The sequence below is a fragment of the Arachis stenosperma genome, chromosome 6 (assembly GCF_014773155.1).
Source record: "Arachis stenosperma cultivar V10309 chromosome 6, arast.V10309.gnm1.PFL2, whole genome shotgun sequence".
Taxonomy (NCBI): domain Eukaryota; kingdom Viridiplantae; phylum Streptophyta; class Magnoliopsida; order Fabales; family Fabaceae; genus Arachis; species Arachis stenosperma.
The window spans coordinates 8,001,133-8,073,221 of NC_080382.1; the positions used below are offsets into that span (position 1 = coordinate 8,001,133).

The 72,089-nt window shown below is 38.3% G+C and overlaps 4 protein-coding genes across 4 annotated transcripts in view; 2 read left to right on the forward strand and 2 right to left on the reverse strand.

Moving 5' to 3' along the window:
- The window catches only part of LOC130936096 (uncharacterized), a 3,898-nt gene extending 1,267 nt beyond the window's left edge, over window positions 1-2,631 (reverse strand). Inside the window, exons 1-4 of the mRNA XM_057866084.1 lie at window positions 2,214-2,631; window positions 1,835-1,908; window positions 951-1,100; window positions 388-673 (exon numbers count right to left, since the gene is read on the reverse strand). Coding sequence (XP_057722067.1) covers window positions 388-673; window positions 951-1,100; window positions 1,835-1,908; window positions 2,214-2,369 — 666 coding nt within the window. The 5' untranslated portion in view covers window positions 2,370-2,631. The remainder of the gene's footprint in view (window positions 1-387; window positions 674-950; window positions 1,101-1,834; window positions 1,909-2,213) is intronic.
- Window positions 2,632-18,213: 15,582 nt separating this feature from the next.
- On the forward strand, window positions 18,214-23,093 carry LOC130935532 (DEAD-box ATP-dependent RNA helicase 3, chloroplastic). The gene is made up of 10 exons (XM_057865318.1): window positions 18,214-18,843; window positions 19,033-19,166; window positions 19,272-19,686; window positions 19,904-20,002; window positions 20,325-20,549; window positions 20,864-21,241; window positions 21,774-21,914; window positions 22,036-22,131; window positions 22,275-22,576; window positions 22,705-23,093. Exons 1-10 carry the CDS (start codon window positions 18,400-18,402, stop codon window positions 22,787-22,789), a joined length of 2,319 nt encoding a protein of 772 aa, XP_057721301.1. The 5' UTR covers window positions 18,214-18,399; the 3' UTR covers window positions 22,790-23,093.
- An 11,637-nt stretch (window positions 23,094-34,730) lies between these two features.
- Window positions 34,731-35,794, forward strand: LOC130935959 (anaphase-promoting complex subunit 13). Its single transcript, XM_057865901.1, has 2 exons — window positions 34,731-35,009; window positions 35,520-35,794. Exons 1-2 carry the CDS (start codon window positions 34,880-34,882, stop codon window positions 35,579-35,581), a joined length of 192 nt encoding a protein of 63 aa, XP_057721884.1. The 5' UTR covers window positions 34,731-34,879; the 3' UTR covers window positions 35,582-35,794.
- Window positions 35,795-36,687: 893 nt separating this feature from the next.
- LOC130933106 (uncharacterized) lies at window positions 36,688-47,207 on the reverse strand. The gene is made up of 21 exons (XM_057862615.1): window positions 46,625-47,207; window positions 46,457-46,541; window positions 45,733-45,772; window positions 45,399-45,647; window positions 44,196-44,295; window positions 44,054-44,128; window positions 43,786-43,884; window positions 43,272-43,388; window positions 43,061-43,176; window positions 42,845-42,944; window positions 42,080-42,438; window positions 41,498-41,822; window positions 40,880-41,094; window positions 40,549-40,767; window positions 40,105-40,291; window positions 39,242-39,492; window positions 38,597-38,689; window positions 38,406-38,507; window positions 37,970-38,327; window positions 37,711-37,848; window positions 36,688-37,640 (listed from the first exon to the last, which is right to left on the reverse strand). Exons 1-21 carry the CDS (start codon window positions 46,754-46,756, stop codon window positions 36,939-36,941), a joined length of 4,062 nt encoding a protein of 1,353 aa, XP_057718598.1. The 5' UTR covers window positions 46,757-47,207; the 3' UTR covers window positions 36,688-36,938.
- Window positions 47,208-72,089: the final 24,882 nt, after the last annotated feature.

Here is a 72,089-nt window from a genome sequence, read left to right on the forward strand (position 1 = left end):
AGTACTGATCATATGAAAAGCAAATAAAGCATCCTTATAGAGTATTACTAGTGGGTTTCAAGGCACTCCATGCCTAATGGATGGAAATGAGAAGAAATCATAACCAAATAACTGTAATATCAAGTAGTTATTTTGGGTATTTCAGTCTATTCAAATTGTGACCAAAGTGTAGTTATTGTTTCTCAACAGCATTATCTAGGATTGAAGATTATTTCTATTTTGCATAACATTTACATCCTTTACCATGGTCTTGAAAACTAATAAAATTGCCCCCCCCCCCCCCCCCAAAACAAAAAAAATACGGCATTACTGAAAGAGTTGAAATTTGAAAATAGGAAAGAATGTATCATATTTCATAAAAAGAAAAGCAGCATGAAAAGTAAGTACCTGCCAATAAGTCAAGAATACAACAGATTTTATTATGATGAACTTTGGAACTGGATTGAATGGCTGGAGCAGATCCTTACAGGCCATATAAAATAAGGCAAGAGCATACAAAGCCATCGTATACGAGAGTGTATATATAATAGTCAGGTACAAGTATGACTGCTTTGGATTGAAATTTCCATCCTTATATTTCCCCTTCGCATAAAGTATGAGAGTAACTACCACTAAAATGGGCTTCAAAATCACAAACTGCAAACACCCTTGCTTGCACTTACGTATGAAACGCCTGCACTAGAAGTTCCAAGAGTGAGAGAAGAACCATAATTTTGCAATAAAGATCATGTTACAAGTCTTTTTCACTGGCACAAATTTTTATTTTCCAAAAACCCTCAAAAAACAAATTTCCATACAATATATGTACCACACACACTACCAACTGACAAAGATCCTGATTCCAGGGAAAAAAATGGAAATCCATAGATGGGATCGGTTTCCAGGGAGCATATAGATATATTCTGGCACGTAAACTTTTAAACAAATTTATAAATCAGGCACAAACTCACCCATCCAACGGTATAGGAGGAAAGCAGCAAGTCATCAGACACACTGACGGCTTCAGAACTCGGCCACTCAAACTTATTACAACTGCTCCAGGACCACCAACCCAAGCCAGACATAGTGATAGGAAATTATAAATGACCCATGCCTCGTAACTAAAACAGTAGAAAAGATACAAATTAACAAATGGCTCCAGGATAATACAAATATATCTGTGATCTCATTATAATTTAAGAACAGAAGACAACAGAATGCTGGGTGAACATAAATCACATAGCTGAAAGTTAGCTCTACATATGAAAAAAACAAATGGTATATTGCCTTTACTCTCTTTTGACTGCAAATGTTAGAACGTCTGCTTTTGCAGCAAACCTCTACAGTACACCGCCTCAGTCTCATCTTATACAGAAGAATATTACTTATGTTGAGCAATTTTCAGAAGTTACTGACTAACAGGGTAAAATCACTTAAGCTAGATAGATAATAGATAAATCAATCTATTTGAAGGACCCAAGACTATTTGATATCCAATGAATTTAGACTCCATGTATAGTAAGTAGGGTTATTAATTCATTATGGTATCAGAGAGTTCTGGGTAGCAAATTCGAGGGGGTTTCCAAACACTCCTACTAAGAAAGCCATACATAACTACTTCTGAGTCTTCATTAAGTCAGGAATGGAGTAGAGTAGAAATATATATAATTCGGAAATATATCGTTTTCATATTCATATAAGCTGGTAATTGCAAACTCATCACCCAAAACATGCAGACCAAGAAGAGAAAGCATGTGAAACATGAAATAGGAATGAACAAAAATGTAATCAGATTTAATATCAGCAACAACCGAATAAAAGAAGAAGTAGGGGTAAAAAACGCATACGAACTTACACTTCCCGTATGGAATTAAAATAGATCGAACTGTCAGGTAGAACAAGGGACAAGAATGACATCAGCGCATAAACCTGCGAGAGAATAATTACATTAAAAAGTTTAAAACAAATCATAAAAATCAAATGTTCAATATCGGCAATGGAACTTCAAGATTAAGTCAATGGCCTTTTTGCTTTCAATTTAACACTGGAAGTTAAAAAATCAAATCCATTTATCTGAAGTTGAAAGGTACCGTGATGTGCATCTGATTTGATAATGTCAACTCTGGTAGATAAGCGAACTCTAATTATTCTAGTTCTATCCACTAAAAACTAGTTCATGCAATTAACAAAGCAGGATAATAGGGATCGAGAATAGAAAGAGCGAAAGAACTCACAGGGACCATGAAGACGATGCGTACGATGAATCGCTGGTAGGTAGGCTCAGTGTAATTTAGGAGATGCCTGTAGATATGAATAATAGCCAAAGCGATAGCTCCAAGGGTGCATATAAAAGCGGTGATGTAGAGGAAAGCAGGAACCAGCACCCCCATTGAGGAAGAATTGGGGATGGAAGTTTAACTCTAAAACCCTAGTGTGTAAGGGAAAGGGGAGAAAAGGGAGCAGATCTGAGAGGAAGAGGGAAGAATTGCAGAGAGGAGAAGAAGGTGAATGGTGCGGTGGCAAGTCGAAACTCGAACAATAATGGCGGCTGTTGGCTTTGCCAAGAAGGAACAGAGAAAAAGGAAATACAGTGCCGAAAAGCACAACCACCTGTATCCAGAATGGAAGTAATTAATGAATTAATATTAGTATAATTAATGTAATTAAGTTATCAGTTATCACTGCTTTTGCTTTAGGTTCGGACCTATTATACCGAAACGCGCTAGCATGCTTATTATTCCAAATTTCCAACACGCCCAAGCGCGTACGTTTCACGAGAAATAGGAGAAACAAAACCAAGAGCTTACTTCACTACTATTATTAGGAAAATGCATGGATTTTGATCATTTGATAAGTATTATCTATAATAACTCCCACGACCATGGTGGTGTTAATCTGTTGGATAAGTACCTGTAATTTTTTAAATTTGTTAGAGATGAGATTATAGAGGTTAGAGAGCACTACAGATTTTTTTTTCTCCTGCAAACAACTTGTTAGTGTAACATTTAACTGAATGGTAGATATTGTAACGAATCTCAAACAAAATGATTTGCCCCTGAAACCAAAACGATGGTGATTTGTTAGTTATTACCTCTCAAAGATGTTCTAAACTAACTATATTTGTAAATTATTGATCGAAATGAAAGCTCAAAAAATTGAGCCATCAATCCTTTCATGGGCCTCTCCTTGAACAATACAAGAGCGTATATACTATATTCAACTTAGTTTTTTTTTTTCTAATATTATTTAGAGTATTTATCCATTTTGATCCTAAAAAAAAATTAAATTAGACATTTTAGTTCCTAATTAAAATTAATTATTCTATTATCCCTAATAATTAATTCCGTCAATCACTTATCTTTACTCCGTCAATTCTAACAGAAGACAAAATAGTCCCTGACAATTCTAAAGGAGACAAAATGGTATCTGATCTTCTCTATTCGAAAACGACACTATTCTCTTCTAATTTTTATCATATCTCACATAACACTAACAGTCTAACACTGTAACTTCAAGCTACACAATGCACACTCTACAACTTCAATGTTCACAAGAAGAAAAATCATCAATCAATTCATACTCAGGAAACTAATGACTCTCTCAAGTACTTGTCGTTTTCGATGGATCCCATGAATCTAGACAGCAAGTATGATTTGTTATTAAGACCTGTCGTCATCGGCATCTCCCTCCTCCTCTGCCCTATCATCTCCATGATCACATTATCCACCACTCCGATCGTTTCCTTCAACTTCTTATCCGAACCAATGTTCAGTAATCGCTTCAGTTTTCATATGAGCGGCAACGGGGATATTACTCGTTGTACTGATAGCTTGAATGCGAGGTCGAAACTGTCTGCCGACTTGGACTCCGAGAAAGAAGGAATGAAGCACTTGGGATCCATTTCAAATGAGAATTTGCATATGATGTTGAATGAGAGTCTTCTCATGATGTCCTAATGTCCAACAATCTATATTACTTGCTGGAGAATGGAGAAAGGCATGCCCTTAGGGTAGTTGTGGAACTTGATCTTGAGGATGTGGTGGACGTTGTCGGGGTTTAAGGTGACGCTGTTATTGAGGACGTGGAAGTGGATGCTTTTGGTGGGTGAAGTGTGGAGGAGGTGGGTGTACCAATTACAGAGATTTAGAAAGTATGTGGTCCATGACATGTTGAGGTAGGTGCGACGACAGTTACACCATTGCTTGATCTTGGAGCTGAAAAGGAGGTCGCAAAAGATGGAAAAGAAGACTAAGAAGGTGAAGAAGGAGAGTATGAATGTTAGAGTTATGCGAGATATGATAAATTGGAGAAGAATAGTGTCGTTTTCGAACAAAGGGGTCATGATCATTTTGTCCCCTGTTAGAGTTGTCAAGGACCATTTTGTCTTCCGTTAGACTTGACAAAATTAATTGTTAGAGACAAATCGAGTAATTAATTTTAGTTGAGGACTAAAATGTCTAATCCAAAATTCTTTGAGGACTAAAATAGATAAATACTCTATTATTTAAAGTGAAAACTCAAATCAGTTTCAATAAAATTTTATTATTTTATAATTTTTTTATTATTTTCAATCAAATTTTTTAATATACATATTATATAAAGGTTTAATTACTCTATAGGTCCCTATAATTTTACTGAATTTTCAATTAGATCTTTATACTTTTTTTCCTTTCAATTGGGCCTAGACGTTAATTTTTTTTTAATTTAGTCCCTGTCATGACAAAATTGTTTGAGATAATAAATATTCTGTTAAAAACTCTAATATTCTTACAATTACGTTAAAATAGCAAACTGAACCCACCTCTAATTTTTTAAAATCCCAAAACTACCCTTAACATTTTGTAGAATTCTATCCATCTCTGAAGTCAGTAGCGTTTCTCCTCTGTTCACTGGTGTCGTCGTCCTTGGTGGCATGAGTGCCCGTCGTCGTTCGTCGTCCAATGTTACGCTGTTAGTGGCAACATGTCACTATCGAAGTTTTGGTTACCTCCACAGCTTTTGGGAAAGCTCTTCAATTTCCTTAAATTGAACTCATTGAGCTGAAGAATTCAAGAAAGAAAGAAGAACGAAATCGAAAATGGATAATCAGAAGCAGAAACGGAAAAACATTCTCAAAGATCCCCAATTTACACCCTTTCTCATTTTATATTTCAACATTGACCTCAAGGTACAAAATTCTCCTAATTAGCCTTTTTAATTTTGTATCTTATCTCAATTTAGGATTTTAAATTTCACCGCAATATGCCTTAATTTTCCTTTGTGTATTATGTTTTCTAGATAAATGGTGAAATTTGAGTGTGAGAAAACTGAGTCAAAGATTTATGATTTTTAATTTTTGTTCTTTTGTGGTAATTCAGAATAAGTGGCAAAATTTGAGCCTTAGCAATGGCACTCAAAGATCCAAAGAAAATCTAGGGTTCCTAGAATCAAGGCTGCGGTACTACCCGAGTTGCTGCTGGTAATGCCATTGTTGTTTATGTGAAAGATGCTACCCCTGTTACCACTATGATTCATCAACCTAATATTTCTGTTGATGTGGGTGATTGATGAGCGGATAATTTATACGCTTTTTGGCATTGTTTTTATATAGTTTTTAGTAAGTTTGAGCTACTTTTAGGGATGTTTTCATTAGTTTTTATGTTAAATTCACATTTCTGGACTTTACTATGAGTTTGTGTGTTTTTCTGTGATTTCAGGTAAATTCTGACTGAAATTGAGGGATTTGAGCAAAACTCTGAAAAAGGCTGACAAAAGGACTGCTGATGCTGTTGGATTCTGACCTCCCTGCACTCGAAATGGATTTTCTGGAGCTACAGAACTCTAAATGGCGCGCTCTCAACGGCGTTGGAAAGTAGACATCCAGGGCTTTCCAGCAATATATAATAGTCCATACTTTATTCGAAGAATGACGACGCAAACTGGCGTTGAACGCCAAGTACACGCTCCTTTCTGGAGTTAAACGCCAGAAAAACGTCATAATCCGGAGTTGAACGCCCAAAGCACATCATAACTCGAAATTCAACTCCAAGAGGAGCCTCTGCTCGTGGATAAATCAAGCTCAGCCCAAGCACACACCAAGTGGGCCCCGGAAGTGGATTTATGCATCAATTACTTACTCATGTAAACCCTAGGAGCTAGTTTATTATAAATAGGATGATTTACTAATGTATCAATCATCTTTTGATCTCAGTTCTGTTTTATTCTTCATCTTAGGAGATCATTGATCACGTTTAGGGGGCTGGCCATTCGGCCATGCCTGAACCTTCTTTTACTTATGTATTTTCAACGGTGGAGTTTCTGCACACCATAGATTAAGGGTGTGGAGCTCTGCTGTACCTCAAAGATTAATGAAGTTCTATTTTCTTTCATTCAATTCCTCTATCTTATTCTTATTCCAAGATATTCATTCGTACTCAAGAACATGATGAATGTGATGAGCTAATAACTCTCATCATCATTCTCACTTATGAACGCGCGTGATTGACAACCACTTCCGTTCTGCGTGTAACAAGGCTTGAATGTATATCTCTTAGGTTCCCCAACAGAATCTTCGTGGTATAAGCTAGATAGATGGCGGCATTCATCTAGATCCGGAAAGTCCAACCTTGTCTGTGGTGTTCCGAGTAGGATCCTGGGAATCCGGAAAGTCTCACCTTGTCTGTGGTATTCCGAGTAGGATTCCGTTCATGAATGACTGTGACGTGCTTCAAACTTTAACCTGCTGGGCGTTAGTGACAAACGCAAAAGAGGGATTCTATTCCAGTAGGAGCGGGAACCAACCGGTGATTGGCCGTACTGTGACAGAGTGCGTGCATAGCTTTCACTGCGAGGATGGGATGTAGCTATCAACCATGGGTGATGCCTCCAGACTGGTTAGCTGTGCGAGTGACAGCCGTACAGGTTATTTCCCCGAGAGGAATGAAAGTAGCCACAGCTGATAGTGAACCCCTATACAAAGCTTGCCATGGAAAGGAGTAAGAAGGATTGAGTAGGAGCAGTAGGAAGGCAGGCGTCCTAGAGCTCTACAGCACCTCCATTCCGCTTATCTGAAATTCCTACCAATGAATCTGCATAAGTATTTCTATCCCTTTTATTATTCCTTTTTATTTATTATTCCAATAATCACAATTCCCCTTTAATCTCTCTAACTGAGATTTACAAGATGACCATAGCTTGCTTCATACCAACAATCTCTGTGGATTCGACCCTTACTCACGTAAGGTTATTACTTGGACGACCCAGTACACTTGCTGGTTAGTTGAACGGAGTTGTGAATTCCACCAGAGCCATAATTAGAACATTGATCACAAATGATACAAGAATTTGAATCACAATTTCGTCCACCAAGTTTTTGGCGCCGTTGCCGGGGATTGTTCGAGTATGGACAACTGACGGTTCATCTTGTTGCTCAGATTAGGTACTTTTCTTTTCAAAAATCTTTTTCAAAATTTTTCTTTTATTTTTCGTTTTTCCTAACATTATTTTCGAAAATAATTAATAAAAATCCAAAAAAAAAAATTTAGAAAATCATAAAAATAAAAAATATTTTGTGTTTCTTGTTTAAGTCTTGAGTCAATTTTTAAGTTTGGTGTCAATTGCATGCTTTAAAAAATTTTTCTTGCATTTTTCGAAAATTTCATGCATTCATAGTGTTCTTCATGATCTTCAAGTTGTTCTTGACAAGTCTTCTTGTTTGATCTTGATGATTTCTTGTTTTGTGTTGTTTGTTGTTTTTCATGTGCATTTTTGCATTCATATTTTCCATGCATTAAAGATTTCTAAGTTTGGTGTCTTGCATGTTTTCTTTGCATCAAAAATTTTTCAAAATTATGTTCTTGATGTTCATCATGATCTTCAAAGTGTTCTTGGTGTTCATCTTGACATTCATAGCATTCTTGCATGCATCTTGTGTCTTGATCCAAAATTTTCATGTTTTGGGTCATTTTTGTGTTTTTCCTTAAAAATTTAAAAATCAAAAATATCTTTTCCTTATTTTCCTCCAAAATTTCGAAATTTTGGGTTGACTTGGTCAAAAATTTTCAAAATTAGTTGTTTCTTACAAGTCAAGTCAAAATTTCAATTTTAAAAATCTTATCTTTTCAAAATCTTTTTCAAAAATCATATCTTTTTCATTTTTTTATAAATTTCGAAAATTTCAAAAATTATTTTTCAAAATATTTTCAAAATCTTTTTCTTATCTTTATATGTAATTTTCGAAAATTAGCTAACAATTAATGTGATTGGTTCAAAAATTTGAAGTTTGTTACTTTCTTGTTAAGAAAGGTTCAATCTTTAAGTTCTAGAATCTTATCTTGTAGTTTCTTGTTAGTTAAGTAATTTTAAAAATTAAATCTTTTTCAAAAATATCTTTTTCTTAAAACTTTTATCTTATCTCTTTATCTTATTCTTTTTAAAATTTTATCTTTTTCAAAATTTGATTTTAAAATATCTTATCTAACTTACTATCTTCTTATCTTTTTCAATTTTGATTTCAAATCTTTTTCAATCAACTAACTAACTTGTTGTTTGTTTCTTATCTTTTTCAAAACTACCTAACTACTTTTTCCTCCTCTATTTTCGAAAATATTTCTTCCCTTTTTCAAAAATTCTTTTTAATTAATTAATTGTTTCATGTTTAAATTTTAATTATAATTTTCGAAAACACTAACCCCTTTTTCAAAAATTATTTTCGAATTCTTTCTTCTCTTTTCTTCTTCTATTTAATTATTTAATTACTAACACTTCTCTTCACCTCCCTTCATCCATAAATCCGAATCCATTCTTCACTTTCCTACCCCTTTCTTTTTCTACTAACATAAAGGAATCTCTATACTGTGACATAGAGGATTCCTCTTTCTTTTTCTTGTTTTCTTCTCTTTCATATGAGCAGGAACAAGGATAAAGGCACTCTTGTTGAAATTGATCCAGAACCTGAAAGGACTCTGAAGAGAAAATTAAAAGAAGCTAAATTACAACAATCCAGAAGAGCCCTTCTAGAAAATTTCGAACAAGAGAAGGAGATGGCCGAAAATAATAATAATAATGCAAGGAGAATGCTTGGTGACTTCACAAAGCCAACATCCAAGTTTGATGGAAGAAGCATCTCCATTCCTGCCATTGGAGCCAATAACTTTGAGCTTAAGCCTCAACTAGTTGCTTTAATGCAACAAAACTGCAAGTTTTATGGACTTCCATCTGAAGATCCTTACCAGTTTTTAACTGAGTTCTTGCAGATCTGTGAGACTGTAAAGACAAATGGAGTTGATCCTGAAGTCTACAGACTCTTGCTTTTCCCTTTTGCTGTAAGAGACAGAGCTAGAGTATGGTTGGATTCACAACCCAAGGATAGCCTGGACTCATGGGATAAGCTGGTCACTGCCTTCTTAGATAAATTCTTTCCTCCTCAAAAGCTGAGCAAGCTGAGAGTGGATGTTCAAACCTTCAAACAAAAAGATGGTGAATCCCTCTATGAAGCTTGGGAAAGATACAAGCAGCTGACCAAAAGATGTCCATCTGACATGTTTTCAGAATGGACCATATTGGATATATTCTATTATGGTCTCTCTGAATTTTCGAAAATGTCATTGGATCATTCTGCAGGTGGATCTATTCACCTGAAGAAAACGCCTGAAGAGGCTCAAGAACTCATTGACATGGTTGCAAACAACCAGTTCATGTACACCTCTGAGAGGAATTCCGTGAACAATGGGGTACCTCAGAAGAAAGGAGTTCTTGAAATTGATGCTCTGAATGCCATATTGGCTCAGAACAAAGTGTTGACTCAACAGGTCAACATGATCTCTCAGAATCTGAATGGATTGCAACATGCATCCAACAGTAATAGAGAGGCAGCTTCTGAAGAAGCTTATGATCCTGAAAACCCTGCCATGGCAGAGGTTAATTACTTAGGTGAACCTTATGGAAACACCTATAACCCAACATGGAGAAATCATCCAAATTTCTCATGGAAGGATCAACAAAAACCTCAACAAGGTTTTAACAATGGTGGACGTGCAAGGCTGAATAATAGTAAGCCATATCCATCATCTTCTCAGCAACAGACAGAGAACTCTGAACAAGATAATTCTAATTTAGCCAATATAGTCTCTGATCTGTCAAAGGCCACTTTCAGTTTCATGAATGAAACCAGATCTTCCATCAGAAATCTGGAAGCACAAGTGGGCCAGCTGAGTAAGAAAGTTATTGAAACCCCTCCCAGTACTCTCCCAAGCAATACTGAAGAAATCCAAAAGGAGAGTGCAAGGCCATTGATTTAATCAAAGAGGCCGAATGCACTAGGGAGGAGGAGGACGAAAATCCTAGTGAGAAAGACCTCCTGGGACGTTCCTCAAGCAAGAAGGAGTTTCCTATTAAGGATCCTGAGGAATCTGAGGCTCACCTAGAGACCATAGAGATTCCTTTAAATCTCCTTCTGCCATTCATGAGCTCTGAAGAATATTCACCCTCTGAAGAGGATGAAGATGTGATTGGAGAGCAAGCTGCTCTATATTTAGGAGCTATCATGAAGCTGAATGCCAAACTGTTTGGTAATGAGACTTGGGAAAGTAAACCTCCCTTACTCATTAGTGAACTAGACACTTGGATTCAGCAAACTCTACCTCAAAAGAAACAAGATCCTGGCAAGTTCTTAATACCTTGTACCATTGGCACCATGAGCTTTGAAAAGGCTCTATGTGATCTGGGGTCAGGAATAAATCTTATGCCACTCTCTGTGATGGAGAAGCTGGGAATCATTGAGGTACAACCTGCCTTGTTCTCATTACAACTGGCAGACAAGTCAGTGAGACAAGCTTATGGATTAGTAGAGGACGTGCTAGTAAAGGTTGAAGGCCTTTACATCCCTACTGATTTCATAATCCTAGATACTAGGAAGGAAGATGATGAATGCATCATCCTAGGAAGACCTTTCCTAGCCACAGCAGGAGCTGTGATAGATGTCAACAGAGGTGAGTTAGTCCTTCAATTGAATGGGGACTACCTTGTGTTTCAAGCACATGGCCATCCCTCTATGACAAAAGAAAGTAAGCATGAAGAGCTTCTCTCAGTTCAGAGTCAAGAAGAGCCCACACAGTCAAACTCTAAGTTTGGTGTTGTGAGGCCACAACCAAACTCTAAGTTTGGTGTCCAAACCCCATATCCAAACTCTAAGTTTGGTGTTGGGAATACCACACTTAAATTGACCTGATCACCTTGTGGCTCCATGAGAGCCACTGTCAAGCTATTGACATTAAAGAAGCGCTTGTTGGGAGGCAACCCAATTTTATTCATCTAATTTTATTTTATTTTGTTTCTTTGTTATTTCTGTGTTTCATTAGGTACATGATCATGAGGAGTCACGAAAAAATCAAAAAAAATTAAAAACAGAGTCAAAAACAGAAGAAAAAAATTTTTCACCCTGGGGACGCACGGGCTGGCGTTCAACGCCCAGAAGGTGCATCTGGCCGGCGTTCAACGCCAGAACAGAGCACCATTCTGGCGTTGAACGCCCAAAACAAGCAACAACCTGGCGTTTAACGCCAGGATGCGCACACAGAGGACAATCTGGCGCTGAACGCCAGAAACAAGCATGAAACTGGCGTTCAACGCCAGAAACGTGCATAACATGGGCGTTTAACGCCCAGAACTAGCATCAATGGGCGTTTGAACGCCAGAATGATGCATCAAGGCATGTTACATGCCTATATGGTGAAGGAATGATATTTGTTTTCACCTCAGGATCTGTGGACCCCACAGGATCCTCACCTTAGGATCTGTGGACCCCACAGGATCCCCACCTACCACATTTCTTTTAATCCTAATCACATTCTTCTAATCCAAATCTCATTCTCAATGTCACACTTCCCAAAAACCTTCACCTATCACCTCAATTCCTCTTCCCAATTACCCCATTCACCATTCACATCATACCCCTCTTCCCCATACACCCCACCTACCCCCACTACTTTCAAATTCAATTTCCCACCCTTTCCCACCCAACATGGCCGAACCTATACCCTCCCCCTCCCTATAAATACCCTTCTTTTCTTTTACATTTTCACACAACACAAACCCACATTCTCCCACATAACCGAACCCTCTCTTCTCCCTCTCTCCATATTTTCTTCTTCTTCTTCTACTCTTCTTTTCTTTTTGCTTGGGGACAAGCAAATTTTAAGTTTGGTGTGGTAAAAAGCCTAAGCTTTTTATTTTTCATTCACCATCAATGGCACCCAAGGCCGGAGTTTCCTCAAGAAAAGGAAAAGGGAAGGCAAAAGCTTCCACTTCCGAGTCATGGGAGAAGGAGAGATTCATCTCCAAGAGCCACCAAGACCACTTCTATGATGTTGTGGCAAAGAAGAAAGTGATCCATGAGGTCCCTTTCAAACTCAAGAAGAATGAGTATCCGGAAATCCGACTTGAAATTCAAAGAAGAGGTTGGGAAGTCTTAGCCAACCCCATGCAACAAGTCGGAATTCTCATGGTTCAAGAGTTCTATGCCAATGCATGGATCACTAGGAACCATGACCAAGGTATGAACCCAAGTCCGAAAAACTATATCACCATGGTTAGGGGGAAATACTTGGATTTTAGTCCGGAAAATGTGAGGTTGGCGTTTCATTTGCCTATGATGCAAGGTGATGAACACCCCTACACTAGAAGGGTCAACTTTGATCAAAGGTTGGACCAAGTCCTTAGGGACATTTGTGTGGAAGGCGCCCAATGGAGAGTTGACTCCAAAGGCAAGCCAGTCCAACTAAGAAGACTGGACCTCAAGCCTGTAGCTAGAGGATGGTTGGAGTTCATTCAAAGATCCATCATCCCTACAAGCAACCGATCTGAAGTTACTGTGGATCGGGCCATCATGGTTCATAGCATCATGATTGGTGAAGAAGTAGAGGTTCATGAAGTCATAGCCAATGAACTCTACAAAATAGCTGACAAACCTTCATACATGGCACGGCTAGCATTCCCTCACCTCATATGCCATCTATGTTATTCAGCCGGAGTTATCATAGATGGAGATGTCTCCATTGAAGAAGACAAGCCCATCACCAAGAAAAGGATGGAGCAAACAAGGAAAGTTCCTCACGGCCCTCAAGAAGAACATGAGGAAGTGCATCATCAACAAATGCCTCAAATGCACTTTCCTCCCAACAACTACTGGGAGCAACTTAATACCTCCTTGGAAGATTTGAGCCATAATGTGGAACAACTAAGGGTGGAACACCATGAACACGCCCTCACTCTTCAAGAAATAAGAGAAGATCAAAGAGCAATGAGGGAAGAGCAACAAAGGCAAGGAAGGGACATAGAAGAGTTGAAGAACATCATTGGTCCTTCAAGAAGAAGACGCCACTAGAGGTGGATTCATTCCTTGTTCTTTATTTCTTTCTGTTTTCGGTTTTTAATGCTATGTTTATTTATGTTTTTGTGTCTCTACTTCATGATCATTAGTATGTAAACCATGCCTTAAAGCTATGAAATAAAATCCATTAGTCCTTCACCTCTCTTAAAAGAAAAATGTTTTAATTCAAAAGAACAAGAAGTACATAATTTTCGAAATTATTATTGAATTTAGTTTAATTATATTGATGTGGTGACAATGCTTTTGTTTTCTGAATGAATGAATGAACAGTGCATATGTCTTTGGATCTTGTTGTTTATGAGTGTTAAAATTGTTGGTTCTTGAAAGAATGATGAACAAAGAGAAATGTTATTGATGATCTGAAAAATTCATGGAATTGATTCTTGAAGCAAGAAAAAGCAGTGAAAAAAAAAAAAAAAAAGAAGAGATCTAAAAAGAGTATATAGAAAAAGAAGGAGCAATAGAAAAAGCCAATAGCCCTTAAAACCAAAAGGCAAGGGTAAAAAGGATCCAAGGCTTTGAGCATCAATGGATAGGAGGGCCCAAGGAAAATAAATCCAGGCCTAAGCGGCTAAATCAAAGCTGTCCCTAACCATGTGCTTGTGTCATGAAGGTCCAAGTGAAAAGCTTGAGACTGAATGGTTAAAGTCGTGATCCCAAGCAAAAGAGTGTGCTTAAGAGCTCTGGACACCACTAACTGGGGACTTTAGCAAAGCTAAGTCACAATCTGTAAAGGTTCACCCAGTTATGTGTCTGTGGCATTTATGTATCCGGTGGTAATACTGGAAAACAAAGTGCTTAGGGCCACGGCCAAGACTCATAAGTAGCTGTGTTCAAGAATCAACATGCTTAACTAGGAAAGTCAATAATATTATCCAAAATTCTAAGTTCCTAGAGATGCCAATCACTCTGAACTTCAAAGGAAAAAGTGAGATGCCAAAACTGTTCAGAAGCAAAAAGCTACAAGTCCCGCTCATGTAATTAAAGTAATATTCATTGATATTTTGGACTTTATAGTATATTCTCTTCTTTTTATCCTATTTGATTTTCAGTTGCTTGGGGACAAGCAACAATTTAAGTTTGGTGTTGTGATGAGCGGATAATTTATACGCTTTTTGGCATTGTTTTTATATAGTTTTTAGTAAGTTTGAGCTACTTTTAGGGATGTTTTCATTAGTTTTTATGTTAAATTCACATTTCTGGACTTTACTATGAGTTTGTGTGTTTTTCTGTGATTTCAGGTAAATTCTGACTGAAATTGAGGGATTTGAGCAAAACTCTGAAAAAGGCTGACAAAAGGACTGCTGATGCTGTTGGATTCTGACCTCCCTGCACTCGAAATGGATTTTCTGGAGCTACAGAACTCTAAATGGCGCGCTCTCAACGGCGTTGGAAAGTAGACATCCAGGGCTTTCCAGCAATATATAATAGTCCATACTTTATTCGAAGAATGACGACGCAAACTGGCGTTGAACGCCAAGTACACGCTCCTTTCTGGAGTTAAACGCCAGAAAAACGTCATAATCCGGAGTTGAACGCCCAAAGCACATCATAACTCGAAATTCAACTCCAAGAGGAGCCTCTGCTCGTGGATAAATCAAGCTCAGCCCAAGCACACACCAAGTGGGCCCCGGAAGTGGATTTATGCATCAATTACTTACTCATGTAAACCCTAGGAGCTAGTTTATTATAAATAGGATGATTTACTAATGTATCAATCATCTTTTGATCTCAGTTCTGTTTTATTCTTCATCTTAGGAGATCATTGATCACGTTTAGGGGGCTGGCCATTCGGCCATGCCTGAACCTTCTTTTACTTATGTATTTTCAACGGTGGAGTTTCTGCACACCATAGATTAAGGGTGTGGAGCTCTGCTGTACCTCAAAGATTAATGAAGTTCTATTTTCTTTCATTCAATTCCTCTATCTTATTCTTATTCCAAGATATTCATTCGTACTCAAGAACATGATGAATGTGATGAGCTAATAACTCTCATCATCATTCTCACTTATGAACGCGCGTGATTGACAACCACTTCCGTTCTGCGTGTAACAAGGCTTGAATGTATATCTCTTAGGTTCCCCAACAGAATCTTCGTGGTATAAGCTAGATAAATGGCGGCATTCATCTAGATCCGGAAAGTCCAACCTTGTCTGTGGTGTTCCGAGTAGGATCCTGGGAATCCGGAAAGTCTCACCTTGTCTGTGGTATTCCGAGTAGGATTCCGTTCATGAATGACTGTGACGTGCTTCAAACTTTAACCTGCTGGGCGTTAGTGACAAACGCAAAAGAGGGATTCTATTCCAGTAGGAGCGGGAACCAACCGGTGATTGGCCGTACTGTGACAGAGTGCGTGCATAGCTTTCACTGCGAGGATGGGATGTAGCTATCAACCATGGGTGATGCCTCCAGACTGGTTAGCTGTGCGAGTGACAGCCGTACAGGTTATTTCCCCGAGAGGAATGAAAGTAGCCACAGCTGATAGTGAACCCCTATACAAAGCTTGCCATGGAAAGGAGTAAGAAGGATTGAGTAGGAGCAGTAGGAAGGCAGGCGTCCTAGAGCTCTACAGCACCTCCATTCCGCTTATCTGAAATTCCTACCAATGAATCTGCATAAGTATTTCTATCCCTTTTATTATTCCTTTTTATTTATTATTCCAATAATCACAATTCCCCTTTAATCTCTCTAACTGAGATTTACAAGATGACCATAGCTTGCTTCATACCAACAATCTCTGTGGATTCGACCCTTACTCACGTAAGGTTATTACTTGGACGACCCAGTACACTTGCTGGTTAGTTGAACGGAGTTGTGAATTCCACCAGAGCCATAATTAGAACATTGATCACAAATGATACAAGAATTTGAATCACAATTTCGTCCACCAGTGATTCCTCTCAAAATGACGAAAATGCTAAGAATTATTTATAGTATGCGAATTAATGTCACTAATTCTACATGAATTATTCAGGGTGGATATTGCTGACATAGAGAATGAGAGGTCAGATTGCAGCGATGAAGATAATTTGGAGGATCGTTTTATTGATGATATCCTAATCTGGAGGTTTTTCCGCCATCTCCTATTTCCAATGAAGGCACATTCAATGTTCATCCCTCACCTATTTTATTTGTGTGTGTTTCGGAAAGTACTTTTAATGGAATTTGAAGCATGTTTTGATGCATTCTTAAATCGTAAGACTTTAAACAATACCTTTTTGTCTTTCATTACCTTTATAATTTTTTCAATGCCTTTTGATATTCACAAATGATAGGTATGTACATTTTTTATGCTTCTGATGATATCAAACCACAAAGTAAGAAAAACAAACATAGATGGCTTTAGAAGAAGTATCATTTGGTAGACTCAGATGTTGATAATGATGGCAATAGTATTATTCAAATAGCTATGGAAACTAACAATGTTATTTAAGATAGCCAGACGCATAGATGATATTACTAATTTTAAATTATAGTTTGTATGCATGCTTGTTTTCTCAGCTTTAATTGTTTTTAAGATTTTTAATTTATTCATGATTTTTGTTTCAATAAAACAGGAAAACGGCTCTGTCGGACAAAAAGAAAAATGTTGGGGATGTTAAAAATTTGAAAAAAAAAGGAAAAAGAAATAAATAATTTCCCTAATGGGCGTTCTTTAAAATTAGATCAAAGTGAGCAAGATAAATCTGGATATTCTCGCAGGAATTTTGTTAATCGATGAATTGACGCGATTGTTGTTGCTTTGATGATGTTATTATGAAATTGGATTTCCTTTTTCTTTTTTTTATCGTCTTGAATTTGTGGGATTGTTTGTAATTATAATTGAATTGGTGACTGTTGATACTGGTTTAATTTAGGAATGTGTAGAAAAATTTTTGGACTGTTGTCTTATATATCTTCTTTTGTTAATACTTGAGAAAATATGTATTACTTGTTCTAGCTTAAACATAGAAAAAATTCATGTCTTCAATATACTTATTTTTGGATTTTTATGAGTCAAATTGGTTCTCTTGTCTGAAGAACTATATAGAAATTAGTTTTTGTAAATAATTTTAGTTTTTAAAATAAGGTATTTTAGAAGTTAAAAAAGAGAGAGAAGGTATCTGGTACAATTTGTATATAAATAAGCAAAAGAATGATGATGACAAAATAAAATGGATTATAGGAATATCTTTCATATCGTAAAGTCATTGAATAGGAATTATAGGAATATCTTTCATTTAATATTTATAGTTTTACTTCATTTTTAATTAGATCCTTATATTTTTTTCTTTTCAATTGAGTCCATAAGGGTATACAAATAATTTTACAATTTACTAACATTTTTTTGATGTTTAATGTTAACAGGGACTATATAAAAAAAATAATGTATAGAAATCAATTGAAAAGAAAAAAAAAGTATAAAGACCTAATTGAAAATTCGATAAAACTATAGGACTTGTAGAATAATTAAATCTTATATAAATAATTTTTTAATAAAATATTATTATAAAATAAATTAATCTTTTTCAAAAGACAAAAATACCAATTCAAGAACAAAATATCCTATCTAAATTTTTTTGAAAATCAATTTCAGTATTAACTCTATTATTTAATTTTAAAATTAAAAATATAATTAACTTTGTAAAAAACATTTGGACAATGAACCAATCAAATACATTATTTTAAAATACAATTAAAATAAAAAATTAATCACCAAATACTTTCACTCTAAATAATAAAAAAACTAGTGCACACAAAACCATTCTTAGAATTATATTGAGATGATATACAAAAGGGGGTAAAAATATTGAGATGATAAGGAGGTAATATCCCATAATTTGTCAGTGTGTGGAAATATCTGAAGCCAAATTATCCAGACATTGAGTTGAGAGAAAAACAGAGAGAGGGAGCGGTCGTGGATATTGGAAAGGCCATACATTCCCAAATAGCTTCGTGGCCTTATCATTTTCTCATTCTTCGTTTCTCCTTCCTCGTTTTCCCTCATAAACCCTCCCTTCTCTCTCAGAACTTTTAACAAACACCTGGAGACCCTGGAGCTCATATTCCCAATATGGCTTCTTTGATTGGAGTTTCTTCCATATACCAAACTCCCTCTACAACTCTCGAACTACACAAACGACCACCGCTTACTACTTCTTCTTCTTCTTCCTCTCTTTCCTTGCAATGCTTGGACAGCAAGTCCCACTTCAACAACGTTCTCAGAGCACACCTTTCTACTAACAATGGCAAGGGAGGTTTTAAGCCCACTGTTAGTTTTGTTACTTCTGCCATTGCCACTCCAAATTCTTCGGTCCTCAGCGAAGAAGCATTCAAGGGGATAGGCAGCGGTGATGGCTTCCCCGACGACGATGACTTTGCCGGCTTTGGCTCTGAAACCGACGAGGGATCTTCTGCTGTTAGCTCTGAAGAACTCGACGTTTCCAAGCTTGGCCTTCCTTCGCGCCTCGTTGATACCCTCCACAAGCGTGGGATTTCGCATCTTTTCCCCATTCAGGTTTGAATTTTAGCGACCGATGATTGTTTGCGTTCGGTTTATTATTTGAGAAATTTTCCCCGGCAAGATTGATTAGCTTGCTGCAATTTTGTAGAGCCACAATCATGTCTGACACAGAAAACACTAATTAAGGAATGATAGTTAGCAATGTGATGACTTACTTTTTTCTGGTTTGTATTTTGCGATTAGAGAGCGGTGTTGGTACCGGCATTGGAAGGTAGGGATATCATTGCTCGGGCAAAGACTGGGACTGGCAAGACACTAGCATTTGGGATTCCCATTATTAAAGGCCTTACTGAAGATGAACATTCAAGTTCTCTCAGGTAATCATTCTTTCTACTCTATGCAATACACTTCTTTTTATTTCAGCTTTTGCTTCATGTTTGTATAACTAACCATCATATGCTTTTGTTTCTTCTTTCTTTCAGGCGGTCTGGTCGTCTCCCCAGAGTGTTGGTTCTTGCTCCTACCAGGGAGCTAGCGAAGCAAGTAGAGAAGGAGATAAAGGAATCTGCACCTTATCTGAGCACAGTTTGTGTTTATGGGGGTGTTTCCTATGTTACTCAACAAAGTGCGCTTTCACGTGGAGTTGATGTAGTTGTTGGGACGCCTGGTAGAATAATTGACCTAATCAATGGGAACAGCCTTAGACTGAATGAAGTTCAGTACCTGGTCCTCGATGAAGCGGATCAGATGCTTGCTGTTGGGTTTGAGGAGGATGTGGAAGTAATATTGGAAAAGCTCCCATCAGAGAGGCAGAGCATGCTTTTTTCTGCAACTATGCCAAGTTGGGTAAAGAAATTGGCTCGAAAGTATTTGGACAATCCATTGACAATAGATCTGGTATTTTTTTCTTACCTGGGATGAGTCCTAATCCAAATGTATTTGTTGTTGCTTCTTTTTTCTTCAGATTTTTTTGTTGCAGCATAACCTTAATTACTTGTGAATTTCATTTCCATATCAGCGAATAATTCAGGCAATATTTTGTTACATGATTTTGATGCATTTAAAGCTAAATAAGGAAAAACGATAAATGTGCCTTTCTTTTTCTTTAATCAAGGTTGGCGATGAGGAAGAAAAGCTCGCAGAAGGGATAAAACTTTTTGCTATATCAGCAACTGCCACTTCAAAGCGAACAATTCTTTCCGATCTTATAAGTGTAAGTAACCGATTGTTGACCTTTTTCTATTTTAGTTTGGTAGTCTCTATATACACATGCACATATCTGTATGCGAACTTATGGTATCGTTCAGAACTAGGAAATTTGATTAAGTTTATCTGGTCTCCTACTAGTAATCCTGGTCCTAATTACCTAGTTTTGAACTGGTTGTGTTAGCTGTTGCAAGTTGTTAATTGTCGAGTCCGTTATTATTTATTTATTTATTTATGATATATTTTACAAGCAAGATTTTGTGTCAGTGTAAATTCCTATCTTTATGGTGGTGGTTCAATAATTTTACTGAATGTTATTATGTTTTTAGGTTTATGCTAAGGGTGGGAAGACTATAGTTTTTACGCAGACAAAAAGAGATGCTGATGAAGTATCATTGGCATTAACAAATAGTATAATGTCTGAAGCATTACATGGTGATATATCTCAGCATCAAAGAGAGAGAACATTGAATGGTTTTCGACAAGGAAAATTTACAGTTCTTGTTGCCACTGATGTTGCAGCCCGTGGACTTGATATTCCTAATGTTGATTTGGTATGTTGTCCACATATAACTATCCGATCTCCAGTGTTATGTGCAAATCTGTTAAAATTCCAGCAATATTTGTTATTTTTTTCTTCATTTAGATCTAATGCAACTGATGCTGAATAAACCAAAGAACTTGAAAAACCTATAATTTGGGGATTAGGTTTAATAGTTCGAGTTTTGGGATATTACCTAGATTTAACTAAGCCTTCATCGTCTCAAATTTATTTACCAACAGAAATTTATGATCCATATTTGACTTAGAAGCTTCTTATCAATACTGCGATCAGTACTAAACCTTGTTGATCACCTGTTTCCTTCAGATTATTCATTATGAGCTTCCCAATGATCCGGAGACTTTTGTGCATCGCTCTGGTCGTACTGGGCGTGCAGGGAAACAAGGTACTGCCATTCTTATGTACACCAGTAGCCAGAGGAGAACAGTTAGATCTCTAGAGCGTGATGTAGGCTGCAAATTTGAATTCATCAGTCCACCCGGTATACAAGAGATTTTGGAGGCATCTGCTGAGCAAGTTGTTGCCACGCTCAATAGGGTTCATCCCGAGTCTGTTGAGTTTTTTACACCAACTGCACAAAAATTGATTGAAGAACAGGGAACAAGTGCCCTTGCAGCTGCACTAGCACAAATGAGTGGATTCTCTCGTCCTCCATCGTCCCGATCTTTAATCAACCATGAACAGGTATCGGGAATCATATATTTCTAAGAATGATGTCATCTATTAAATGATTTCTACCCTGCCTTTGTTTTATGTAATTAATACATGCTATGTAATTAGGTTCCTTTTTTTGGTGGGGACAGGGGGGTGGGGGTTGTTTAAAATATATGGGATTAGCTTTATTGTTTCAACAAACTGCTCGTTGTGTTTTAAAAATCAGCTTTTAGACATCCTGTAATGACTTTCCAGTGATAATGATCTTAGTTCGTGGTTCATTCCCAACTGCTGCTGTGACTTGTGAGTTTATCTTAGTCCATGGAAAGCTAGTGTAGGTTTGTCATTCATTCAATAGTCTATTGAGGTTTTCATGCATGGTCTCTAGGAATTTGATGTTAATGTTGTCTTCTCCCAACTAGATCTCCAGAAAATTTTTGTGGGTGATCTGGACCAGTGTGGTGTATAATATTTTAGTGGAAATTAAAATTTAAAATACGTATTTTGTTTTTCGGAGCCTTATGTTATCTGATTGGTTCGTTAAAAAACTTTGGTATTCTAGGGATGGGTTACATTGCAGTTGATCCGAGATTCAGATAGTAGAAGATACTTCTCTGCAAGATCAGTCACTGGGTTTCTGGCTGAGGTTTATTCTCCAGCTGCTGATGAAGTTGGAAAAATACATTTAATTGCAGATGAAAGGGTTTGTATCTGAATTATATTGACTTATTTTTTGTGCTCATTTTGATTGGAATTACAGTGCTAGTCAGAATGCACCCACATTATCCAAGTTGTTTGATCATGTTACCAATTCCTAATATCAGGTTCAAGGGGCTGTTTTCGATCTTCCAGAGGAAATTGCTAAAGAGTTACTTAACAGGGAGATACCACCTGGAAACACTATAACCAAGGTTACCAAGGTAACTACATCTTTATTCCGTAGTCATACAAGGATTATGATTATCTTCTGCTTTTGCCCAACCAGAACATCATATTTTCTTTTGTATGATTTATCGCATCACTGATTGTGTAAACATAAATGTTTATGCTGCTTTGTTGGCAGTTGCCTGCCTTGCAAGATGATGGGCCACCAGGTGATTTCTATGGGAAGTTCTCTGACAGAGATCGTAGTAGCCGAAGAGGTTCAGGTTCTGGTTCTGGTTCTAGGGATCGGAGAGGCGGTTTTAGAAGCTCACGGGGATATGGAGGCCGAGACTCTGATGATGATTTTGGTGATTCATATAGGAGAGGCAGTAGAAGTAATAATAAAACTGGCAGTAGCTGGTCTCGAGCTGGAAGATTCAGTGGTGATGATTGGCCAATTGGCGGTAGACGATCATCAGGCAGATCTTCATCGTCAGACAGGTTAGTGTACAAATGACTACTTTTAACACTGTTTGGTAATCTTTCTTCCTAGACAACAAGTCAGGACATGCTTCATCTGTGTGACACTTCTGTGCATAACTGATCTGACATCCCAATGTGCTGTGCAGAGGTGGTTTTGGAGGGTCCTGTTTTAATTGTGGGGAGTCTGGGCATCGAGCATCAGATTGTCCAAACAAGCGCAGCTTCTTTTAGGTTCTTCACGTCATTTATTTTTGGTCTACTCTCCTGGGTGGGGGCTCTGTGTTTCTGGCCCTTCTTTTCACCCTGATGAAAAATTTATCACTCATTTGTTTTGGGGTTTTGGGCAGTGGTATATTAACTAGAACAGTTAACTATATGGTTTTGTTTCTGTTTTTTTCCCTTTTTTTTTTTAAAATCTGGGTGATGTATGGTCCTGTATTGTTACTTTGTTAGCCACTTTTAGACTTTAGTATGTGTTTGAACCTTAATAGTATACACAGAGATAAAAATATCTGAAAAAGGTTTTTACTCGGAAGATGCTTTGAAGCATTGATTGAGGTCTAAGGCCTTAATCTAGGTGAATCTATCTTCGTCACTTGCTTCTTGTCTACTCCAGAATGGCTCTTAATAAGTTAAAACATTAATTTCTTTTGCCAATGTGATTCTAAACTCCAACGGTGTTATTCAATTGAAAGGGATTTGCCAAGATTTCATCAATCCCTGCTGGGTGGCTAGTGATTATGAACAACTAAAAACAATGATGCAGATATAAACACGCACTCGCATTTACTCGGTCCTCAAATTCCACATCCAACTTGTAACGTAAACATCATACTACTTCTACAAATATGATAGAGAAAGTACCTCACTTACAGAAAGCAACAAACAGAAATTGAAATCATCAAGAAAAACCAAAGAAGAATATTATATATTATGGAAATGAGATATTTATAACTAGTAACAAATTGCATTATATTATGTTTTCTACGATATATTAGAGGTGTAGGCCTTTTTTTTATACTCTATGTAAAGTAAATAATTTGTACCAAACTATAATTTTTTAACCCAAAATTTTATTTCCGACTAACATTTTATAAATTAGCATTCACAATTTACTAATTTATAACGTAAGTAAAAGTAATTCACTTTTTGCAACTCTTAAAGTGTGTATATATATATATATATATATATATATATATATATATATTATATATATTATTAACTTTCTCATATTTAAATGATTTAATTTGTTATTAATAGAGTTCTAACTCATCTTATTCATAATTTTATGCTCAAGATTTTATGAATTGAATAATTTAAGAGTGAACCGTGATAAACGATGACATAGTCATTAGTCCACTTATTTATATTGAAAGAAAGATTTTTAAAAGATAAATTGTTATATATATATATATATTAAAAAGTCAAATGTATTAGTAATGTTAATAGGTTGAATGTAGAAATAATTGAACTTCAATTTACTCTCATTTTTCATATGAATTTTTTAAAAAATATATAATAATAAAAATATATTTATGAAAAAAATTGATAAAAAAAATAAAAAAATAAAAAATAAGTTACGTTTTTTATTAATATCTTTGTGTTATTTTTATTAAAAATAACACAAAATACATTAATTTAATATCTTAATTTTTCATAATACAATATTTATATTTATATCTCATGTGTCAAACATAATTTTATATGTTCGCATTTGTATCTCAGTTCCCATACTTATTAACAAAAGCAGCTTAAGATTTAAATAAAATATTGTAATTATTTGGAGGAATTAAGGATTATGATTATTTAAATTTAAAGTTGTTAAATTAATGAGTTTACAGCAAAGAATGTAAAATAAGATGGCTTTTAAGCTTACTGAATAATAAAAATTTGGATGACATTTGCAATTATTGTAGTAGTAGCAGTGAGTTCACACTGAGAAGGTGCAATTCTTGCTTTTTTATTTTTTATTTCTTAAAGTGAGAAAAGAATTTCATTTCTTTAAAGAAATGAATTTTAATTCTATTTTAAATTTAAATTAATGATTTAGAATAATTAATTATATAAATAAAATAAATGGTGTGTTTTTTATTATTTTGTTTTTGTGGTTTTTTTATTTGTTTTTATTTATTTATTTATTAGTAATAATTTTAATATTTTAATCTTTAGTAATGATGGAATTGTAAATTAGATATTTTTTGTCACACATTTAACTTAAATACTAATATGAAAATTAGAATTTTTTTGAGAATTGAGAATTATAACTTACATATTATCTGCCAACTTATTACTAACAATAGTTAATTATTATATTTTAAATACATATATAAAAAGATGTTAATACCCTGGCCCAATAATAAAGGCTCAGGATCAAGCAAAAGGTCTAATCCAAAGGGTTGGGCCTCACCCAATACCAATCTTCGTCTTATGAAGTCGGTACTCACCACGACTTGCTCTAAAGAAGTCGGGTACGAGGGTTAGCTGGCAGATAAACACTCATTCAAATGAGTAACTGCCCCAAGAATCTCTCTAACTACTTTACAGAGCCATATCTTAACCTCCCTAAGATAAAGGGACGGTTAACACCCTAAAAGGGTGGCACTACTCCAACGGTGGTTATTGGTTCACCACTATAAATACGCTGACACCCCTCAGGTATCTCTAAGTCCCAATACATTCTAAACCTGCTAACACCCTTGCTAACTTAGGCATCGGAGTGTCTTTGCAGGTACCACCCCCCATTCCTTCACGAGCACAAGTCAGACGGAGGCCCCCGAGTTGCAGACCCACTTGAAAGCCTCCTCCTTCATACGTTTGGGCCAACCAACGCCATCCAGCCCATCAATCTCCGGTTATCCATCGTAACATTGGCGCCGTTGCCGGGGACCCGAGAGATCAACCAGTGATGGCGGACAGATCCCCCGAAGAGGGTCATGTGGAGTCAGATTCTGAACAAGAGAATCTGGACACAGGCGATAATGATGCAAACTTGACCCTCCACCAGGGAACCAATGATCAACACAGGGAAGGTACCTCCAGAGTAAAAAATCCGAAGGTGAACTCTTCAGAAGGGCGCGAATCAGAGAAAGAGGGACCATCCCATGCAACTGAATTCATGGGATTAGTCCACAGTCGCCTGGAACAGCTAGAACAAGAACGGGAGCGACAAAAGGAAACTGAAAAGAAACTAAAAGAGGAGATGGAACGACGAAAAGAGTTAGAAAGAAAACTCTTGAAGTTAGAATCCTCCCTCAAAGGTCGCAACTCCCGTGACAAGCGAGAAGAGCCGCCCCTAGGAGGGGAGGATCCTTTCAGCGAGGACATAATGAGGGCAAAAGTTCCGAGGAACTTCAAAAGCCCCGATATGGACCTCTACGATGGAACCACGGACCCGAAGCATCACTTAAGCAATTTCAAAAGTCGGATGTACCTAGCTGATGCTTCCGACGCTACGCGATGCAAAGCTTTCCCGACCACTCTATCGAAAGCAGCGATGAAGTGGTTCGACAGCCTCCCCCCGAGGTCGGTCACCAGTTTTGAAGACCTCTCAAGGAAGTTTTTAATGAGGTTCTCTATCCAGAAAGACAAAGTGAAACATGCACCAAGCCTCCTGGGAATAAAACAGGAGGTCGGAGAATCCTTACGAGCCTATATGGAAAGGTTCAACAAAGCATGTTTAGAGATTCAAGACCTGCCCACAGAGGCAGTCATAATGGGGTTGGTCAATGGACTTAGAGAAGGTCCCTTCTCATAGTCCATATCTAAAAGACACCCGGTCTCTCTAAGTGATGTACAGGAAAGAGCTGAAAAGTACATCAATATGGAGGAAAATGCTAAGCTGAGAGACTTGAGTTGGCGACCTGGGCACCCTCCCTCAACAAAAGAGAGGGAGAGGGAAACCAAGAAAAAGGAAGAACTCGGTCTCGAGAGGCCAAGAAAATACCACTCTTATACTCCTCTGAAAGTTTCTATAGTGGATGTATACAAAGAGATTTGTAATACTGAAAGGTTGCCGCCCCCTAGACCCATTAAAAATAAAAAAGGGGGGAGCCGTAGCGACTACTGCGAGTACCATAAAATATATGGTCACTCCACAAATGACTGCTACGACCTTAAAAATGTGATAGAAAAGCTGGCTAGAGAAGGTCGGCTTGACAGGTATCTCATAGAAAGGTCGGACAGTCATGGAAAGAGAAAGTGAGATGATATGGATAGAAGAGACCCACCACCGCAGACTCCGGAGAGACATATCCATATGATCTCAGGGGGGTTCGCGGGAGGGGGACTCACCAAATCCTCTCGCAAAAGACATCGCAAAAGAGTCTACCAGGTCGGAGAGGAGTCATCCGACCTCCCTACCATTTCATTCACAAAAGAAGATGGGCAAGGAATAATCCCTGGACACGATGATCCAGTAGTAATAACTATGATCCTGTCAAATGCCCATCTCCACAGAACCCTAGTAGACCAAGGAAGCTCAGCGGACATCCTTTTTAAGCCCGCTTTTGACAAACTAGGGTTGGATGAGAAAGAATTAAGAGCCTACCCCGACACCTTATACGGATTAGGGGACACGCCAATAAAATCACTGGGATTTTTGTCCCTCCACACCACTTTTGGAAAGGGAGAAAAATCAAAGATTCTGAGTATAGACTTCATAGTCATCGATGTGGGGTCAGCATATAACGCTTTAATCGGCAGAGCTACTCTTAATCGACTCGGAGCAGTGGTATCCACCCCCTACCTTTGCATGAAATTCCCGACTTCAGCGGGGATAGCAACGGTAAGGGGAGATCAAAAGTTGGCAAGGAAATGCTACAATGAAAGCCTAAATTTGAGAGGAAAGGGCAGAGAAGTTCACACAATAGAGTTCGGTGGTGCAAAGGCCAGAGAAGAGCTACGACCACAACCAGGAGGAAAAACCGAGGAGATACAGGTCAGCAAAGAGGAAGGAAAAAATACTCACATAGGAGCCAACCTAGGGGAAACCCTAAAACAAGGGTTGACTAAGCTCCTAAGAGATAACTCCGATCTCTTCGCTTGGAAGGCCTCCGACATGCCTGGGATAGACCCCGAGCTCATGTCCCACAAACTCTCGGTCTACCCGGGGTCCCGACCTGTACAACAAAGAAGACGTAAGCTCGGCCCGGAACGAGCCCTAGTAGTAGAAGAACAAGTACAGGCGCTCCTAGAAGCTGGCTTCATCAGAGAAGTCAAGTACCCAACATGGCTAGCCAATGTAGTGCTAGTCAAAAAACAAAATGGCAAATGGAGAATGTGTGTCGACTATACCGACTTGAATAAGGCATGTCCCAAGGACCCTTATCCACTGCCAAGCATTGATACCCTAGTAGACTCCAGCTCGGGGTATCAATACTTGTCGTTCATGGACGCCTACTCGGGGTATAACCAAATCCCGATGTACGAGCCGGACCAAGAGAAGACATCATTCATCACACCCAGAGCTAATTTCTGCTACGTGGTCATGCTATTTGGATTGAAAAATGCAGGGGCCACATACCAGAGGTTGATGAATAAGGTGTTTGCCTCTCACCTTGGGAGCCTAATGGAAGTATACGTCGACGACATGCTGGTAAATACCAAGAAAGAAGTCGACCTCTTGTCAGACCTCTCACAAGTCTTTGACACCATAAGGCTGCACGGGATGAGACTAAATCCCGCAAAGTGCGCCTTCGCGGTGGAGGCAGGAAAATTTCTAGGATTTATACTAACACAAAGAGGGATCAAAGCCAATCCCAATAAGTGTAGAGCCATCCTGGAGATGAAAAGCCCGACTTGTTTGAGAGAGGTCCAGCAGCTGAATGGCCGACTTGCAGCCCTCTCCAGATTTTTGGCAGGATCAGCACTAAAATCCCTTCCACTGTTCTCCTTATTGAGAAAGGGATGTCAGTTTGAATGGACCCCTGAATGCGAAGAGGCGTTCCAGAAGTTCAAAAAATTCTTAAGCCAACCTCCTATTCTGACCCGACCCGTAGCCGGAAAAGACCTCGTCCTATACTTATCTGTAGCAGACATGGCTGTCTCATCAGCCCTGATAAGAGAAGACGAGGTCGGACAACATCCAGTATATTTCATCAGTAAAGTTCTACAAGGCCCTGAGCTAAGGTACCACAAACTAGAGAAGTTTGCCTACTCCTTAGTGGTAGCCTCACGAAGGCTACGGCCTTACTTTCAAGCTCACACAATAAGAGTCCGTACGAACCAACCCATGAAGCAAATCCTCCAAAAGACGGATGTTGCAGGGAGAATGGTTCAATAGGCAATAGAGCTCTCCGAGTTCGACTTAAGATATGAAACTCGGACGGCGATTAAAGCCCAATGCCTCGCCGACTTCGTTGCAGAATACGCAGGGGATCAGGAGGAAAAACCAACTACATGGGAACTCTATGTAGATGGATCCTCCAACAAAACAGGAAGCTGTGCAGGCATAATATTGGCAGATGAAAGAGGAACCCGGATAGAGGTTTTCCTAAAATTTGAATTTCCAGCTTCAAATAATCAGGCAGAGTATGAAGCTTTGATTGCTGGATTGAAGCTGACAGAAGAAGTCGGTGCTACAAAGGTGATGATATACAGCGACTCACAAGTGGTGACCTCCCAGATAAGCGGAGAGTATCAGGCAAAGGACCCAAATATGAAGAGGTACTTAGAGAAAACTCTGGAGCACCTTGGGCGCTTTGCAGAAACCGAGGTTAAACACATAACTCAGGATCTAAACAGCAGAGCGGATGCCCTATCCAAGTTAGCAAGTACCAAGCCAGGAGGGAACAACAGAAGCCTGATCCAAGAAACCCTCCAGGAACCCTCAGTGGGAAAAATAGAAGACAAACAAGAAGTCCTTGAGGTAGTCGGTTTAAACCTCGGATGGATGAACCCCTTGGTCGAATACATAAAATTTGACATCCTTCTAAAAGAGGAAAAAGAGGCCAGAAAAATCCGAAGGGAAGCACAACATTACACTTTGGTGAGAAATATTCTCTACAGAAGGGGGATATCAACACCATTGTTAAAGTGTGTACCGACCTCAAGAACCACCGAGGTGTTAGAGGAAATCCACAGTGGAATCTGCGAAAATCATCTCGGAGCAAGGTCACTAGCCAGGAAAGTAATCCGAGCTAGATTCTACTGGCCGACCTTGCAGAAAGATGCCACAGAATTTGTGAAAAAGTGCCAACCATGTCAGATGCATACAAATTTCCACGTGGCTCCCCCAGAGGAGCTCATCAGTATCACTTCTCCATGGCCCTTTGCAAAATGGGGAATGGATTTGTTAGGTCCTTTTCCCCAAGCGCTAGGACAAATCAAATACCTGATCGTGGGAATAGATTACTTCACAAAGTGGATAGAAGCGGAACCATTGGCCACCATCACTGCTCAAAGAAGTCGGAGGTTCCTCTACAAAAATATCATCACAAGATATGGGATACCTTATTCCATTACTACAGACAATGGAACCCAATTCACCGATTCTACCTTCAGAAGCCTAGTAGCCAGTATGAAAATAAAACACCAGTTCACCTCAATGGAGCACCCGCAAGCCAATGGGCAAGCCGAGGCAGCCAACAAAGTCATACTGGCAGGGCTAAAGAAAAGATTACAAGAGGCAAAAGGAGCCTGGGATGAAGAGCTCCCAGAAGTGCTATGGGCTTACAGGACAACGCCCCAATCTGTCACTGGAGAAACGCCCTTCCGACTAGTCTATGGCATAGAAGCAATGATACCAATAGAAATCAATGAACAAAGCCCAAGGGTAATTCTCCATGACGAGATCGGGAACATACAGGGGCACAAAGAGGAGCTCGACTTGCTCCCCGAAGTCCGAGAAGAAGCCCAGATAAGAGAAGCAGCGTTGAAGCAAAGGATGACTACAAGGTACAACAAAAAAGTCATTCGAAGAACATTTGCCCCGAATGACTTGGTCTTGATCAGAAACGACATTGGAGTCAACAAGTCAGGGGAAGGAAAACTCGCTGCTAATTGGAAGGGACCATACAAAGTCAATGAGGTCTTAGGAAAAGGTTATTATAAAGTGACCAACCTGAACGGCACCAAGTTACCAAGGTCGTGGCATGCTTGTAATATGAAAAGGTACTACAGTTAAAAGCGAACTCTACTCCCTAATGTACTCTTTTCCCAACTTCATGATTTTTTCCCAAAATCAAAGGGTTTTTTCTGGAGGAGGGTTTTTAACGAGGCATCATAGTAGGGGCTAAGGGAAATAGACTGTCAAAAACCCTTAGTAGCAATAAAGTATCTCCCCAATTAATAAAGATCTTTTTCATCTTACAAATATCTCTTAAATTCCTTTTTTTGTTGTTTTCTCTTTCTTTCGACGAAACGCACCGATTTAAGCTCGACAAAACGTGAAAATCCCATGAACCGACCTAGATGGTCGTCAGGATAAAACGACGAGGTACAAGTCGGTGTAAAGAGGTTATAGAAGTTGATCATGAGGAACTCGGAAACATTCCGACTCATAAGTCGAAATGAAAAACCGAGTAAAACGAAAATGAATTACGAAAGTAGCCTAAGTCATGAAAACTCAATAAATCAAAATTGAGTACTAGGAATAACAAAAGAGATCGAAAAACCCAAGAAAAGCTTAAAAGCTGTCCTAAAAATCCTTGAAAACAAAAAGGTTTAAAAAGACAGACAAGCCAAGAGTTTTCAGAAAAGATTAAGGAAACTTCCGAAACCAGAAAAGCATGCACGCATAAAGGTAACTTAAACCCTTATCCAAAAAAGGGTATTATAAAGTGTTTTGTTTACGGCCTTAAAAGGCCAAAAAAATTGTTCAAAACATCACCGCCAACACAAATAAAGTGTTTAAAAAAAAGGGGACCCACAGGCCGGGCCCCCAAATAGCCAACAAAAATTACTTTTTTAGAGGAGTAGACGGATCACCACCACCAGAGTCAGGAAGAGCGCCACCAGGACCGGGAAGAGAGGCATCCACAGGAGATGAAGAGGAGGTTGGAGGAACGATAGAAGAGCTTGGAGCGTCCTTAGGGCGAGAAGGGGACTCAATGATCCTCTGCCCCCGAGTCTTCAATTTTGACTCGGAAACGATCACGGGGGCAGGAAGATCCACAATGGCACCATCAATGACAACTTTGTCAGGATCCAAAGGAGAAAGATCCAAGTCAGGAGCAATGACTCCGACTTGCTCCTTGAAAATCCTCCAAGCCTCCTCGGCGCCATCAGCAATAGAGTCCTCCAACTCAGCATATGCATTCCGAGAATTCAGCAAATCCTTCCTCACAGACACAAGATCTTGAAATAAACTCTGGTAACTCTCCTGTGCCGCTTTCCTCAAACCCGCCTCCATGTTGCATTGGGCCTGCAACTTACTCTCCTTATCCCGAAGGCTATCTCTCTCCTCCCTCAGCTTAACGACCTCCTCCTTCAACTCCCTCTCATGCTCTTGATAAGTAAGAAGCATTCCCTCCAGCTCCTCAACCTTCGAGGTTAACCCCAAAGAGCTGAGAGGAGTCTTCTCAAAAATATCCAAGAGTTTGCCACAAACACCCGCCGCCCTGAAACTCTCCTCAGCCAGAGTGGTAAGGTGGTTCCGAACAGAGACATCATCCATACTTATATGAGGATAGATGTTCTTTCGGACGAATGCAAGAGCATCCGCCTTAACCCCACCGTCAAAAGAAGAGCCAGACTCTAAAATCTTGCGCTTCTTCTTCTCCGGCTCAGGAAGAAGTTGGGCGGAGGGGAGCGGCCGAGACAAAGCTGAAGAAGAAATCAGAATGGGCTAGGAAGGAGTCCCCGTGTTCTGGGGAGGAGGAGGAGGAGGAGAGATGATCGCCATGGTGCCACCAGTCCTAGCCCGAGACCTTGCCTTAGCCTCCTGTACTCTTTGGTAAGACTCCTGAGCATTCTTCCTCGCCATATCTACAAAAGAAACAATTAGCAAAAACAACAAGTCGTCAAACCTCAAAGTCGGCAGATACAAGTCGGAAATAAGAAATATATATATATATATATATATATATATATATAAGCTACCTAGTTGCGACCGAACAAAAGTCGGCGATCCCTGGAGAAATTTTTTAGTATCCAAGTATGGGGCCCTCCCCCACACTTCTCGGAGAAACCCCACAATGGCCGCCTCCATCTCGTCTAGGTCGTCCAGACCGTATTTTTCACAGGGGGAGTCCTCTAACCAATACAGGGGAAAACGAGGGGAAGAATTCTCATCCAAGAAAAAGGGGTGGTGACCCTCTACAGCTTGAACTTTGAAAAAATAATTTTTGAAGTCGTGGAAGGATTCGTCAAAAAGGGTGAAAATTCTCCGACCTTGTATGGCTCGGAAAGACACCCATTGCTGCTTGTTATTTAGCCCACTGAAGGGCTTAGTCATGTGGAAAAGATAGAAGAAAATCCTCAAAGAGGTCAGAAAGTCCAAAGCATGACTAATAAATTGGTAAATTTTCAGAAAACTCCAAGAATTGGGGTGAAGTTGGGTAGGGGCAACTCGACAGTGGCGTAAAACAGCCATTTCAAATTCAGAAAACGGAAGAAAAACACCCAAACGAGTAATCATGCTCTCATACATATAGAAAAAATGAGGGACCGACTCGGAACCCCTCCCAAAACAAACCTGGTCTTCCAGACCCAGGGCCACCAACTCATACTTGGGCTCATCCTCCTCAAAAGTACAAATGCGGTGATGAGTCCGAAGATGGGTGATGAACTCGGCATCAACCAAGGGTTCCTCCCCCAGGACCGTAACATCATCCCATTGAGCAAGAACTTCTACAGAAGACATTTTTTCTAAAATACGATGAAAACCTACAAAGAAAAAAGAAAAAGAATAAAAAACGAGAGTCCCTAAGGGGATACGAAACTTAACAGAAGTCTACAACGTCATTTCTCCCTCTCCAAAGAAAATAAAAAGCATGCAAGCAAAAGCGATTAACAAAGGGAGAGAAAAAAGAACCAACCTTTGCCGGAAAAAGGTAGGAGAAGATGAAAGCCTTCAACGAAAGAAGTCCCACAAACTGATATGAAAATGCTTCACGAACGGATGAAAGGGAAAATTTGAAAAATCGAAGAAACGAAACAATGAAAGAGAGAGAAAGTATTTATAAGCACGTTAGGGGCATAATGGTAAAAGCGGGGCAGTCATTAATGAGAATGCACCGTTACCAAGGCCATCAATCCCTACGCACATCCCTAACGGACACGACGCTTGATTAGACGTAACTGTCAGAACCAAAAGGCTACGAAAAGTCACGTCGGTTTCAGACCATCACGTCGGTCCTCATACAAGTCGACTACGACCCCGAGTAGAATACTCGAACCCAAATCTTGAAAAGAAAATTGGGCTCGAGTAGGGGCACTGTTAATACCCTGGCCCAATAATAAAGGCCCAGGATCAAGCAAAAGATCTAATCCAAAGGGTTGGGCCTCACCCAGTACCAATCTTCGTCTTATGAAGTCGGTACTCACCACGACTTGCTCTAAAGAAGTCGGGTACGAGGGTTAGCTGGCAGATAAACACTCATTCAAATGAGTAACTGCCCCAAGAATCTCTCTAACTACTTTACAGAGCCATATCTTAACCTCCCTAAGATAAAGGGACGGTTAACACCCTAAAAGGGTGGCACTACTCCAACGGTGGTTATTGGTTCACCACTATAAATACGCTGACACCCCTCAGGTATCTCTAAGTCCCACTACATTCTAAACCTGCTAACACCCTTGCTAACTTAGGCATCGGAGTGTCTTTGCAGGTACCACCCCCCATTCCTTCACGAGCACAAGTCGGACGGAGGCCCCTGAGTTGCAGACCCACTTGAAAGCCTCCTCCTTCATACGTTTGGGCCAACCAACGTCATCCATCCCATCAATCTCCGGTTACCCATCGTAACAAAAGATATATCCAAAAAATATATCTATAAAGATAATTCTATTAAATAAAGTCATAAAAAAGATATTTTTATTAAATACATCCACAAAAACACTTTTATTAAATACAGTTATAAATAAGAGTTAAAAAAAATGCTGTTGATAACGTAACGGAATTTTTTTTGTGACTGGTAACGTAACGGGATTGATATGTTTTTATTGTATTCTAAATTAAAGAAAATAATTATTTTGTTACGAAAATTCTATTATCATGATGTTCCAAACATTGGAAAGTAAAAACGCTCAAACTTTCGAAATATGACTTAACTTTTGGTTGCGCTGCTCATACAGTGTGGACATTGGCAGTTGTCTCAAATTGAAGCCTTCTGAGTCTGAGTTCCCATTTTCTCTCTAAGGGTGTGGTGGAAAAAGTGAAATATGGCAGAAGTGAGTTTGGGAATTCTGATTGATATTGTTGACGAAGAATGGATGAGAGACACTCTCCCGGATGATGATCTCCCACTCTCCCCAACCCTAGTTGTTCGGACAGATGATACCGAGGACCCAAGTATGTCTCTTCATTTCAATAATCTTCTTTGTGTCTTCACCGAAGTTTTCAAATAATGATTCAATTTAGCACCCAAATTGATTTTTGTCTGCTTAAGTAATTTTTTTTATGGTGAAGTAATTCAGTCTATAATTATGTGCATACAAAAAATCAGCTATCATCTTATTTTTGTGTAGACATTGTATTTTTGTTCGGCCAAATATATGATGATTGATTTGTTGGTTAATTTTTTGTGTATAAATTGTATTTTTGTTTGGCCAAATACATCAAACTAAAGGATTCCATGCAATGATGCAAACTACGCAAAATTCCCAATATTTTCCCTTGTTTTTTAATGTTATCTTGTGAAGTTACAAAACAGAGTGGCTAGCTGTACCAAAATAGTTACAAGAAAAAGAAAGCAAGTATTAATTCTGTGATATGTGGTGTTGTTTAACAAGATGGGTCATTTTATTGGTGGGTTTATTTCTAATTTTCTTCTTAACACTGTTGTGCTTTGCTTTTAATCAGATCAGGAGACACAAGAAGTTAATGCGGATGCTTGGCACGATCTTGCCTTAGGTCAAGAATAGAAAGTTGATTAGTTTCATGCTTTGGAGTAGGTTTGAGACAATGATGCTTCTTGTTACTGAACTACGTGCCATCCTTCCTATTTCTTGGATAAATTTTATGCTTCAATTTTATGAACCAGTTCATGTGATGTCATTGCCCATGGATTGCTGTCACTAGAAGTACCTTGTATAATAGAAACCAGCACTTGATAATGCATTTTGGCATGTTTATTAGATCTTTTGTTCGAGTAATACCTTTAATGAAGTAAGCAGAAAATATTGTATCTTTTTGTTTGGACGAGAGTCAACTTTAATATATGTTACTAATGTTAGTAAATGATTTACGTACTGATAGAAAATACTTTTAAAAGATCAAAACCATAAAGTGTTTTTAAAAAATTAAAAAATAATAAAATATTTTTAATAAATGAAAAATTATTTTTTGTATTTGACTAATCATTTGTGCATTTGATTTGAATTTGTGATAATATTTGAATAAATTTCTAGATGTATTTGAAAGAAATGTAATAAGATTTTAGCTTTAGATTTTTTTTATTACGAAATTTTAAGTGTAAAATATCATATCAAAATTCAATCTTTAAAGTCAGTCTTTAAAAATGTATATAAAGAAAATTTTATCATTTTAATTTATTAAAAGTATTTCTTTAACGTCTAAATTAAATTATTCAAAGATACTTTTAGTAGTTTACTCATTTGAATGCTAAACAAAACAAGCATCAGATATGCAGGGACGAGCAGTCAAGGAAGTCATGAGTGTGCAGTATGGTAAAAAACTTGTGAAAAAGTAATATAACCAAATTTTAATATAAAACAACATTACTCTATCAATTCCATATATGAAATCATCTAGTTACCAACGGCAGAAGTTCCACTTATCTGGGGTAAAGCTGAGTCGAAATCAGGTATAAATCACCGCAGTGGATTGATAAAACCACGCATCCTCGTAAGTTCGTTTCGTTATACAGTTCCAAATTAGCATTTAACTCGTAAGCTTTTAGGACAGAAGATAATTTTAATTGCCAACAGATATTCCAGATAGGAACGGGAAAAAACTTATGCGAGAGAAAACACGATATAAAATCACAAGAGTATGAGAAAACAAGATATAAAAGAATGTGATACAAGTATACAACACTTAATCTTGGTAAACTCATCTACAAAAATCGAGAATAGTACAGGGAAAATGGAAAAAAAAATTCTCGGTATAATAGCACGTTTGTTGGGTAAATTTGTTGCAAACTAATTAATTATACTAGATTTCATTCACACCTAAAATGGTTTCTTTACAAAAGATGGTAAAACTTGAATTGTAAATAAATTCAATTTCCAAGTGCTCACGCTGTATGTTGAATACCAATCACAAGAATGGATCATTCACAGGTCCTGTAGTAGAAACATTTGTCTCAGAAGCCTCTGCTAGTGGTGATGGCACCTCTGCTACCGGTGATGGTGCCTCTGGTGGTGCTGGATTGCTCGGAGGTGTGGCTTGAGCAGTTTCCCCACTAGCAGTTGCATTTGTGGCAGAGACTGGCGCAGCAGTAGGAGCTACATTATCAACCTTGGTTTCACCTGACTCTGGCTCAGGTGGAGCGGCCTCTGGAGCTGGCGTGGATTCTGATGTAGATTCTGATGGAGGTTGATCACTAACTGGGGCAGGAGGTGTCGACTCAGATTGCTGTGTGGATTCAGATTGCTTAGTGGAATCAGGCTGCTGTGTGGAATCAGGCTGCTGCGTAGCACCCTCTGGCGTTGCTGTGGTTGTGGGAGGTGCTTCAAGTGCCAATGGCTTTCCCGGTGGTGTTAATGAATTCTGGGAAGCAGCAGCAGCTGGTTTTTTCTGAATTGATATAGGAGCATCAAGAGACATCATCCCTGGAGGTAGGATTTCGATGGGTGGTTTCTTCCCTGCTTCCTTCAAACTTGTAAGCTTAGGCTCCTCAAGAGAAGCTAAAAATGCAGCTGTAGCATCTGTCTTCTGTGACGGGGTAGGCTCAACCTCTCTTTGTAGCATTTGGTTCCAGGCCTGAACCAAGTTCTTCAACGTTGGACGTCCGTGTGCCTACATACAACAGGGTCAGACTACAAGCAAAAAACGGAGAGATCAAGTTCTTGTAGATAACAAATCATACATGAGCATGTAGCACGGCCTCAGCCAGCATGCCAGTATCCTGCCATGCTTTCTCCATTAGAGCATTGTCTCCCAAAACAGCAGCAGCAAATGCAGCTTCCCGTCCCAAGCCAAGTGTGATTAAGTTGTTTACCAAACCCTGCAGTGCATTAAGGTAATCCCGTGTTCATTATGAAAATTTCGAAGTGTTGTATGTTACACCAGCATGCATCAAATAGCCAAAAAATAAGAGGAAAAGCAAGATTGTGAAAGAGGAATACACTTAGCCGAGTCAATTCCCCATGATTTGCAAGGCGTAATGCCATTCCTCTCAACTCATGACCTTGTAAAGCACCTTTCACTGAAGCAGCTGCAGCTAGCCTCTTGAGGGCTTCACGAGCAATTTCACCCTGTGCAGTAGCATCTGCAGCATCAATAAGATCCAAGAACTCTCTTGCAAATTTCACTATACCCTGAACACCTTCAACGACATCTTGTTTCTTGTCAGATAAATTAAGAATGTCATTCAAACCAAGACCAGTAGTATCATTTCCTATATTCCTGCTGTTACTCATGGTAAGAAGACACTGGAGAGCTCTCTTCAAATCATTGCTCTTCATTGCCAAATCGAACTCCAACCTGCATATCATAAAGAGCAGTATGTTTTAAGTCTGAGCAAACCTCAACATAATTACAATCATTGATTGCTTGCGCTACCTCTTGGATATTCCAGGTAAATGAAGTGCTTCATTGGCATAGCCCATTCCTAGCAAAAATTGTGCTAAATCATCATGATGTTCTCTCCCAAGCCTACTTGCCCTGTATGAAATTTACAATGTTAAGATATATCTCTCTCTCTGATTTAATGCATTAGGATTAGGTCAGAACAGATAGAAGGTAAACAATACCATTTTACTGCACTAACAGCATCGCCATAAGCAGCAAGACATCGGCATCGAATACCAGGATGACTCAAGGATAAGGCATGAGCGAACATGTACCTATCACAACAAGATATCACTGCCATTATTCATGAAACCAGAATCCAAAATGAATATCCTTTATTGGTTGTTTGTCAAGATTAAAAAATACTCAAGGAATTATATTCACAGGAATATTATACTTGGAAATATCATACTCGAATATTATTTTAAAAAAAAACTTGTTTGTTAGCATTATAAATTGTTCGGAATTATTTTTAGTATTCCCAAGAACAAGTTACAAATATGCTTGTTTCATTATACATATTCCTGGCAATGGAATCTCAATTGCCCAAATACCCCCATTATCAATAGGAGGAGGAGCTCTTTGACAAGTAATAAAATAATTGAAAGATAAAATTGTAACTTTTTATGTTATTTCTTATTCCATTGACATGGGTTAAGTCTCCTAGAAATAATTACCCTTGTGTGAATCCCATGTATGTCTTTTTATGCAATAAAGGAAAGGCAGAAAATTGAACTCCAGGAAACACAAGTTCACATGTAACTGAACATATATGAAAAAGCTTGGATGGATTAAAATTTCAATTGAACCTCAGATGTCTGACTCACCTGTCAATTAGCCAAAGAACTCCATCTCTGACACCTACCACAACAAGAGGTCCAATCGGGCGTTTCTGCTCCATCGGAAAACGAGTTACTGCCACAGAGACACCCCCACCACCAACAGCCACCTCACTAGCCTTTCTCTCTTCTGCTTCCCTTCCCATCCAAGAGTCATCAGTGTCAACTCTAGATTGTTTTGGCAATGATAAGAAAGGTGGCACTGAAGGAGCATGCTGAAATGAAGCCAATCGTACTACCTAGAGCAGGACAAAACAGAGATGTCTATACTCTTAAAGAAAAGGAAAAAGGAATTTCATTGAAGAAGAAAAAAGTGCAAGAACAGAGGAAAAGGCATTCACTCAGAAGACATAAGAAATGTGTTTACTTTTTATGAGATGATATGACAAGGTAACCAGTACATGGGCAAAAAAGGTGCAGAATGTACAAAGGATTAAAAGATATTTCAATAAGGATGCAAAAGCATACACCCAAAATATAACCAAGAAGCTTCTAACTATCCTCTGTTGAAATTTCTGACAAGATTTTGATGAATTATTCAGAGAATAATTCAATATAAATAAAAACAGAACTTACATCTGAGTTGCATTTAATTGTCTTGATCCATGCAAAAGTCAAATATAAGACATTCATTACAACTCTTGAAATCGAAGAAAACCTAAAGCCCATAAAATGTCAACACAAACTTCTATTGTGGATGGAAGTGTGTTCAGAGCCATACTCTGTTATACGAGCATCTACAATTCATATTATTCAGGACACAACTAAAGCTCAAATCTGAGGGAAGACAATATAGACAGAGTGTTGCAATAAATTTCATAGATGACAAAAAACTTGACAGCAATTTTAACCTGCAACATTGGTGGCCTCAATGATATTCTTTCTTCTGTAGTAGCTTGGGGACCATCTACTGTAATTAGTGCTAACTCTCCATGCTCAGCTACTGCTCTTGCCTGTGCTTCTTTCATTTTCTGCTCTTCCTTCATCTTCTTTGTTTCAATGTCAATTTGTGCAACCCCAGCATCTACAAAGACAACTCTGAAAATCAAAACATACAAGTGGTAAATAATTTTGGCTGGAGGAGTGCCTAATCAGTTCAAATTTGATGACATTGGTTTCTATAATATCTTCATCTCATTAGTTATTACGAAAAATATGAATAACACATTAAAGTATTGCAAATGCACTAACTTTGTGCAATACAGAGACAAATACATAGATGATTGGCACAAAGAAAGATAGGATTTTCTTTTGGAGGCTTTTGAATAAAATTGTAGAGAATGCGCAAAACTTACTCTATAGTAGTTGGTGTAGCCACAAACAATTGCCTGCGGTGCCAAACGCCACCAGTAGCATATGGGATTGCAACATCTCCCAGGTATCTATATTGAGGGCGCAAACAAGAGATGACTATGTATTGCTGATATGCAAATGCACAGTATTCAACAGTTTGGTCCCAAGCAGTCCATTCTGGCTGGGGAAGTAAACCGCCCACAGGCTGGAATGTCTCCCAACTGAATCAAAAACAAAATTGCATGCAAAACTAAATCCAAGGAATATCTGAAGATTTTGGCCACATAAACAAATTGTAGATTAATGCTACACTAGTGTACAACTAGGTTAAACCTGTATAGCTGGAAGTTTTGAGGTGCTGCCTCAGCTGGAGATCTGTATGAAGAAAATCCATCATCATAAGTAGAAAATGAAGAAACACCACTACTTCCATAACCAGATAAAGGCATAGACTGGATTGTTGAAATAGCTGTGGCAGCAATAGGACTGACTCTCCTAGATGACCGATAGGCAACTCCAAGCAGTGCCCCTCCATGCAAACCAATCACCTGAAGAAATTCGTGGGATAGAAAAACACGTTACTGCCCAAATGATTGTTAATAAGACGATAAGGGCATACCATCTTTATAGTTTATTAATATACACAATCTGCCAGAGTAAGCATGGTCATATGTCATATCTAGAAAGTATCAGAACCCCCCCCCCCCCCTTTTTTTCTCCCTTTTCCAGTTGCTTTGTACGTAAGTAAAGGAATTTTGCAATTAATGCAAAATGAAAATAAATGCAAGTTGAGATGAATGCTATATCATTGAACTTAACTTTAAAAACATTTATAAGTTAATATTCATGAAGGCAGCAGCACAGCCACCGGGAACACGATAATCAGCCAAGGCTAGATTATTACAAGAAAAGTCTTTACAAGGGTAGTTTTAGGACAAAACAAGGACCTACCGGTTCACTGCGTGTACCAACAGATCTCATTAGTATATTTGATGTTCCATCATCTAATAAGATGCGGACTTGAACAGAAGCTGAGGAAGCTGCTGCGGCAGCAGCAGCTGCTGCTTGTGCTGCAGCTGCCTCTCTTGCTCTTTTTGATGAAGTACCCTTGGGAAGAACAGGAAGTCTTGGGGGAATTGCTGATTCCAATATAGCAAATCTGTCACGGCATGTATCCCAAGCAAGAAGCCTTGCAGTTCCAGAGTCAACAATTGACCAATCACTAGCCATGTATACAGAGAAGTAAGGAATATCTGGCCAAACAATTGCAACATACCTGCAAATATTTGTGCATTCAGAAAACAACCACAGTACTGATATTTAACAAACAAAATGCTTTTGCTTAACCATATTAAGATAAAAAGCATATAAACTACAAAACATTATAAATAAATTTTGAATCACAATAGTAACAGTTTTATGTGTTGTATATTCTATAAAGAAAAACGAAACCATCTGTTACATTTAAGAATTAAAAACATTAGTTAATTTGATTGAATTATGGAAATAAATTAAAAGTAAGAAAGAACTTACTTCCCTGAACTGCTCACAGAAAGCAGAGAGTATGAATCATGTGGAACAGGTGTACTAATGTGCTTCTTCCCCTGCTTGACAGGCAATGGTTCAAAAAAATCTCCCTTTGATCTTCCAGTTTCTGACAAGGAGCTATTATTTCCAAGAGATGGATTTGCTGAGTTGTTTAACTGGAAATTTAATAGCTTTAGTTCCCTTTCAACTACAAATACAGCAGAATGTTCTCTGCTGTCTGATGGGGTTGGTAGCGGAGCTACAGGTGGAAGAGATCTAGGGTCAAACTCGCAGATAATAACACCAATATTGGTTCCAGTAGCAACAAGATGTGGCTGCAAGGTGTGTGCAACCATACAATACACCTGCACCAAAAATCAGCAGCTAAATTCAGTTTGAACAAACCCAGTAACAGGTGTACAGTCAACAAAAAGAGGGCAAGGAGTAATATGAACTTGAAGTTCAGCTTCTCCTACAGTAAAGAATTAATTGCCCAGGGCATTTGACATACATTTTCTACAATATACAGAAACTATGATAGGACTAAATTGATGCTTTCCACATATTCTCTATGCTCAATCTTGATCTATCCTCAAATTATACATTTGACAGAGTATTTAGTTGCTTTGAATTATATTATCACTCTTATTTTTTTCTAGCTTCAATAATAAGTTATGAGAACAACAAACATGCTCTTTTTTACTGTAGCATACATACTTAACTAAATCAGATAATTACAATGTACAGTATATGTGCCAGTTAACCACATACCCTCAGTTTCTTATTAGGAGCAAGAACTTGTGGAGGAATAACTGTTGACAATTCGCACAATGGCCTTGTGAGAGCAGAATAAGTGGGATGTTCAATTGCCCTAACAAAAGCATTTATATAAAGAAATGTTCAATTTTATAATTAATAAATCTCGTCACTAGACTATCAAGTAACGAACAAGAAACACAAAGGCACCAAAGAAAGGAAATGGCATACCATATGTGAGAATCTTTAGCACAGGTTAGAATATCAAGGTTTGGAGCTCGGGGATGACACCATGAAGCCACGCTGTGGCAAGCCAACTTTGGGACTGGCTTTATGCGCCGCAGCTCCTACAAATTAAAAGCAGGCAACAATAGCAAAATTTAAATAAATGACAAATCTTTATGACTAGGAGAATTTTCAGAGTTAAATATCACTATCATACCTTAAAGGAGACTGTGTCCCATATAGCTAATGTCTTATCCGCACCAATTGTAATTAGCTGAGGAGCACCTCCCATCACCCTAGACAGCTCAACAGCAACAACCCCACCATCATGTGCCTACATGCAACACATGGTATCAAACAAACTGAATGTGAATAAAATTTGTTCAAGTCTTACATAAAAGAAGAATAGGGTAGAACTGAAAAATAAGGGTAGGAACTTAAGAAGAAAAGAATCCAAATATATCTTCATTTACTTCAATTTAATTATACAATTTTCCATATGCCAAAGCTTCATAATTTTCTTTTGTTTTATGAAAAATATGTCATGCATTTCATATTAAACTCAACCAAACATCAGTGCACTATCTTAATCATAGAGGAAACAGCAACTTTAATTGAGCTATAAATAATGATGGCTTATTTCTTTGTAGCCATGATTGCAACAAGTATTTATCTTCACCGGTTATGAGACAAACTGACATAGTAGAGGTAACTAGAGGGGAAAATGATACTTTTAAGCTCAGCTTGGGCACAAGTTCCCGTGAATCTGGCCCTTGGTCAGCACTCCAAATTATGAGCAATCCATCACTGGCTCCTGAGACCAAAAGAGCCTGGGAGAAAACAGGAAAAAAAAAACCTTCACACCAGAGTACAAAAACAACACTTCCAAACACAAAAGCAATACGAAGAGACAATAAACCATCTTAGTTGCATTCAATAAGATTAACTAGCAAATGAAATTTCTCAATAATAAGTTCTTCATGGGACATCAAGATTTACCTCACCAGAAGCAGCCATGAAGGACATTAAGCAAGAGATTGATCCTTTATGACCACCAGTGTACCTTCGCACAAGCTACAAGGAATAGAAGTATCAATAACAAGCTAATAGCTATAACTAATAGAATAATTTAGGTACCCACCTTCCATGTGATCATTGAGAGAACTCTAATGACACCATCAGATGCACCAAAAGCAACAAGAGGACCATCACCAACACCAGATCTATAAAGGAACTCCATGCTGCAACAGATAGAATTGGGGAACTAAAGGAACTCATACGGTGTACATGAAGATAGCAAAAGAGATGTAAAATATGACAAATGATAAATTAAAAGGTTTACATATAACGTGTTATGTCAGATTTCCATCAAGAATTAATACAAATAAAAAGCTGAATCTTGGTACGCTTAAATGAAAAAAAAAAAAAAAAAGGAAGATGAATGTTCACACTAGGATAGTAGTTTTTAAGAAATATTAAGAGAGAAAATAAATGAATTTGGCAATTTATACATGGAAATGACCACTTGTCCACCTATCAAATATGAAATGTATGACTCTTGATACTTGTGCCTGCATGTTCTGTGAAACATATATTTTGCAGAAATGAAGGCAAGAAGCCCACAACAGTACGGATCACAAAAATTTGATTTACAAGTTAATTATTGTCATGAAAACACTCCTCCCAAAAACTTAAAAAACCACTCCTCCCAAAAGCTTAAGCTGATAGTAGGAGGTACATAAATGGTTATATCTCTAACATGCACCCTCAAGCAAGAATCTCTTTATGGGTTTGCGTGAATTTTTGCATAGGCCTTCTTTCTCTTTTTATTTGCCTTATTTTGAACTTTCTTTCCTTCTGGGGGGGATAACAATGATCGAAAGCATTTAGTCATAAAAGTATTGATACTATGTCATGAAACCACTTTTTCTAAAAGCTTAAGTTGATAGGATGAGAGACATGAATGGTATATCTCTAACAATTATTTTACTAAATAAAATTACCATAATCTTTGAAATAAGCAGTTATACAATGTTTGTCAGATGACTTCACTAGAATGCAACTATTCTCATTGTTTTATACAGAGTCATACAGCTTTTACTTGATTCCAAACAAACAAAATAAATATTTTTTACAACTAATAGAGAACAAAGTATTGCTTGAGTTGGAGTATGTCAGATTATGTCAATGAATACTTCATTAAAGGAAGGAGAAAAAAGCTGGTAAAAAGTAATAGCAACTATCAGATAATCAAAATGTCCTTGCCTTAATAGATTATTAAAAGCAATTTTGACATCAATGGCTGAGGATCTGCTGAACAACGAATAATGCAATAAAAATTTACCAGAGAAGTGACTTGTTATCAAGCTCTTGCTTTGGTACATCACGACCACGCATTGTCACCAAGTCCAAAAAAATAGCTTTGTTTAAACAACATATGACAAGAAAATGCCTTCCTTTTGTAGTTGGGGCAGGAGAACTTAAAGCTGAACTGAGATGATGGACAGCTGTAGGCGCCTCTGCAGCTGCCGATCGATTATGCCAAAGTTGCCAAAAGCGTACATCGTCATCATAAAAATTCACCTGCTTAACACTTTAAGGTAGATAGAGAGTCATGAAAAAAAATGAACATAAAAGAAAGGAAAATGAAATATAATGTTAAAGAATAGGCATATTACCTTCCTCCTCGAATGGCTTCTGTAGGTTTCCCTTTAGACTCTACCAAATCCCCAGGGAAAAAAAAAGGAGGAAAATGAAATTCTGTTAATAAATCAGTACAAAAATATTCATTGCCTACAATAATGCTTCAGAAGGAATTTATCATGCTGTTTTAGTAATCCTATAAAGAAGAATCACTCGTTAGCAGTTACAGTATCCAAGATTCATTAAACTAATAACATGGAGTAATTCAACGATGCAATTTAAGTACATCATAACTTGTTTGAACTAAATGACATTCATGGAAATTCAAGCAATTCTTGCTGCCAGAGCATAGAATGGTGTAGCAGAGCTTGCATTCTAAGAGAACTTTCCTGAACAGGAGCAATATTGTGACAGATGACAATAAACTATTATTACATTTAGGCTCCCAAAGGACATGAACCTGACTGAAGACTTTTCTCTTCTAAATACAAAGCAATTTGGCAACCACCAATTGTTAGTTAATTGCTCAATATTCATAATACAATTCCATACAAGATTCCCAAACTCAACAAAATTCCGCCCAGAAACGCTTCATAAAACCAGCAACGTACTAAACTTTACCAATGAGGAGATTCATGCTCTCATATCCATCCAATTAAAGCAAAATGCAGCAGTTCAATAACAGAACAACAATGATTAATGCTATCTACTATTTCATAAGCATTTTCACAGCTAAAATTTTGGCAGCAAGTGTGGAACCTGTCTCTCCCTCTGCAAGCTTCTCCAATTTCGCGCCGACCAAACGTCGCTCGTCCACTCCACCAGCTTTCAGCTCATATATCACCTGAACAACGCTTCCACATCAAAATCTGATAACAGATTTCACTGGCAACGAACGGAGCAAAAGGAAAGAGAGAAAAACTGTACCTGACGGTGTTCCCAATTCCAAACGGAGACTCGATCTGAATCATCGGCGGTTACCATCCATGGATGCGTCGGATGCAACTGGATCTTAACGATTTTGTCAGTGGAAGGCCGGAAGGCTTTCAGCCGCAGCATCTTCTCCTCTTCTGGTAGCTAGAACAGTGGAAATAACAAAGAGAAACAAATTCACAGAAAGTAGCGAAGATTGGAGAAGCGCTTCAGATTTAGCTTAAATCTCTGGAGAGCTCAGATTCCATGTGAATTTTCTTTTTGACGAATGTGCGTTCACTGAACGCACGTCAACGACATCGAGCTACAAAAACTTCTTCCTCGCTAACAACCATGCACCTTTCCTCTTCCTTTTCCTTTCTTGTTTTCTGAGTAACCAAACAGGAATAAGCAGCACGTTTGTAGCGAGGCGGGTTCAGATTTGAAAGATGGTTGATGCTATGCGCGGATTTATGAGCGGTCTAGCGTTGGAGGCTCCAATAAATGGAATTGTCTTGGTGCTTCTGCAATTGTGCAAAACGGAGATCTCTGACGACTTTGCTCTGATGTGCTATCCAACATTTCCTTCCCGTTCTTTTTTAAGTTTTTTTCTTTCTCAGTTTCTATGTCCTTCATTTTTTTGCTAAACTATATTTTTTTACCTTAAAATTTAACAATTTTAAAAATATAACTAAATTTTATTTTACTTTAATTTTATTTTTAAATTTGTTTTTGTATTAAATATATTTTTAAAAGTAAAATTTTAAAAAAATTAAAATTAATCTAATAATAATATACAATAATTATATTTGATTTACTTATATTAAAAATTATTTTTATAAAATTATTGTTAAATTAATTTTAAATTTTTTAAAAAATTAACCTTCAAATGTATTTGATTTCAATCAAAAACTTCTAAAACAAAATTTAAACAAAATAAAACTTAAAAATATTTTTAAAATTTTAAGAATAAAAAATATATTTTATATTATATGTATAAGACAAAATTCAAACCAAATTATTATTATTTTGTCTCAGTGTTAGTGAATTGCTAACTTGCTATATGTATACGACAGAATTTAAATTCATATACTCGTTTAAGAATTGATCACTCGACTAATTTAAATTAATTTTTTTTATTATTATTTTGTCCCACAGTTTCTTCTAGTCTGGTAAGGTCAAAGACTCATTTGCAGTAAATCTAAACTCTATCGAAAAAATTTTTAATTGACCAATGAGTTATTTGTATGTATAAAGTAAGATTCGAATCTCTAATACATACTTAAATAGACTGAGTCGACTAATCTAAATTGGTTTTTTTTTTTTAAATCTATTGGAGTTTCACTTTCCCGTTAGAGAAAAATTAGGCAGAATAGGCCCAAATAAGGGGCGATCGGTGAAACCGTGGATTAAGTCCACAACTCGCATACGAAAAAAGAATAAAATACACTGTCCAAATTATCCGGGCTTAAAATGCATTTTTAGTTTAGTTGGAGAAAATAAAATTCTTAAGGCCCAGGCCTTAATCCCCTTATGCTACCAAAAAGAAAAAGCTCTTAAGACCCTAACCTATCTGTATTAGGTGTCCAAAAACCAACCGCTGATCATATTCTCTGATGACTTTTGGATGGTGTTTAGTTTAAGGAAAAGAAGGCAACGTGAAGATTGATCACGCTATCTTAAAAGTCAAAGTGTGATGTGATGACCGATGATGACAGTTCTTTTTTCTTTTTCTTATAAAAATCTCACGTTGAGTGCCGTATCTACATGTCTTGACATTTTTGCACATATATTTAGGGAGATTTTTGCTCTACCCAATCTCATTTTGTCTTACAAAAAATTTGCATCGAACTCGTTTTGTCTTTATTTATGGGTAGTAAAATGCTAAATTCTAACTCGTCTCTGTAGGTACCCGCTCCGTTTCTATCCGATTTTATAATTATTAAACCCAACAAATAAAATTAAATTTTAAAAATTATATAACCATTATTTACATACATAACATAAAGGTTTAATTACTTTATCTGTTCTTATAGTTTTGCGAAATTTTTAATTAGGTCCCTATATTTTTTTTTCTTTTAATTGGGTCTCTACACCAAAATTTTTTTTCAATTGAGTCCCTATACCTTTTTTTTTCTTTTATTTGAGTTCCTGCACCAATTTTTTTTTAATTGGGTCCCTATACAATTAAGCCAATTACTACTAAAAGGGACCTAATTGAAAAAAAAATTTGGTACAGGAACTCAATTAAAAGGAAAAAAAGTATAGGGACCTAATTGAAAATTTTGCGAAACTATAGGGACAAACAGAGTAATTAAACCTAACATAAATTAAAGTAAAAATTTAAATATGATACAATATTATTAATCATTTTACTAATTATTTTATATATATTCCATATATTATATATATTGAGGCGGGTTTAACCTAAACTTGATTCCGCCCCATCCCGCCCAAGAAACTGCTCTGTTAAAACCCGCTCCAGTATGGGGGCGGGTAATTACCTGTCCCGAACGGGTAGAGGTGGGGTGGGTACCCACGAGTTCGGGTATTGTTGCCACCCCTACACATACTCGTTCGATATTCGTTAGACAAACATATTTTTAGTATCCAATTGTATTTAAAAAAAATTAGAGATGATACGACCATTATAACTTGATTACACATTATACATTATAATTTAGCCACAAATGACATACGACCGTTATTAATAACCAAGAATACATCATAATGCTCATGCTCTAATATGCCATAACTGCCCATTAAGTAACAAGCTCAGAAAATATAATAGTCCATATCTCATTTGAAATATAAAAGGGAGGTAAGAAGTTGTTCTAGATATAGCAATACAGAACTTATTATATACTTACTAACTTGAGCGTCAAAATCCCTTTTGCAAGTATCCACTTCTATGTTCTCTTACCGCCGAAGTATTACTCAGCCTGACAGAGAGCTTACTATTATTTGCCGAAAAATGAGCTATACCTCAGAAGTCCATCCACACCAAAACAATTGGCACCCATTGTAGGCCTAGAAAAACAAAACCCTTTTTTCTTTAGGTCCCAAAACTTTTAGATTTACACATGGCTAATCAACCTCCTCCCACACCATCCGAGTTTTTTCGGATGGTAACAGAGTTACAACAGGCTAATCAGCGCATGACGGACGAAAACCAAAGAATAATGAACCAAATAGCTGAGTTAACCAATACTCGGATTGCTATTAATGGTGATCACAATGAACAAACAAATGACGAGGAAAAAAATTCTGATCCAACACATGTTTTTGAAACTCAACAACTAGAAAGAGATCAACCAACCAATGAAGACGATGAATTGGACAACACCGTTAGACCATTCACAGCAGATGTCGTGAATTTTCAATTGCCTAGGAACTTTGCATTACCAATGACTTTGACTCTCTATGATGACATAGGTGATCCGAAAAAATACGTCGAAAAATTCTGGTCCATGATGATAATAAACGGTGCTTCTGATCCTATTTTATGTCGTTGTTGTCCTACTTTTTTAGACGACTCTACATTTGATTGATTTTTCTCTTTGCCTGCAGATTCTATTTTACTTTTTGAGGGGCTCGCCGAGTTACTTGAAGATCAGTTCACTGCATCTTCTAAATTTTTACACAACTCCGATTATTTGAACACTATCAAGTAAAAACAACATGAAAGCCTAAGGAAGTATGTTACTCGCTTCACTAAGGTCACAATGTGCATCCCAAACCATCATCCAGAGGTACACCTACATGCTATTAAGAGTGGACTTTGCCCAAAAAAGTTCCAAGAGGCCATCATAGTGGTCAAACCAAGAACCTTGACCGAGTTTTATGAGAAAGTCAAAAGCCAAATGGAGATTGAGGAGCTACGCCAAGCTCGGAGGTCAGAAAAGAGCCAAACCAATAAAGATGACGACAAAGCTCGAGATAACAAGAAACCTTTCCAATTACACCCCATTATGATTCTTATACCCAATTTAACACCAAAAGGGAGAAAATTATCAAAGAAATACTAAATGCAAAACTAATAAACCTTCTCGGAAGGCTGAAAATTATCAAGATCTGAGGAATGTAGACAAGTGAAAATATTGTGCTTTTTCATAAAAAATACGGACATACTACCAATGAGTGTGTCGTAGCCAAAGACTTGCTAGAGTGATTAGCTCGGCAAGGACATTTGGACAAATACATCGGTGGCCACATTTAAAAGCGTACAATACATGCAGCCGATCAACCTTCTATGAGACAATCTTCTCGTGAGGACAAAGCAACTCATGCTCAACCCAATCAACCCCAAGGTGTCATTAATTGTATATCTGGGGGTTTTGCTGGTGGCATAACTATAAGCTCGGCTCGTAAACGTACCTACCGAGCTATGCTCGCCGTTGAAGGCGCCATTAACAATCATCTGTCTCTTCCCAACTTCCCAGAAATTATGTTTCAACTGTCCGACTTTCATTCATATGAGATCAACTTAGATGACCTAGTCATTATCTCTATTCAACTGGGAGATCTAATAGTCCACAAAGTGTTATTGGATCCCGAGGGCAGGCCAATGTGATTTTCTACTCAACATTTCAGAAAATAAAATTGAGCGATAACATACTACAACTATCCATTGGAGATTTATGAGTTTTCAGGTGAACGAGTCCCTATCTTAGGATCTGTGTGGTTACATACCACACTTGGTGAGAATCCTCTAACCGAAACTCTAGATACTTAATACTTTGTAGTTGATTATTTCAGTCCTTATAACTTAATTTTTGGCCGACCTTTTTCGAATAAGTTCGGTGCTATAATATCCACAATTCATCCCTGTGTTAAGTTTCATGTGCAGGACAACCTCATTGCAATTGTTCACAATGATCACCGTGAAGCTTGGCATTGTTATAATATCAGTCTAAAAATGCCTACTTCCAACCGAGCTATAGGTGCACAAATAAACGTCGCCCACAACTCGCTCGAGCTTCCATCATTAGTCGAGTTAGACCCACGAGCTGAGCTTTAAGACCGACCCATCCCAATGGAGGAATTACAAAAAAATTCTTTAACTAACGATCCAAACAAGTTCACTTTTGTAGGATTGGCTTTACAAGAAGACAAGAAAGATAAGCTCAGCCAATTTCTTCAAGAAAATGCCGACCTATTCGCCTGGACTCCCGCCAACATGCCCAGTATTGACCTCTCTATAATATCTCACAAAATGGCGTTAAACTAATCAGTCAGACCTATAGCACAGAAAAATGCAACCTCGGCACGGAGAAAAGACAAGCATCCTTGGAGGAAACTAAAAAGCTTATTAATGCCGACTTCATCCGAGAAATCAGGTTTACAACATGGTTAGCTAATGTTGTCATGGTAAAAAAAATAATGGTAAATGGCGTATGTGTGTTGATTTCACTGATTTCAACAAAGCATGTCCTAAAGATGCATATTCATTACCCTTCATTGATGCTTTAATTGATAATTCCTCTGATTTTGGCACTTTAAGTTTTATGGATGCATATTCTGGTTATAACTAGATCTTGATGCATCTTTCAGATTAAGAAAAAACTAACTTTATAAATGAATATGGTAATTTTTTATATAAAGTTATGCCTTTTGGCTTTAAGAATGTAGGGGCTATTTATCAGCGACTTATGGATAAGATGATTGCCAAGCAAATTGGTCGGAACATGGAAGTCTATATCGACGATATGGTAGCAAAAACCAAGATCGACAAGTCTCACGTGGACGACCTTATGGAGATTTTCGCCCAAATCAAAAAATAAATATGTGACTAAACCCCGAAAAATGTGCCTTTAGTGTCCAAGGAGGTAAATTTCTCAGCTTTTTGCTTACAAGCCGATGTATAGAGGAAATCTTGACAAATGTCGAGTTGTACTGGAAATACAGAGTCCTCAAACAATAAAAGAGGTCCAACGATTGACAGGGAGACTTGCTGCCTTATCAAGATTTTTACCTTGTTTAGCTTCTAAATCATTTTGCTTTTTTCAATCAGTCAAAAAGAAAAAACAATTTTACTTGGGATAATGAATGTGAAATTGCTTTTTCAAACCTCAAAATTATTCTTTCAAAATCTCTGATTTTGCAAAGGCTTGAATGTGGGGAGGAATTTTATCTTTATTTATCCATCACTGACTGGGCTATTAGTTTTGTTCTTGTTACATAAAGGAATAAAGTGCCAAAGCTTATTTACTTTGTTAGCAAATCACTACAACATGTCGAGCTTCATTATCCGAAGATAGAAAAGCTCGTTCTGACACTGGTATTTTCAGCTAGGTGTCTTTGACCTTATTTCCAAAGTTATATTATTAAAGTTTGGACTGAGCAGCCACTACGACAAGTGTTGACCAAAGCAAAATTATCTGGACAATTAATAAAATGGTCTATCGAGTTATTTGAGTTTGATATCTAGTACTAAAGCCAAGTAGGGATGACAGCAGTACCCGTACCCACGGGTACCCGCCCCGCCCCTACCCGGTCAGGGCGGGTTTGAACCCGACCCGGAGCGGGGCAGGTCTAAATCGTGGCGGGTTGATGAGCGGGGTGGGGCGGGGTCGGGTTCAGGCTAAACCCGCCCCTACCCGCCCTGGAGTATATATATATATATATATATATATATATATATATATATATATATATATATATATATAATTTTTTAGTGATTAGGTTTAGTACTTCAGTTCTCACCGCCACTCAGTTTGTAACTCGATTAGGGATTTAGGGTTAGCAACCCTTTCCTCCTCAGCTCTTCTCCTCTCCAAGACCATAGCCTCACCGCCTCGGTTCAGTTCAACCCAGTGCTTGCCGTCGAATCTGCTCCAGTTCCGCGTCTCCTTCAAGCCGCCTGTGCCTGTCGCTCCTCCTCCGCTCAACTCATCTCTGCCATCTTTGCAACTCGTCGAATCGTCTGATTCGTCTCAGCACCACTCCTCCCTCCGCCACCTCCTCTCGACCCTCTCCTCCCGTGTCGTCCTCTTTTTGCTCCCTCCAGTCCTCGCATTCACAACCTTCGCCGCCGCTATCGCCGCCTACAACTCCGCCGTCTCCGCACACTTTCTGCTCCCAGAGTATTTCCCGGTTCTCAGGGCTTCTTCTCTGCCTTACCAGCTCACCGCACCCGCCCTGGACCTCCTCCTCATTTTTCGAACCGAGGCTTCATACGCAAGGTTGGTACTCAGATTTCAGATAATGGTGTGAAAGAAAAAATTATACTTTCCTGCTCCGTAATAGAATTGTTCACTCAAGTGAAAATTACTTGATTTATGATATTGTATCGTTGGATTTTGTAGCTGATTTTGTCAAGTGGGATAAGTCTTTAGTTGTTAAATTTCAATTTTCGAAAAGTAATGCTACTATAACCGTAAAAAACAAGGGGAGAAAAAGAAGGAGATTTCAGTGTTTCTGTGAAAAACACCATGATTGTTTGGGTAGTTTCCTGAGTTTGTAACTAAGTTTGTAATTGAGTTTCCTGAGTTTTCCAGCCTTTTTTTTTTGCTTTTTGAATGATTTGATATGTTGAAACAGCTTGTTTGGGTTGAATCACAAACTGTTCTGTTTGCTTTGTTAACAAAATATGCAGTTACTTGGAATAAAGCTTGAAAAATTGAATGTGTCTGTGAACAACTTTGAGAGTTTGGTTTGATTGCCTTTTCACTAATTTGCTTCTTTTTTTTCTTTTTAAATTTCTAGGAAAAGTACTTTTGTTTTTCTCATGGAAATAATATCCAACAAACTAGTAAAATAACAAACTTTAATTTACAAGAGGAGCAAATACTCTAACTTAAAATTTTAGAATTTGTAATGTTGATAAGTTTTGTGGATTGAGGCGACCAAATTAGATTGAAGAATAATGTAACTGTTATCCTTAATGATGGTTTATTCTGGGACTTCAGGTAATCTTGTTAGCTAATATACATTTTTGACATATATTGCTGACTTGGTTGTAAGGAGGTGTGATGGTGCACGTAGTTGTCAAAGTTTGTCTGACCTGTGTGCCTATTCTCTTCCATTCTTGTACTCTTACATACTTTGGACAAATTTATGTTGTTTCAAAAATAATGTAACTGTTATCTTTAACGATGGTTTATTCTGGGAGTGGCTGCTGAAATTAGATGGTGTACACAGTACTGCAAATTTGATGATTAACTTGTAAATGCGAACTGTAATATGCTTTATTCTTCAATCTAATTTGGTCACTTGCTATTTGTCATGATTAGTTACACAGTTACCATAATTTGCTATTTGTAATATTGAATTTGTAATGTACCTATTATAGGATTTTAAAGGAAGTGAATGCATACATTTGGCTCGACTACTTTAATTGTGCATTCTGATTTGGTTTATTCTAATTTTGTAATTATGCATTTATGATATGATTTATGTTAATTTTATACCCTCATGTATTTTAATTTTATTGATATAGGTGTTTTCAAATTACTTCATGGCTAGTAATGTTAGAAAAGACACACAAAGCAACAGTATTGCTCTAAATGATAATAAAGTTGAAGTTTAAAGTAATTCTAATCCAACTTCAGAAACTCCACAAGCAACGGATAATGTCTCAACTCCAGAAGGATCAACTCCTAATGAAGGTGACAATAAGACTCATGTTAAGAGTGCTTACTGGGAGTATTTTGATTGTTTGAAAGTTGAAGGAGAATGGAAGGCGAAATGCAAGTTTTGCAAGACTGTGCTTAGTGCAAATCCGAAGAATGGTACCAAGTCATTGCGGAACCATGTGGATCGATATTGCAAGAGAATAAAGGTGGCAAACTCTAGGCAATCATCAATTGTTGAATCATTGTCAAAACAATCACAAAAGCAAAGGATGAAGATGATTTTGTGTTTGATCCTTCATTTACAAGAAAATTTGTCGCTGAAATGATTATTTTGCATGAGTATCCTATGAGTTGTGTGGACCACCATGGATTGAGGCGAGCTTTTGCTTCAATGCAACCAACTTTTAAAATGCCTAGTCGAAACACTATCAGAAAAGACATCTTGAAGATGTATGGGGACGAGAAGCGGAAGTTAACCCTTCAACTAGATGAAAATGATAGTAGAATTGCAATAACTAGTGATATGTGGACTTCCAACCAAGAAAAAGGATACATGGTTGTCACAGCTCACTATATTGATAGTTCGTGGAAGTTGCATATGCGCCTATTGAGGTACTTTAAACATTTTATAAATTTTTATACATTGTGTTGTTTTCATATGTTGAGCTAGGTTAATCTAAAAATGCATGCATGTTTGTTAATCTTTTCAACTTTTGTTATGTTCCTTGTCCCCATACAAGTGAAGTTCTCACTGAAACGTTGATGAAAATATTGTTAGAATGGAACATTGATAGAAAATTGTCCACTGTTACATTGGATAACTGTTCTACTAATGATGCTGTGATAGATGGACTGTTGGGGCGTTTAGATTCTTCATTCTTGATGTTGGGGGGTAAATTGTTACATATGCGTTGCTGTGCTCATATATTGAATTTGATTGTGAAGGATGGCTTAAGTATTGTTAAGAAAAGTATAGAAAAGATTCGTAGTAGTGTATTGTATTGGACTGCAACACAGAAAAGGACCGAAATTTTTGTGAGTTGGTGTGCTAAAACAACGATCTCATTTACTAGGAAATTAGTTCTTGATTGTCCAACTAGATGGAACTCAACTTATTTGATATTAGAAACTGCTTTGTTGTATAAAGCTGTCTTTCCTAGGTTAAGGCAGAAGGAACCCAATATAAAATTGTGCCAAGTAATGAGGAATGGGAACTTGCGAAGGAAATATGTGATAGATTGAAATTATTTTATGATGTTACTCAACTATTTTCTGGGTCTAAATTTCCGACTACTAATCTTTATTTTACTTTGGTTTGTAAAATAAAAGTGTCATTGGATGAATGGAAAATTTTTACTAATCCGTTAATTGCTAATATGGCATCTAACATGAAGAAAAAATTTGAAAAGTATTGGGATAAAATTCATGGCATTATGGGTGTTGCTGCTGTTTTAGATCCTAGGTACAAGATGATTGTGGTTGAGTTTCAATTTGAAAAAATGTATCCAGATCCAACAGAATATTCCAAACAAGTTGATAGAATTCATCAGTTGTGTAATGAGTTGGTTAATGAATACACTCAAAAAATGAGTTCTGATGTGTCACATGTCGGTGTTGGTGTTGGTGTTGGTAAAAAAGAACTTAATGAAAGTGGAAATGCAAGTTTATTTGGGGGTTGTTACGGTGGGTAACCGGAGATTGATGGGCTGGATGGAATTGGTGGCCCAAACGTGTGAAGGAGGAGGATTCCGAATGGATCTGCAACTCGGGAGGCTCCGTCCGACTTATTTGTGCGAGGAGATGGGGGTGGTACCTACAAAGACACTCCGATGCCTAAGTTAGCAAGAGTGTGAGTAGGTCTAGAGAGTATTGGACTTAGAGATACCTGAGGGGTGTCAGTGTATTTATAGCGGTGAACCAATAACCACCGTTGGAGTAGTGTCATATTTTTAGGGTGTTAACCGTCCCATTATCTTAGGGAGGTTAAGATATGGCTCGTGGAAGTGGTTAGAGAGATTCTAGGGGCAGTTACTCATTTGAATGAGTGTTTATCCGCCAGCTAATCTCGTGCCCGACTTCTTTAGAATAGGTCGTGGTGAGTACCGACTTCATAGGATGAAGATTGGTACTGGTGAGGCCCAACCCTCTGGATTAGGTCTTTTGCTTGATCCTGAGCCTTTATTATTGGGCCAGGGTATGAACAGTGCCCCTACTCGAGCCCAATTTTTTCAAGATTTGGGTTCGAGTATTCTGCTCGGGGTCGTAGCCGACTTGTTGGAGGACCGACGTGATTTTCTGAAACCGACGTGACTTTTCATGTCCTTTTGGATCTGACAGTTACGTCTAATCAAGCGTCGTGTCCGTTAGGGATGTGCGTAGGTCTTGGTAACGGTGCATTCTCATTAATGACTGCCCCGCTTTTACTATTATGCCCCTTAGCATGTTTATAAATACTTTCCCTCTCTTTCATTTTTTCGTTTCTGCAATTTTTCAAATTTTCTTCTTTCTTCGTTCGTGCTGCATTCTTGTGTTTCGGAGACTTCTGCTTCTTCCAACCTTCATTTTTGGATAAAGGTTAGGTTTTCTTCTTTCGTAACATGCTTTGTGTTTGCATGCTTTTATTTTGTAGATAGATAGGTTGGTTTGTAGATTTTGGTTCCGTATCTCCTCCCTTTAGAGACCGTGTTTTTGATTTTCCTTTTCTTTTTCTTTTGTAGGTTTTTGTCACCCTTTATAAGAAAAAGAAATGGCTTCCGTAGATATTCTTTCTCAATGGGTTGATGTCACGGTCCTAGGGGAGGAACCCTTGGTTGATGCTGAGTTTATTACCCATCTTCGTACTCACCACAGAATTTGTACTTCTGAGGAGGACGAGCCAAAGTATGAGTTGGTAGTCCCGGGTCCAGAAGACCGGGTTTGTTTTGGGAGGGCCAATGAGGCGGCCCCTCATTTTTTCTTTATGTATGAATGTATGATCACCCGTTTGGGTGTTTTTCTTCCTTTTTCGAATTTTGAGATGTCTGTTTTGCACCACTGTCGAGTTGCCCCTACCCAGCTTCACCCCAATTCTTGGGGTTTTCTGAAAATTTACCAATTTATAAGCCACGCTTTGGACTTTCTGACCTCTTTGAGGATTTTCTTTTATCTTTTCCACATGACTAAACCCTTCAGTGGGCTAAATAACAAGCAATAATGGGTGTCTTTCCGAGCCATACAAGGTCGGAGAATTTTCACCCTTTTTGACGAATCCTTCCACGACTTCAAAAATTATTTTTTCAAAGTGCAAGCTGTAGAGGGTCACTACCCCTTTTTCTTGGATGAGAATTCTTCCCCTCGCTTTCCCTTCTATTGGTTGGAGGCCTCCCCCTGTGAGAAGTACGGTCTGGACGACCTGAATGAGGTGGAGGCGGCCATTGTGGGGTTTTTCCGAGAAGTGTGGGGGAGAGCCCCATACTTGGATACTAGGAAATTCCTCCAGGGATCGCCGACTTTTGTTCGGTCGCAACTAGGTAGCTTATATATATGTACATATATATATTCCTTACTTCCGACTTATATCTACCGTTTTTGAGGTAATGACGACTTGTTGTTTTTGCTATTTGTTTCTTTTGCAGATATGGCAAGGAAGAATGCTCAAGAATCTTACCAGAGAGTTCAGGACGCTAAAGCAAAGTCCCGGGCCAGGGCTGGTGGCACCAGGGCAATCATCTCTCCTCCTCCTCCTCCTCCTCCTCAGAACGTGGGGACTCCCTCTCAGCCCATTGTGATTTCTTCTTCAGCTTTATCTCGGCCGCTCCCCTCCGCCCGACTTCTTTCTGAGCCAGAGAAGAAGAAGCGCAAGACTTTAGAGTCTGGCTCTTCTTTCGATGGTGGGGTTAAGGCGGATGCTCTTGCAGTCGTCCGAAAGAACATCTATCCTCATATAAGTATGGATGATGTTTCTGTTCGAAACCACCTCACCACTCTGGCTGAGGAGAGTTTTAGGGCGGCAGGTGTTTGTGGCAAGCTTTTGGATATTTTTGAGAAGACTCCTCTTAGCTCTTTGGGGTTAACCTCGAAGGTTGAGCAGCTGGAGGGGAGGCTTCTTTCTTATCAGGAGCATGAGAGGGAGTTGAAGGAGGAGGTCGCCAAGCTGAGGGCGGAGAGAGATAGCCTTCGGGAGAAGGAGAGTAAGTTGCGAGCCCAATGCAACATGGAGGCGAGTTTGAGGAAGACAGCACAGGAGAGTTATCAGAGTTTATTTCAAGATCTTGTGTCTGTGAAGAAGGATTTGCTGAACTCTCGAAATGCGTATGCCGAGTTGGAGGACTCTGTCGCTGATGGTGCCGAGGAGGCTTGGAGAATTTTCAAGGAGCAGGTCGGAGTTATTGCTCCTGACTTGGATCTTTCTCCTTTAGATCCAGACAAGGTCGTCATTGATGGTGCTATTGTGGATCCTCCTGCCCCCGTAATCGTTTTCGAGTCAGAATTGAAGACTCGGGGGCAGAGGATTATTGAGTCCCCTCCTCGTTCCAAGGACGCTTCGAGTTCTTCTGTTGTTCCTCCGACTTCCTCTTCATCTCCCGTGGTTGCCTCTCTTCCTGATCCTGGTGGCGCTCTTCTTAACTCTGGTGGTGGTGATCCGTCTACTCCTCTGCAGAAATAACTTTTTTATGGCTATATGGGGGCTCGGCCTGTGAGTCCCCCCTTTTTTAAACTCTTTGTTTGTTGGTGGCGTTTGGACGATTTCTTTTGGCCTTTTAAGGCCGTAAACAAAATATTTTAAAAGTACCCTTTTTAATAAGGGTTTTAACTTAACAAAATAAATACCCTTTTTTGGATAAGGGTTTAAGTTACCTTATGCGTGTATGCTTTTCTAATTTTTCGAAGTCCCCTTGATCTTTTTCTGAAAACCTTTCTCTTTGGCTTGTCTGTTTTTCTGAGCCCTTTTGTTTAAGGACTTTTTGACAGCCTTTAATCTCTTTTTTGTTATCCCTTATACTCAACTTTGTTTTATTGAGTTCTTATGACTTAGGTTATTTTTGCGATTCGTTTTCTTTTCTACTCGGTTTTTTCCTTTCGACTTATGAGTCGGGATGTTCCCGAGTTCTTTACGATCAACTTTTATAACCTCATTACACCGACTTGTACCTCGTCGTTTTATCCTGACGACCATCTAGGTCGGTCCATGGGATTTTCACGTTTTGTCGAGCTTAAGTCGGCGCGTTTCGTAGAAAGACTTAGAAAATAGAAAGGAGTTTATAAGAGATATTGTAAATAAAAAAAGATCTTTATTGATTGGGGAGGTACCTTCTTGCTACTAAGGGTTTTAATAGCCTATTTTCCCTTAGCCTCTACTATGATGCCTCGTTAAAAACCCTCCTCCAGAAAAAACCCTTTGATTTTGGGAAAAAATCATGAAGTTGGGAAAAGAGTATATCAGGGAGTAGAGTTCGCTTTTAGCTGTAGTACCTTTTCATATTATAAGCATGCCACGACCTCGGGAACTCAGTGCCGTTCAAGTCGGTCACTTTATAATAACCTTTTCCTAAGACTTCATTGACTTTGTATGGTCCCTTCCAATTAGCAGCGAGTTTTCCTTCCCCTGATTTGTTGACTCCAATGTCGTTTCTGATTAAGACCAAGTCATTCGGGGCAAATGTTCTTCGAATGACTTTTTTGTTGTACCTTGTAGTCATCCTTTGCTTCAATGCTGCTTTTCTTATTTGGGCATCTTCTCAGACTTCGGGGAGCAAGTCTAGCTCCTTTTTGTGCCCCTGTATGTTTCCGATCTCGTCATGGAGAATTACCCTTGGGCTTTGTTCATTGATTTCTATTGGTATCATTGCTTCTACGCCATAGACTAGTCGGAATGGCGTTTCTCCAGTGGCGGATTGGGGTGTTGTCCTGTAAGCCCATAGCACTTGGGGGAGCTCTTCGGCCCAGGCTCCTTTTGCCTCTTGTAATCTTCTTTTTAGCCCTGCCAGTATGACTTTGTTGGCTGCCTCGGCCTGCCCATTAGCTTGTGGGTGTTCCACCGAGGTGAACTGGTGTTTTATTTTCATACTGGCTACTAGGCTTCTGAAGGTAGAATCGGTGAATTGGGTTCCATTGTCTGTAGTAATGGAATAAGGTATCCCATATCTTGTGATGATATTTTTGTAGAGGAACCTCCGACTTCTTTGAGCAGTGATGGTGGCCAACGGTTCTGCTTCTATCCACTTTGTGAAGTAATCTATTCCCACGATCAGGTATTTGACTTGTCCTTACGCTTGGGGAAAAGAACCTAACAAATCCATTTCCCATTTTGCAAAGGGCCATGGAGAAGTGATACTGATGAGCTCCTCTAGGGGAGCCACGTGAAAATTTGCATGCATCTGACATGGTTGGCATTTTTTCACAAACTCTGTGGCATCTTTCTGCAAGGTCGGCCAGTAGAATCCAGCTCGGATTACTTTCCTGGCTAGTGACCTTGCTCCGAGATGATTTCCGCAGATTCCATTGTGGATTTCCTCTAACACCTCGGTGGTTCTTGAGGTCGGTACGCATTTTAACAATGGTGTCGATATCCCTCGTCTGTAGAGAGTATTTCTCACCAAAGTGTAATGTTGTGCTTCCCTCCGGATTTTTCTGGCCTCTTTTTTCTCTTTTGGAAGGATGTCAAATTTTATGTATTCGACCAAGGGGTTCATCCATCCGAGGTTTAAACCGACTACCTCAAGGATTTCTTGTTTGTCTTCTATTTTTACCACTGAGGGTTCCTGGGGGGTTTCTTGGATCAGGCTTCTGTTGTTCCCTCCTGGTTTGGTACTTGCTAACTTGGATAGGGCGTCCGCTCTGCTGTTTAGATCCCGAGTTATGTGTTTAACCTCGGTTTCTGCAAAGCGCCCAAGGTGCTCCAGAGTTTTCTCCAAGTATCTCTTCATATTTGGGTCCTTTGCCTGATATTCTCCGCTTATCTGGGAGGTCACTACTTGTGAGTCGCTGTATATCATCACCTTTGTAGCACCGACTTCTTCTGCCAGCTTTAATCCAGCAATCAAGGCTTCATACTCTGCCTGATTATTTGAAGCTGGGAATTCAAATTTTAGGGAAACCTCTATCTGGGTTCCTCTCTCATCTACCAATATTATGCCTGCGCCGCTTCCTGTTTTGTTGGAGGATCCGTCTACATAGAGTTCCCATGTAGTTGGTTTTTCCTCCTGATCCCCTGCGTATTCTGCAACGAAGTCGGCGAGGCATTGAGCTTTGATCGCCGTCCGAGTTTCATATCTTAAGTCGAACTCGGAGAGCTCTATTGCCCATTGAACCATTCTCCCTGCAAAATCCGTCTTTTGGAGGATTTGCTTCATGGGTTGGTTCGTACGGACTCTTATTGCGTGAGCTTGAAAGTAAGGCCGTAGCCTTCGTGAGGCTATTACTAAGGAGTAGGCAAACTTCTTTAGTTTGTGGTACCTTAGCTCAGGGCCTTGTAGAACTTTGCTAATGAAATATACTGGATGTTGTCCGACCTCATCTTCTCTTATTAGGGCTGATGAGACAGCCTTGTCTGCTACAGATAAGTATAGGACGAGGTCTTTTTCAGGTACTGGTCGGGTCAGAATAGGAGGTTGGCTTAAAAACTTTTTGAATTCCTGGAACGCCTCCTCGCATTCAGGAATCCATTCAAACTGACATCCTTTTCTCAATAAGGAGAACAGTGGAAGGGATTTTAGCGCCGATCCTGCCAAAAATCTGAAGAGAGCTGCAAGTCGACCATTCAGCTGCTGGACTTCTCTCAAACAAGTCGGGCTTTTCATTTCTAGGATGGCTCTACACTTATCGGAGTTGGCTTTGATCCCTCTTTGTGTTAGCATAAACCCTAGAAATTTCTTTGCCTCCACCGCGAAGGCGTACTTTGTGGGATTTAGTCTCATCCCGTGCAGCCTTATGGTGTCAAAGACTTGTGAGAGGTCTGACAAGAGGTCGACTTCTTTCTTGGTCTTTACCAGCATGTCGTCGACGTATACTTCCATTAGACTCCCAAGGTGAGAGGAAAACACCTTATTCATCAACCTTTGATATGTGGCTCCTACATTCTTCAATCCGAATGGCATGACCACGTAGCAGAAATTAGCTCTGGGTGTGATGAATGATGTCTTCTCCCGGTCTGGCTCATACATTGGGATTTGATTATATCCCGAGTAGGCGTCCATAAATGATAAGTATTGATACCCCGAGCTGGAGTCCACTAGGGTATCAATGCTTGGCAGTGGATAAGGGTCCTTGGGACATGCCTTATCTAAGTCGGTATAGTCGACACACATTCTCCATTTGCCATTTTGTTTTTTGACTAGCACTACATTGGCTAGCCATGTTGGGTACTTGACTTCTCTGATGAAGCCAGCTTCCAGGAGCGCCTGTACTTGTTCTTCTACTATTAGGGCTCGTTCTGGGCCGAGCTTGCGTCTTCTTTGCTGTACAGGTCGGGATCCTGGATAAACCGAGAGCTTGTGGGACATGAGCTCGGGGTCTATCCCAGGCATGTCAGAGGCCTTCCAGGCGAAGAGGTCGGAATTATCTCTTAGGAGCTTAGTCAATCCTTGTTTTAGGGTTTCCCCTAGGTTGGCTCCTATATGAGTATTTTTCCCTTCCTCTTTACCGACCTGTATTTCCTCGGTTTTTTCTTCCGGTTGTGGTCGCAGCTCTTCTCTGGCCCTTGCACCGCCGAGCTCTATTGTGTGAACTTCTCTACTATTTCCTCTCAGATTTAGGCTTTCATTGTAGCATTTCCTTGCCAATATTTGGTCTCCCCTTACCGTTGCTATCCCCGCTGAAGTCGGGAATTTCATGCAAAGGTGGGGAGTGGATACCACTGCTCCGAGTCGATTAAGGGTAGCTCTGCCGATTAAAGCGTTATATGCTGACCCCACATCAATGACTATGAAGTCTATACTCAAAGTCTTTGATTTTTCCCCTTTTCCAAAGGTGGTGTGGAGGGGCGAAAATCCCAGTGGTTTTATTGGCGTATCACCTAATCCATACAAGGTGTCAGGGTAGGCTCTTAATTCTTTCTCATCCAACCCTAGTTTGTCAAAAGCGGGCTTAAAAAGGATGTCCGCTAAGCTTCCTTGGTCTACTAGGGTTCTGTGGAGATGGGCATTTGCCAGGATCATAGTTATTACTACTGGATCATCGTGTCCAGGGATTATTCCTTGCCCATCTTCTTTTGTGAATGAGATGGTAGGGAGATCGGATGACTCTTCTTCGACCTGGTAAACTCTTTTGAGATGTCTTTTGCGAGAGGATTTGGTGAGTCCCCCTCTCGCGAACCCTCCTGATATCATATGGATATGTCTCTCCGGAGTCTGCAGCGGTGGGTCTCTTCTATCCATATCGTCTCGCTTTCTCTTTCCATGACCGTCCGACCTTTCTATGAGATATCTATCAAGCCGACCTTCTCTGGCTAGCTTTTCTATCACATTTTTAAGGTCGTAACAGTCGTTTGTGGAGTGACCATATATTTTATGGTACTCACAATAGTCGCTGCGGCTCCCCCCTTTTTTATTTTTAATGGGTCTAGGGGGTGGCAGTCTTTCAGTGTTACAAATCTCTATGTATACATCCACTATAGAAACTTTCAGAGGAGTATAAGAGTGGTATTTTCTTGGTCTCTCGAGACCGAGTTCCTCATTTTTCTTAGTTTCCCTTTCCCTCTCTTTTGTTGAGGGAGGGAGCCCAGGTCGTCAACTCAGGTCTCTCAACTTAGCGTTTTCCTCCATATTGATGTACTTTTCAGCTCTTTCCTGTACATCACTTAGAGAAACGGGGTGTCTTTTAGATATGGACTATGAGAAGGGGTCTTCTCTGAGTCCATTGACTAACCCCATTATGACTGCCTCTGTGGGTAGGTCTTGAATCTCTAAACATGCTTTGTTGAACCTTTCCATATAGGCTCGTAAGGATTCTCCGACCTCCTGTTTTATTCCCAGGAGGCTCGGTGCATGTTTCACTTTATCTTTCTGGATAGAGAACCTCATCAAAAACTTCCTTGAGAGGTCTTCAAAACTGGTAACCGACCTCGGGGGGAGGCTGTCGAACCACTTCATCGCTGCTTTTGATAGGGTGGTCGGGAAAGCTTTGCATCGCGTAGCGTCGGAAGCATCAGCTAGGTACATCCGACTTTTGAAATTGCTCAGGTGATGCTTTAGGTCCGTGGTTCCGTCATAGAGGTCCATATCGGGACTTTTGAAGTTCCTCGGAACTTTTGCCCTCATTATGTCCTCGCTAAAAGGATCCTCTCCTCCTAAGGGCGGCTCTTCTCGTTCGTCACGGGAGTTGCGACCTTTGAGGGAAGATTCTAACTCCAAGAGTTTTCTTTCTAACTCTTTTCGTCGTTCCATTTCCTCTTTTAGGTTCTTTTCAGTTTCCTTTTGTCGCTCCCATTCTTGTTCTAACTGTTCCAGACGACTGTGAACTAATCCCATGAGTTCAGTTACATGGGATGGTCCCCCTTTCTCTGATTCGCGCCCTTCTGAAGAGTTTACCTTCGGGTTTTTTACTCCCGAGGTACCTTCCCTGTGTTGATCATTAATTCCCTGGTGGAGGGTGAAGTCCGCATCGTTATTGCCTGTGTCCAGATTCTCTTGCTCAGAATCTGTCTCCATATGACCTTCTTCGTGGGATCTGTCCGCCATCAGTGGTTGATCTCTCGGGTCCCCGGCAACGGCGCCAATGTTACGGTGGGTAACCGAAGATTGATGGGCTGGATGGAATTGGTGGCCCAAATGTGTGAAGGAGGAGGATTCCGAATGGATCTGCAACTCGGGAGGCTCCGTCCGACTTATTTGTGCGAGGAGATGGGGGTGGTACCTGCAAAGACACTCCGATGCCTAAGTTAGCAAGAGTGTGAGCATGTCTAGAGAGTATTGGATTTAGAGACACCTGAGGGGTGTCAGTGTATTTATAGCGGTGAACCAATAACCACCATTGGAGTAGCGCCATATTTTTAGGGTGTTAACGGTCCCATTATCTTAGGGAGGTTAAGATATGGCTCGTGGAAGTGGTTAGAGAGATTCTAGGGGCAGTTACTCATTTGAATGAGTGTTTATCCGCCAGCTAATCTCGTGCCCGACTTCTTTAGAACAGGTCGTGGTGAGTACCGACTTCATAGGATGAATATTGGTACTGGTGAGGCCCAACCCTCTGGATTAGGTCTTTTGCTTGATCCTGGGCCTTTATTATTGGGCCAGGGTATGAACAGGGGTGATGATTACATGGTGTATCTTAAAAGAAGAAAAATGACAAGGAGTTCATATGTAAATGTTGAGTTTGATCATTATCTTGAGGAGGAAATTCATCCTCCAAATGATCCTAACTTTAATGTTTTGAAATGGTGGAAGAATAATCAGATGAAATTTAAAGTTCTTGCAAAAATAGCTACGGATATATATGCTATTCCGGTGTCCACTGTTGCCTCTGAATCTGCTTTTAGTACAAGTGGTCATGTGATTTCTCCTCATCGTGTAAAGCTCAAACAAGACATAATTAAAGCTTTGATGTGTGGCCAAAGTTGGTTGTGGGCACCTTTGGGAAGTAAAAGTGATATATTGATTAACTTTCATTTATGTTAATTTTTTTCATACTACCAATTAATTTGTTAATTGTTATCTCTTTTAATTTTCAGGTTTAAATCTTGATTTGCAAACTTTTAATGATGATGAAGATGTTGAAAGTGATCAAGAATAAGGGTTGAAGATCATTTTATATCTAATATTGTAATTTCTTTATTATGGTGTTAAATTTGTAGTGATCTAACAATATTTTTTTAATTTCAAGTTATTTTAGTTAATGACATTGTATGAATTTTATGTTTGTATTTTAATTTATCTATGAATTTTAAATTTTTGTCTTAATTTATATATGAATAAGTAAAAATTAAAATATTTAATTTTTACAGGGGCGGGTCGGGATGGGGCGGGTACCCGCAGGGGCGGGTTCGGGTTCTGCTATTTACAACCCGCGGGTAGTTATGGGGGCGGGTAGTATATGCATAACAGGACGGCGGGGCGGGGTCGGGTAAGGCAAAAACCCGCCCCTACCCGCCCCACTGCCACCCCTAAAGCCAAGGATCCATCAAATCACAATACCTAGAAAATTTTGTTGCCGAATTCACTGCTCCTAATTTCGAGGATCATTCCCTTTAGTGGATTCTTTATGTAGATGGTGCTTCTAATCCACAAGGATATGGAGCTGGAATCCTCCTTAAAGATGGTAATGGGATTGTTTTGGAGCATTCGCTACACTTTTCCTTTACAGCCAGTAACAATCAAGCCAAGTACGAGGCACTCATTGCTAGCTTAAGGTTGGCAACAGAACTGAACATTTTCGAATTAAAGGTATAATGTGATTCTCTCTTAGTAGTGCAATTGGTAAACTAGTTATTTCAAGTCAATGATTCTCTTTTAGCAAAATATTTGGAAATCATCAAATCCCTCATTTCTTGTTTTTCCAAGTTCGAAATACATCATATTTTGAGGGAGCAAAATTATAGAGCTGACATTTTATCTAAATTAGCAAGTACACAATCACACACTTTAACCTTTTTATAATCTACTTTAGCTAAACCAAACAGAAATCTAATTAATATTTTAAGTATCATCCAACATCATGACTAGCGATGGCCTTATGTCCAGTATCTCAAAAATAGGAATATTCTATCTGGAATTGATGATTTGCAAAAATTCAGAAGACAAACTTCCTTCTTTACCCTATTAAATGGTAACCTATATAGACGAGGTTTTACTCGTCTACTATTGAAATGTTTGAATAGGTTGGAGGCAGATCTCACTCTAGTCAAAGCTCATGAAGGTTTTTGCGGTACACACGTGGGATCTCAGAGTTTATCCTCCAAAATTCTTCGTGCTGGTTTCTTTTGGCCGAGCTTACAGAAAGATTATTATCAAAAGATGAAAACTTGCACAAACTGCCAAAAATATGCTCCAATTATACATGTGCCGGCTGATCTCTTACATAACTCTGAAGTAAGTTGGCCTTTTTATCAATAGGAAATTGATATTCTTGGTCCATTTCCTATTGCACTAGGTCAGATCAAATTTTTAGTAGTAGCTATTGACTATTTCTTTAAATGGATTGAGGCACAACTACTAGCCAAAATCACATCTCAACAAATGATTTCATTCATTTGGAAACATATTATATACAGATTTGGAATACCACAACATGTTATCACTGACAATGATCGTCAATTTGTCAATTATAATTTTACATCTTTTTTACAAAAGTTAAAGATCCACCAACATTTTTCTTCACTTGAACATTCACATACTAATGGATTAGCTAAAGCAGCACATAAAGTCGTCTTATACGCTTTGAGAAAGAAACTAGATGATGCTAAAGGGCTTTGGACCGAGTTAATCCTAGAAATTCTTTGGGAATACAACACCATTATACATTCTACCACCAAGAAAACCCCCTTCCACTTAGTTTATGGGTCCGACGCTATGATTTCTTTGGAGATCTCTCAATCATCGTTGTGAACACAAGTAACCGACCAACATGAAGCTCGGCGGCTAGATCTGGATTCCATAGACAAAATCGGAGATATAGTCACTGTTCATCATCGAGCAATGCAGCACAATATAGCTTGGCGATACAATCAAAAGGTCCATTCTCGCTCATTTCAAGTTGGCGACCTGGTATTCAGGAAAACTGAACACGCTAGACAACCACCGTCTCATAGGAAATTTACAACCAAATGGGAAGGCCCATTCTAAGTTGTTGAAGTCTTAGGCAATAGAGCATACAAAATTCAATCTTTAGATGGTATAATTTTACCTAATACTTGAAATATTTTCTCTTTAAAACAATATTACAGTTAAAAGACAGGGACATGCTTGTACTCTTTTTCTTACTCACAAGATTTGTTCCAAAAACAAGGGTTTTGCTTGGAGAGGTTTTAACGAGGCATGCCTACATGCACCTTTGTAACCAAAGGTCTAATAACATTCTGCTACCGTTTTATGAAATCCAACTTCTTTGTTCAATTTAGATTAGTGTTATTTCTCTTTATACTCTAATCTATAGGATGAAGAACGGAACCAATTCTTAAATAAAAATCAATGCATTAATCAAGAGTAGAAGAACAAATAGTATTAATTTATTAAAGTAAACAGAGCTCCTAACCTTAACAATGGAGGTTTAGTGGCTCATGGTGCAGAGAAAATCTTAAAGTGTAAAAGTGTGTAAAACTGAAAAGTGCAAAAGTGGAAGAGAGAGAAGAAAGGTTTCTAATCCCTCCTTTTTATTCTAAATCCTAAATTATTCAAACTCAAATTAAACAAAACTTAATCATATCTTTTCTATTTATTTATTTAAATTTAAACTAAATAAAATATTCCGTGTGGTTCCAATGGGACGTGGTCCCCACTCCTTGCAGCGCTGCTGCTGCTAAACGCCAATGATATTGTGTTTAGCGCCACATATCCAGAGAGATTATGCGTGAGTTCATTGGCGTTTAGTGCTGGAGCAAGAATTTCAAGACTTTTCTCTTGGGCATTGTGGTGCTAAACACCATATCACCGGCGTTTAGCATCAGAACAAGAAATTCACGCATAACCTCTCTAGATAGGTGGCGCTAAACGCCACATCACCGGCATTTAGTGCCGACAGCGTTTCAAGGAATGGGGACCACGTTTCCATTGGAATCACACGGAAGATTTTGTTTGTTTTAAATTTAAATAAATAAATAAATAGAAAAGATATGATTATGTTTTGTTTAATTTGATTTTGAATAATTTAACATTTGGTATAAAAGGGAAGATTAGAAGCCCCACGGGCTCATGCTTGTCTTCTCTTTCTCTTCTTCACTTTCGTACTTTTTAGTTTTTAGACACTTTTCAGATTTTAGGATTTTTTCTGTACCATGAGCCACTAAACCTCTATTGTTAAGGTTAGAAAATCTGTTTATTTTGATGCGTTAATAACTATTTGTTCTTCTACTTTTGATTAATGCATTGATTTATATTCAATAATTGGTTTTGTTCTTCATCCTAAGAATTAGTGTATATTGGAAAATAACCCTATTCTAAATTGAATCTCTTTGAATCTTGAAAAAGTTACATCATTGTAATTAAATCTTGAAATTCCTTTCTCATAATTCTTCAATTATTTGGATCTGATGTGATACGTGATATATAATCGGATTATTTCTGGGTTCTTAAGAATTGTGTAGCTTATAAATCATAATTTGAACTTAACTTTTTTGACATAATTAATTAATCAAGGAATTGATGGTTGATTAGGTTAAAAGAGATTGGATTACCAAGGAATTGAAATTCAATCACCTAGGGTTTGCTATGAATTTAATCTTTGCATGATCAAGGTAGATGATAATGATTGTTAATCCGAAAATCTAAATATCTCTAAAGCCTTAACTCCCTTCTCACACTGTTTTTTCACACGTTTACTGGTTGCATTTTTCAATTCACTGTCTTTTATGCTATTTAATACTCAAAACTCTCAATTTCACTTGTCTAACTAGAATAATTAGTCAACCATTGCTTGCTTAATCTATTAATTCTTGTGGAATCGACATTCACTCGTCGAGAATTATTACTTGATACAACCCAATGTACTTGTCGGTAGTTTGTGGTGTAAAATCCGCATCAAGTTTTTGGAATATTTTGTGGTTTCTTGTTTGCTCTTATGTCTTTCAGTTTGTTTTCCTTTTGGTTTATGCTGAGGGTGACAGAAGTGCCTATTTTTTGAATAATCTAAAAGAAAGTAAATTCAATTTTGAATTTAATAAAATAAAAAATTATATGCCAGTGTATAAATCCTAGAGATTAGGGTCTTCTATTATTTGATCTGTATGAGTTAAAAATTTAACGAAAGAAGATGTTCCTAATAGTAAAGTGAGAAGAGGAAGAGGAACATACCAGGAAAATGAAGAGGCGAAGTGAGATTTAAAGTTTGAAATCCTTAACAGTGATAAAAATGAACTTAAAAGTTGGAAAGGAAGATTCTCTAAAGATAAATAGTCTTAGAGAAAATTTTGAATTTTTAAAAAAGAAGTGTTTCTCATTAAGTTTAAAATGTTTAAAAATGGAAGTATAATTAATTAACGATGTGCGTGATATTCGTAATTAATGGGATTGTGCTAACTAAGACAACTAAGCATGTGGACGGACTTTCTTTTTCTTTTTATTTTGGTGTTTGAATAAAATTTATTTAGGATTAATTATTTTCATCTTCTTAAAATTTTCGATAATAATAATAATCCTAGGGACAATTTTTTGGTCGAAAACTTTCGAGTGACTGGATCAATAGAGACGTCGAATCAAGAAATGCAAATCGATACAAAAGGTTTCGATTCGCCTAGACTTGTCGAAAGATGAGGTCAATAACTTGAATATCGACATTAATAGTGAGATGTGCAAAAGGGCAGTTACTTGAATCTGTGTTTGCGGGAACAATTATTTTTAAACTCTTCTAGAAGTGACATTTGTCCAAATGGGATTGGTCAACTTGTTTTATAAAACAAGGAGGTCCAGAAGCATTAAAGAGTTGGAATTCATTTTCAGAAAACACGTTCGCAAAGTCACATCGCAGCGAATTTTTTTTATCGAATTTTTTCCATGTCTTACTTTTCATTTAAATTATTTGTAATTTTCTTTTCTATAATTTACTTTTTCTTTGCAAGTTTTTTTATTCTTTTCTTTTTAAATTTTTGTATTATTTTTTGAATTCAAAATCCTTCGATTGCGTTAGAGATATTTTATTGCTTTCTTTAAATTTAAAGTCATTTACTTATCTCTTCTGTATTTTTAAATTCAAGTAATTTAATTCTAATTTACTTTTCAAAAATTTTCTTTCTTTTATTTGTTTAAATGGAGTTGTTGGTACAATTTTTGAAATTAGTATTC

Bases quoted from the DNA above. Each gene is read 5' to 3' on its own strand.
- LOC130935532 (XM_057865318.1), top strand. From the start codon at position 18,400: ATGGCTTCTTTGATTGGAGTTTCTTCCATATACCAAACTCCCTCTACA. The intron at 18,844-19,032 runs GTTTGAATTTTA...TTTTGCGATTAG, and splicing joins CGCATCTTTTCCCCATTCAG to AGAGCGGTGTTGGTACCGGC. The intron at 22,577-22,704 runs GTTAGTGTACAA...TGTGCTGTGCAG, and splicing joins AGATCTTCATCGTCAGACAG to AGGTGGTTTTGGAGGGTCCT.
- LOC130935959 (XM_057865901.1), top strand. From the start codon at position 34,880: ATGGCAGAAGTGAGTTTGGGAATTCTGATTGATATTGTTGACGAAGAA. The intron at 35,010-35,519 runs GTATGTCTCTTC...GCTTTTAATCAG, and splicing joins AGATGATACCGAGGACCCAA to ATCAGGAGACACAAGAAGTT.
- LOC130933106 (XM_057862615.1), bottom strand. From the start codon at position 46,756: ATGCTGCGGCTGAAAGCCTTCCGGCCTTCCACTGACAAAATCGTTAAG. The intron at 38,508-38,596 runs GTATTGTTTACC...AATTTCATACAG, and splicing joins GCTGTTAGTGCAGTAAAATG to GGCAAGTAGGCTTGGGAGAG. The intron at 37,641-37,710 runs GTATGATTTGTT...TGTTGTATGTAG, and splicing joins AGGCCGTGCTACATGCTCAT to GCACACGGACGTCCAACGTT.